Below are 71,918 nucleotides of genomic sequence, written 5' to 3'. Positions count from 1 at the left end.
AGGAGAGAGAGGAGGAGGAGCCTCTTATGTACCTCCCTAGCACCCCCAGGAGCCTGGACTGATTAACACCAGCTTCTCAGGGAGCTTCTTGTTTCCTGCTGCTTCCCTGAACCCACTTGAGGAGAAGAGGCCGTCAACTGAAGTAGTAGGAGCCGAGTAGGCCCTTAAGACACTGATATGTTCCCTCACTCAGGCCCTGCTACCAGCCTGCTTATTTGTCCCCTTCAATTGAGTGTTGAGAGCCAGTATAGCTGGCACAGAGCAGCAGTCATGAGTGAAAGAAGAAAACGCCCCTCTGAGGCAGCATTCAGAAAAAGAAAGCAAGCAAAGGAAGCTTTTCTATCTAAGCAGGAAGGAGCCCTCCTGAGATACGTAGACACAAAATGTTCACGATGAGCCTTCTGGCCCCAGTGAGGAGGTGAGTGGTGAGGAGATGCCTAATCTTCCAGGTAGCCAGAGTGCAGGTGACCTGGCAACTACTGCAGCATCCATATCTCCATCTCAAATGGATGTAACCATGCACATTCCTGAAGAAAAGTGTAGATCAGAGAAGAGTGTGGTGAAGGTCAAGAAACAGCTGCTGCTGAGTTTAGTTCCTTAAGTCTAGATGATCCAGGACTGTGGACCCACTTGAGCAGTAGCCCGAGGGACTTCCTTGTACTGCATGGGCCACAGCAAATGAAAAACTTCATTCCCCAAAGAAAATGAAAATAGAAGTTTCCATCCAACACATTACTAGCGTGAAATCCCCAGTGGTGACAAGGTGGAGAGGCCATGGCTTATGTACTCAAAAACCCAGAATGCTGCATACTGTTTTTGTTGCAAACTCTTCCAATTGGGTTCTACAGGAACAAAGAACTGGAAAAATCTGGCTAGAAATCTGTCATGTCATGAGAAGGCAGCAAATCACCAGAGAGCATTCCATAGGTGGAAAGAGCTTGAGATGAGACTAAGGTTAAAGGCCACCATAGATGATCAGCATCAAGAGAAGATTGCATCAGAGTCTCTTTACTGGCAAAATGTTCTGAAAAGGCTCATTGCCATTGTGAGAATGCTTGCTACCCAAAACCTAGCACTGCATGGCACTTCAGATCAGCTGTATGTGCCAAACATTGGAAACTTCCTTACAATTGTGGAGCTGATGGCTGAGTTTGATGCTGTACTCCAGGAGCATCTAAGAAGAGACACCACCCAAGAAACATACACACCACTACCTTGGAAAAACAATTCAAAATGAGATCATACAGTTACTGGCAACAAAAGTCAAACAGAAGATTGTGGCAGATCTGAAGTCAGCAAGATATTACTCTGTTATTCTGGACTGCACACCTGACATCAGCCATACGGAACAAATGAGTTTAATGGTGCGTTTTGTAACAACAACAGAACCTAGAGTAAATGTCCCTGCAATGGTGACTGTCAGAGAGCACTTTCTAGAATTTATTGACATTGATGATACTACAGAGGCTGGTATGACAAATGTGCTTCTTAAAAAGCTAGAAGATACAGAAATTGCAATAGCTGACATGAGAGGTCAAGGCTACAGTAATGGTGCCAATATGAGAGGAAAGAACAGAGGAGTGCAGACACGGATCTGAGAGTTAAATCCTCGAGCTTTTTTTGTCCCATGCACGTCTCATTCATTGAACTTGGTGGTCAGTGATGCAGCATCAGCTTCTAGTGAGGCTGCTGAATTTTTAAATGTAATTCAAAGCATCTATGTATTTTTCTCTGCATCAACTCATCGATGGCAAATCTGGGAACATCCTCTCTGACACTGAAACCACTGAGTGCCACACGATGGGAAAGTCGAGTGGAGGCGATAAAGCCTGTCAAACACCAAAATGGGAAGATAGATGATGGCATAGTTGCCATTATGGAGGATAATGCTATGATAGGAACTGTTCATGGGAGAACAGTGGCAGAGGGAAATGGAATCACCAGAAACATACATAACTTCAAATTTCTGTGTGGCTTAGTGTTGTGGCATGACATATAGTTTGGAATAAATGTTGTAAGAAAGAGATTTCAAGGTGTTGACCTTGATATATCTGGAGCAATGGAACAATTGGACAAAGCAAAGTCATACCTACAGTCTTACCAGTCAGATGAGGGATTTCAAAACATTCTGAAGAGTGCACAGAAGTTGGCAGGGGAACTTCACACTGAAGCTATTTTCCCACCCATTCAAGAATACAAGAGTCACTGAAGAAGACGACATTTTGATGATGAGGCACATGATAATCCCACAAGAGACCCCAAACAGCAATTCAAAGTTGAATTCTTTAACCAGGTGCTAGGTTGTGCAATACAGTCAGTTGAAGAACGTTTCATGCAGCTCAAGGAACACAGCAGTATATTTGGGATGTTGTAAGATATTCAAAAACTCCTCACTATACCTGAAGACCTATACCAGCAATGCAGGGCACTAGAGACAGTACTGAGACATGATGACATGCGCGATATTGATGCGAGTGATTTAAGTGATGAACTGAAAGCCCTTTCAAGATACATTTCAGCAGGATCAACTCCAAAGGCTGTTCTGGAATATGTGCACAGATAAGATGACCATCCTCTTTCCAAATGCTTTTGTTGCTCTGCGCATACGTTTAACACTTCCTGTAAGAGTTGCCAGTGGAGAACGCAGCTTCTCCCAGCTGAAGTTAATAAAAACACATCAGCACCCACCCATCAGCACAGACCTGAGACAACAGGAAGAGGACTCCAGGGAAGGGAACTGTACACTGAAGATGGCTGAATACATGTTAATCTGGTTCCAAGTAATTTAGCCCAGATATCACAGGACAAGGAAGCCTTAAATTTACAGGTTTCTTTATTTTATAAATCTGCGGAAAAATATGATGAATTTCAGAAGAAGAGATGGTAGTGGTGAAGGGAGTGGAAGGACACAATAGATAATTTGCTCTGCGGTATGATCCACTGCAGGTGCAGAACTAGGTTGCATCACTGCTAGACCTATAGCCAGGTGAATCCAGGATCAGCCTTACCTTCAAACTTATTGACTGAGCATGTGTACAACTGCTGTGGGTAACATAAGAACAGCCGTACCAGGTCAGACCAAAGGTCCATCTAGCCCAGTATCTGTCTACCGACAGTGGCCAATGCCAGGTGCCCCAGAAGGAGTGAACCTAACAGGCAATGATCAAGTGATCTCTCATCCATCTCCATCCTCTGACGAACAGAGGCTAGGGACACAATTCTTTACCCATCCTGGCTAATAGCCATTTATGGACTTCACTACCATGAATTTATCCAGTTCTCTTTTAAACACTGTTATAGTCTTAGCCTTCACAACCTCCTCAGGTAAGGAGTTCCACAAGATGACTGTGCGCTGCGTGAAGAACTTCCTTTTATTTGTTTTAAACCTGCTGCCTATTAATTTCATTTGGTGACCCCTAGTTCTTGTATTATGGGAATAAGTAAATAACTTTTCCTTATCCACTTTCTCAACATCACTCATGATTTTATATACCTCTATCATATCCCCCCCCCTTAGTCTCCTCTTTTCCAAGCTGAAGAGACCTAGCCTCTTTAATCTTTCCTCATATGGGACCCTCTCCAAACCCCTAATCATTTCAGTTGCCCTTTTCTGAACCTTTTCTAGTGCTAGAATATCTTTTTTGAGGTGAGAAGACCACATCTGTATACAGTATTCAAGATGTGGGTGTACCATGGATTTATATAAGGACAATAATATATTCTCAGTCTTATTCTCTATCCCCTTTTTAATGATTCCTAACATCCTGTTTGCTTTTTTGACCGCCTCTGCACAGTGCGTGGACATCTTCAGAGAACTATCCATGATGACTCCAAGATCTTTTTCCTGACTCTTTGTAGCTAAATTAGCCCCCCATCATATTGTATGTATAGTTGGGGTTATTTTTTCCAATGTGCATTACTTTACATTTATCCACATTAAATTTCATTTTCCATTTTGTTGCCCAATCACTTAGTTTTGTGAGATCTTTTTGAAGTTCTTCACAATCTGCTTTGGTCTTAACTATCTTGAGTAGTTTAGTATCATCTGCATCTGTATCATCTGGGTCACATAGGACAGTTGAGAATTCAGCAATGTTACAAAACATGCAGTTGCCAAGATTGTATAACAGCTGCTTTGGGAACAGACAAGTACCTGCTGTCGAAGGACCATGTAGGATGAAAAAACAGACAAGTTCAGGATCTCCTATAAGAGAGACTTTCAGATTGATGTACACAAGCTTGAATTGGAGAGAAGGAACATGGAAGCTGAGGAGTTTTTCTGCTTGGCTCTTTCCTCACTGGAACATCATAAGACTACAAGTTCAGTTCCTGCAGATTGGCAAAAGTCTGAGGTGGCATCATGTATAAAGAGGGGAGAAGTGAGTAGAAGTACAGAGGTTATTTTACGTCTGTATACATCAGTGGTGAAACCAAAAATTGAATACTATGCCTAGTTATTATAAAAATTAGAGATGGTGCAGCAAAGAGCCACAACAATCACTCAGGGGCTGGAAAAAAATGTCTTATAGTGAGAAACTTAGAGAGCTCAATGTTTAGATTATCAAAAAGAATATCAAGAGGTGATTTGATCCCAGTGTCTAAGTACCTTCATTGGGAGAAAATACCAGCCGCTAAAAGGGATCTCTAATCTAGCAGAGAAAGATACAACAAAAAACAATCACCAGAAGTTAAAGCCTGACAAATTAAAAATAAGGCACATATTTTAATTGTAAGGATGATTAACCATTGGAACAGACTGCTAGGGAAGTGATGGATTCTCCATCTCTCGATAGCTTCAAAGCAAGACTGGATGCCGTTCTGGAAGACATGCTTTAGTCAAACACAAGGAACTGGGCTCAATAAAGGATAACTAGGTGAAATTCTATGGACTGTGTTATACAGGAGAGACTAGATGATCTGATGATCCCTTTGGGCCTCAGAATCTAAACATTAACTAGCAGTCCAAAGTTAAAGAAGGAATCTGCAACATAATGTGCTGAATTTGAAGTTTGTAGATTTAATTTTTAAGATATATTTATGTTCATCTTCACTTAATGTCCTTGTTCAGATCTAGTCCTTGTATTGCTATCATTTGTTATCCTAATATATACAGTTCTTTTCTGGTTTCCCAATCATGTATATTGAGCAGGATGGTAACATTTTGTTCCTGCATATATAACTTATCTTTTGGCTTTTAACATGTTCCACTATCCTGGAGGAACTGTCCTTGGTGGGAGAGAATATTCAGTGATATTTAGGTTTGGTTAATTTCCCTCACTGTAATGGTGCTGGGCCCCTGGGCTGTAATGGTGCTGGCTCTGTTCAAGTATTCGACATCATCTGCTATCAGACCAATTTTCTTGTACATTTGTTTACAGTCTTTAGTCAGGACATGGAATGTGTTTTGCTTACAGATATATTTTCATACAGATACAGAACTTGATTTAGATTATTTAACTACGAAAATGATTCCACAAACTCAGAGGGTGATTCTGTATTTCTTATATCAGAGAAGTAGTCTTGCACAAGAATTCCCCATATGTAGGGGATTGTCATGGATTTGCCACAGAAGCTCCTAAACCACTACTCCACCTTACAGCCAATGCTGGGTTTGAAATTTGGAAAAAGGATTAAGATTGAGACATTCCTATGCCCTGGAAATCCCTGGCTGTTATAACAGCCCCCTAACTTGTGCTGTTGACAGGCCCAGCCCAGAGCAGCCTCGGGCTCAAAGTCATATTTGCAGAGCTCTCATCTCAGCTGTACTAAGTGCTCCTCAGCTGCAAGCTAAAATCTGGGCAACTGTATTGATTCTTTGTTACCATGACAAAAGGTGTCATTCTTATATCAGATTAATATTTTGTCTTGATTATATGGTGTGTTTTGACTGTCATTCAAAACATTCACAGGGAACAGTTTTTTCACTTCTCCATGGACTTCCATAGATTTGTCATCTCTAATAAATATCTCATCCTGTGTTAATTCACATTTTCTGCTCCCTCATGCTATATGGATCTTAGCTGATTTCCCTGACAACAATCACACAAGTGTCTCCGGTCATGTCAGCCAATCAGGATTGTAAGTGCAGATTGGTTATGGCAGAGGTTCTCAAACTGGGGGTCAGGACCCCTCAGGGGGTCATGAGGTTATTACATGGGGGTTGTGAGCTGCCAGCCTGCACCCCACACCCTGCTTTGCCTCCAGCATTTCTAATAGTGTTAAATATGTAAAAAAGTGTTTTTAATGTGTAAGGGGGGGGGGTTGCACTCATAGGCTTGCTGTGTGAAATGGGTCACCAGTACAAAAGTCTGAGAACCCCCTGGGTTATGGGAAAGAGCCTAGTGCAGTGCTGTTGAACCACCACTTGCAGTCCTTGAGGCAACAAAATGTGGCTGCTGAGGGCAACTGTGTTAAGAAGTAAATTTGTAGTTGATTATGAATTGAAAATATGTTCCCTGAGTTGTGACTTTAAAAATGAAATATTTGTATCATCTTAATCACTATAGGGAGGAGGTAGAGGACAGACAGTATCTTCCTGTCTCTCATCTTCCCTGCAGCCATATGAGCAGCTTGGGTGTGAGTCAGAAGTGCATTATCAGCTCCTATCCCTTCCCTATTGTAGCTGCTCTGGCTGCCTGCTGCTTTGCAGGAAAGGGAGAACAGTAGCTCTGCTTGCACTATAGTCTGCTCCCTTACTAGGCTGTGGGAGCCCCTGCAAAACAGGATGGAGATCAACTGGATCTGCCTGAGTCTGAAGGAAAGTTTAATAAGGATGTCTCCCTTCCTCCAAACTACCACATAAGGATAGCCCAGGAGAGGGTAGAAAGAGGAGAGACTGAGAACCAACAAACAGGATAATCCCAAGTAATGGACTTGCAGTGCAATGCAAGGAAAGGGAGACAATCAATTCTCTGCCCTACAGTATTACTTTTAACCCCTTCACCTTTCTGAAATAATAGATTGGGCCTTCCGGCTGAAATTGGACCCCGCTGTTCTAGATCATGAACACATTAGCTTTACCAAGCAGAGAGAAATTAGAGTTAATTTTTCCTTTCCTAAATATAAAGGTCAAGATGGTGAAAAACACATTTAACAACAGATTTTTGTGGCTCTCAGTCTGACCACAAAAAGCGATGTTAAGAGATGGACTCACTAGTAACTATACTCTATGGGAGTATTTCAGTCTAATATCTGTGTGTTTGAAATTATGCTGATTTCATCTAGAAGACAGACAATCTAATTTGTACCTAGTGCTGGAAAAATCTTTTCCACACAGAACTGAGTAATTATTTGCACTTCTTTTAGAACCATGTAAACAAAACTTATTCTTCAAAATACAGCAAGCCATGTCTACTGGAATGTTACCTAAATCAACCAGACATTAAAAGGCTGAGCAAGTAGTAACTTGCTTGGATACACAGCTACAGAGTTTTATGAAACAGCAAACAGGTTAATAGGAAAGGAACCAGAATGCTGATCCATTATTTAAGAGAGGACAGAGCCTGTGGGCTCTTGACAATTCACAGCAGTAGCATGTAACTGATAGAAGCCTTAAAGCAAGAGGAAAGAATCTGACAATTTAGTTTCCTGGGCAAACTAAAATATCCAGAGGTTCTATCCTATAGACACTTGTAGATAGTCCCTATCACTAGCGTCATCGTACTGACTTTATTGGAACTACCTGCCTAAATCAGGATTTCAAAAATTGGATTTACCCCCAGAATGCAGGATACTCTTTGTTTAATAAAATAATAATAAAAAAAATCCTCTGTAGAATTACAAACTCTGAAACTTTGTCATTTAAAACACTATCATTGTAATCCAAATATTCTGCTTGTTTTAAGGATCTGTTTTAGAATTATTTAAAAAGTAGAAGAGAAAAATTACTTTCGAACCAGAATCATTTTCACTAATGTTTGATATACTGTAATTTCCCTAAAATAAGCAATTTACACTGATGAGCATATTATATGACAAGTGACAATGGGAAATTTTGCATGAGACATGTTGTAGGTGACTTCTTTTTCCTTCATGTAACTGAAGTATAATTTGGATTCATCTTATTGTCGTGACCACTGGAATTTTCTCCCTAATCTATACTGTGCACCTTACCATGATATCTGAGTGCTTTACATATTCTAAGTTATTTTAGCAAGAAGGAACTTTGTTTCACCCTATTGGTAATTTCTGGCTAATAGTGACTTCTGCATTGATATTTTTTCAGGGGTAAGAAAGTTACATGAAATGTTTCAAATTCTATATGTTATTATTATCCTTGAGGTTGAGTACTTCTTTCACTCTCCCATCCCCTTGAGATTACACAGGACAAAATGATAAGAAATCCATTAAGGTTCTCAGCCAGATCCCTAACACTGAAACCTCATCAACTTTTTACTGGACTTATTTTGAGGTTTGTAATAGTTTTAGATTGAAAATGTAAAGTTATCTGAAAAAAATACTGACAAAATAAAACAGAACCGCCTGTGCTTCATGCCTTAGTAGTTCGTGTTTTATTTAAGCATTGTATAGAACTGGATGCTAGATAAATCTCTTTGAATTTTCTGCTTCACTAGTATTAGGAGCTTTATCCTTTAAAGCAGAGAGCTAAGATGGGGAAATTATATTCTTTGTAAGAGATATCTTCTACCCTAATATTTAAACAGTGGCATATTATGAAACTTCATTGAAGATCAAGGGGTTTAAGAATTTATAATTTATGCTAATAGTTTTCTGTTACTTTTAATAAAAATATGAGAAGTAGATGAGATGATTGTGTTGGGAGGTAGGTTTTAGGATTATTAGGAACTGAGGAAAGGAGGAGCCTATACAGGAAGGCTGGTTTCCATCTAAACCAAACTGGAACCAGACTACTGGTAAAGAATAGAATTAACAGACACATAAATGAAGACAATTTGTTGGGGAAAAGTCAACATGGCTTTTGTAAAGGGAAATCATGCCACACCAATCTATTAGAATTCTTTGAGGGGGGCTAACAAACATTTGGAAAAAAGACTGCGGCAGTGGACATACTGTACTTGGACTTTCAGAAAGCCTTTGACAAGGTCCCTCACCAAAGGGTCTTAAGGAAAGTAAGTAGTCATGGGGTAAGAGGGAAGGTCCTGTCGTGGATCAGTAACTGGTTAAAAGATAGGAAACAAAAGGTAGGCATAAATGGTCAGTTTTCAGAATGGAGAGAGTCCTGCAAGGATCTGTACTGTAACCAGTGCTGCTCAACATATTCATAAATGATCTGGAAAAAGGGATAAACAGTGAGGTAGGAAAGTCTGGAGACTATACAAAATTATTCAAGATTGTAGTCTGCTTTGGACTTAACTAAGAGTTACAAAGGGATCTCATAAAACTGGGTTCCTGGGCAACGAAATAGCAGATGAAATTCAATGTTGATAAATGCAAAGTAATGCACATTGGAAAACATAATCCAAACTATACATACAAAATGATGGTAAATTAATTGTTACCTTTCAAGAAACAGATCTTGAAGTCATTGTGGATAGCTCTCTGAAAATATTTGCTCAATGTGCAACAGCAGTCAAAAAAGCAAACACTGTTAGGAACATTAGGAAAGGAATAGGTAGTAAGACAGAGCATAACATAATGCCACTATATAAATCCATGGTAAACCCACATTTTGAATACTGCATGCAGTTCTGGTCTCCCCATTTCAAAAAAGATATATTAGAAATGGAAAACAAAGAGAAGAGAAACAAAAAATGATTAGGTGTGTGGGACAGCTTCCAATGAGGAAAGATTAAAAAGACAGACTCTTCATCTTGGAAAAGAGATGACTAAGGGGGAATATAATAGGGGTCTATAAAATCATGAATGGTGTGGAGAAAGTGAATAAGAAAGCACCTTCACATAACACAGGAATCTGTGGTCACCTGATGAAATTAATAGGCAGGTTTAAAATAAACAAAAGACAGTACTTCACACAGCACACAGTCAAACTCTGGAAGTCATTGCCAGGGGATGTTGTGAAGACCAAAAGGATAATAGGTTTCAAAATTTTTTTTGATATGTTCATGGAGGATAGATCCATCAATGATTATTAGCAAAGATGCTGTGGGTGTCTCTAAGCCCCTGACTGCCAGATGCTGGAATTGGAGACAGAGGATGGATCACCTGATAATTGCCCTGTTCAGTTTATTCTTTTTTTTTTTTTTTTTTTTTTTAATAAATGGAGATATATCAATCTCCTAGAACCGGAAGGGACCTTGAAAGATCATCAAGTCCAGCCCCCTGCCTTCACTAGCAGGACCAATTTTTGCCCCAGATCCCTAAGTGGCCCCCTCTGAAACATCTGACCTTGACCTGAAACATCCCTCTGAAACATCTGACCTTGGCCACTGTTGGAAGACAGGATATCGGGCTAGATGGACCATTGGTCTGACCCAGTATGGCCATTCTTGTGTTCTTATTAGTTGAATGATTAACCACATAATACATGCACACACACTTGGGGAGATATGAAATTAGTGGCAATAGTTTGTTTTCAGCCTTTCCAAAATGACAGTGAAGAGAGAATGAAAAAGTGAAGACAATTAAGTGTACTCTCTTGTAAAATGATATACCCAGTGCTACAGATCAGCCATGGAACTTTTGTTATTATTTTTATCACACCAAAAATAAGCCAAACTGCTGCTGCTTCTGCATCCAGCAGCTGCCATTCTTTTAAAGTTACAAAAGAAAAAGAAAGACAAATTAGGTGTCTCACATTCCCCCTCCTTTTATCTTTGTTTTTTCCCCCCCATGTATACAAAAAGCCTGAAAGATTTTTCCTCTGTATTTTACGTTAGAAATTCAAGTCTTGGCTGCCACAGAAGACTGTGAGACTAGTGAAATTGTGACATTATATGAGGCAAAATTGAGAGCCGAGCAATTGAGAGGAAAATGCAAAATCAATACTTGGGGGGAAAGGATGTGTTGGTTAAAGTTTCAGCACCCTTGCGTCTTCACAGCTGAAGTGACAAGCTAAGTATATCCATCAAGTGGTCCTCCAGCAGCCTGGGTAAATTATACCAAATATTATTGATATTTCTGAAGTCAAACAAAGCTCACACCTTCAATCCTTACCCCTTCCAACCCTAAAAATAAAAAAGTGTTCCTTCACTTTCTAGCACCTAGAATAGGGGTGGGCAAAATACAGCCCATGAGCCAGAACTGGCCCATATAACATTTCCGTCCAGCCTCCTCTGCCCCCACACGATCTTGAGTCCGGGCTGCTAAAAGTCCCGTGGTGCAGTGGGGCACTTAGGCAGGCTGCATGCCTGCCGTGGCTGCATGCCACTCCCGGAAGTGGCCAGCTGCTTCTGGCACATCTCTGCATGCCCCTGAGATGGAACATGCCTTTGCAGCTGGAGAAGCTGAAAGCAGCCACGAGGTTGCTCCAAACTTATGTTGGGGGCTGTACTCATGCAAAACCAATCCTCAGGATTGAGAAAAGACAAAGAGCCCCTTTGCTACCTCTCTCCCAATATGTGCCCAGAGCTCACTGAGTTCAGGTGAGCATCTGACCTATGGAGTAAGAAAATGCTGTACAGAATGTGTCTGTAAGATGTGCTGTGATACAAGAGTATGAAAGTAAGTACATCACTTTTTTTTTTTTAAACAGCTTAGAACCTGGCATGAGAGCTTCTTGCAGCTGGTAATACTTAACATTACTTACAGTAACAGAAAAGGCCAGATTTTCAAGAGAGCTCAGCAGGCTACAGCTCCTATTGAGAACATCCTCAATGGAAGCTGCTGGGTGACAAGTGCCTTTGGACGTCTGGCACCAATAGTAGGTTCTGGGAACTTTTGAAAATCTAGGCCAAAGGGATAAGTCTGCCCTCACACGTGCAGGTATATTGCCCATTGCCTTCTAACAGGTTGTATGGACGTATAAGAGCACAACCTTTGGCTATTAATTTTTTTACAACCTGCAACTAATAGAACTTCTTACTCATCAGTTCAACAAATAGGTTTATATAATTATCACACTCACAGTTTGTACCACACATCTTTAATGACAATTAATAGTTACAGGTTTATAAATATACCTTTTCCATCATAGTGACACAACCAGTGACTAGGTATGATTTAAGTAGACAAGATATGTAATGTTGTTGTAAGGCAAGATAAATCACATTTCTATTCACAGGCTTCAAAAAGAGCAAAGGCATTAAAACCCCAGAATCAACTTTTTATATTACTGACATGAAATAATTTTTTAAAAAATTAGAAACAGCAAACCAAGATTAACTTTTGAAGTGCAAACATTACAGAAAACACTAATATCAAAGCCAATTTACCAGTCCATGTTCAGAAAAAGACAACTTTTTTTAAATAACGTCAAAGTGAATCAAAATATATAACAAAAGTTATTACAACAAATTGCATATGTTGCTGAAAGAATGCGGTCTTCAACAGCTAGTGTCTTCATTTGTGATTAGTGAAACAATTTATGTAACATTGTAAAAGCAAAGTTTGTTTGGTTCAAACCATTTTAAGAGTGGAAGACACCTTATAATATAGGCCTTAGTCCTGCAATTGGATCCCTGCAGGAAGGCCTTTCCATACGAGTAGAGCTCCTTGGATTATCAAAGGGTGAAGTCCTAGATCTACTTAAATAAATGTATTTCACCCAAGGGGATTGCTCACATGGATCTGAATGCCACGATTTGTTAGGATCCACACCAGCAAAGCACTTAAGCACATGCTTAAACTTTCAGCAGGTGAGTGGTCCAGACCTCAGGTGTACTACTTGTGTTTAACTTGAAGCACAGGTTTAAGAACTTGGTGGATCAAGGCCTCAATACTACTTGGTGTATTTTTAAGGTATAAAATAATAAATATTACAATATTAATAAATAATACCATATTTTGCAGGCTCAAACCAAGCAGCTTATTTGAATAGCATTGCAGAAGGGATTTTATTTACCAAACCTTCTGAAATGCTATTTTGTTAGTATCAACTATAAAGAGCCTGATCCTGCCCCACTGAAGTGGCCTAAAGTTCTATCACTGATCGCAGCAGGAACAGGATAAGGCCCACAATCCAAACATTATTTAAGACATATATTTTTCTTCCCAAGCCCTTTCATATGGTATTACAGATGCAATAGACCAATGCAGGAACGTTAACTAACATTTCAAGTTAATCTCTAAAAAAAATAGGTGTACCACTATATTGCATAGAAAAAAAAATCCCTGGTATAAATATGCTTACACTGGATATGGAGGCTTTTTGCCTGCATTTTACTAGAACAAAGCCCATATATTTTAAGTAGTACAATTCACATTTAATGATGATTTCCTTGACTATGTTCTTTGGAATTGCTAGTGTATGTATTATTTCAAGAACATTTTTTATTCTGCATGCTATTGTTAAGTATTATAAGACAATACACATTGTGTGTTGTTGAGTTTTACAGCAAATTTAACTATTTCCACTCCCTAACTTTATAGTGAAAATATTTGTAAAGCCTTAGAACAACTTCAGACCTAACAAGTTTTCATTTCAATTATGTAATTAGTATGTTAACTGGTGAGCCTTTCATATATCAGAGATTGCACAAATAAGTTGCTGAAGTATACCTACTCATTAATGTTGGTAAAATTGCTAAGTTAATGCTGCTAAAAAGCGATGCACATTAATTTAAAGGTAGAAGAAATTTTGTTCAGAGACATGTTTCTTATAGTGAGCACTTGAATGTTGTGGTAGAGACTGTGCAAAGAAATGAAATCCATCCATAAATATCATGATATGAATTATGCACCATACAAGCAACTGAAATACACATTTAAAGGAGGGGTAAACACTACACACATCAGCCTTGTAAAAAACTAGAATTTCTGATTCCAACTAGAATATACATTTAGAATTATATCTTTATAAAAAGGTGCACATGTTGAATAAATATATTTTATAACATAAATTATGGTCACAGTATTACTTTCTAGACAATGACATGGTTTTATAGGGTTACCAGGAAGACACATTTCTCATTAGAACACCTTTCATTACAATATAGGAAAATAGTACCTAATCCTTCTGGCTGCTGCAGACTGCCGGCACAGTAGAAAAAATGTTAGCAGATTAGTATGAATTCTTAGGTTTTTGTTAAAAAATGCATTTTAATGGGAAAGCCATGAATAGACTGTTCAAAAAATAAAAACTAATTAAGGAACACATTAGATTTCTTATTAGTCAGTCATTCTTGAAAGGCACCTAAAAATTCATTTTATGTTTGAACATATATTATAAAACAAATTATGAATGCTACTATAACTTAATTTACATTTAGAATTATATAGATTTAACAGATTTTTGCCTGTAGGCTCTATCAAAACATGCTTCAAGCATTTGATAAAAAGACCAAGGTTATGCATGAACAAACATCTGTTCATTCCAGTGATTCATTTTCCCCATACACAAAATCAATTGTGTGTTTATCCTTTTGTTTAACAACATGTAGAGGCACAGATATACATACTCAAAAAAACACTTTTATGATCTGACCATTATGACTAGATGCAGGTAAAAATTAGCTTATCTTAAATAATTACATTGAAATTGACTGTGCCAATGTTTCAGTCATTGATTTTAAATACTTATGGGCATTACTATAATTAGCTAATTGAGGTTTAGTTTATAGTTACCTGAGTGTCACATTTCCTGGCATTCTGTTAAGGATTTCTAATAATGACTGAAAGAGCTGGGAAATATAGGCATAAAAGGCATTAGAATCACATGTAACAAATCCACAGAGTTAAATGTGAAGCAGCAGACATCAATGTGCATCATACATACAGTACAATTTGACTTACAGTATAAAATACCATTATATTGCACAATACATAACATGGCACATTTCATAAAGCTACAATTCTTGCACTGTAAACAACAGATACGTTTTTACATCTTTGACAGACAAAAATAATGAATAATTTTACTTAAAAGTAAAATGTATCATTAAATGTTATTGCCTTGGCAAGGTCATTCTAATATCAGTTGGAAAGGATGCTGTGATAGATTGACAACTCACAGCTGACAACTTTTCTAGAAAATATCATCTGCAAAACATTCATATATTCCTAAAAAATACTTTTAATGCTTTACCTTGGCAATATAGTATTATCTTTATTCTGTGAGACTGTACACATTTGGTTTTTAAAAGTGGGCCTGATCCTGCTCCCATTAAAGTCGATGGAAGTTTTGTCATTTACTTCAGGCCTATTTTTTTTCAAAGCTGTCATATTTACAAATATTGCATCGACTGCCATTCTGTAGCTACATTTTTTCATTTTTACCTCTCCTACGTATCACAGTGCTATGTAGCAACCCAGATCTGGTACTAGGCTGAGCATATAAACATATGGTAAGCATACATAAATATTGCAGCTGGGAAAAATGCTCACTATCAGCGCAACTAAAAAAAGGTTATTGGAAGTCTAAATAAATCCTCCTTAGTTTAATTTTTATTAAAAATAAATTATTTTTAATAAAAATTAAACTAATTCAATGTATGATTAAAATAGTGTAACTTTAGCATATCACTGAGATGATTTAAATACCCAACAATGCATTGTGAGCCTGCTCCTGCTACCACTGAAATCAATAGTAAAACTCTTCAGTCAAAGCAGAAATGGGCCCAATATCAGCTTCCCAAAATTTGGAAAAATACACAGTGTAAGTGATTGTTAATAACTATATTTTAAAATAAGCTTTTAGAAAACTACTGCCTATCCTTACAAATTTGGATCCAATCATGTAAACACACATATTTAACTTTAAACACATGCATATACCTACTGAAGTCAATTTGCCATCTGTTGAAGTCAACGAAGTTACTGAGGTACATAGAGTTAAGCATGTTCATAAGTGTTTGCAGGGTCTAGGGACCGTTTTTGCAAAAACACTTCTTGTTTTGCCCTGCTCTGAAATGCAAAACGAACTGATAAGAAACAGCTGGCTTGTGAGTTGGATCTCACAGTTTACATTTTAAAAGGAGGAAACCCTGCTAATCTGCTATAATGTGTTTACAATACCTCTGCTGAATAACATGCACCTAGTTTTCCTGACTAGGTAAGAAGTTCACCTTTCAGATTTATATTTGAAAAATAACAGAACAAAATCAATAATGTATCTGATCAGTATTACACAGCTTACACATTTATACCCCAATTCTGCAAGCAAAACTCCAGTTGAAAGCAACAGCAATTTCATCTACATTAGGACAGCAGTTCAAGTCAGAACTACTGTGTGTTGATTATTAAACAAGGTAAAACTATAACTGGCTAATAAATATTTGATGCATGTGCACCAAATATAGGTTTTCTGAATTAAAAAAAAATTAAGATACAGTTTATGAGAATAGATATTTTTAACAATTAAACATCTACAAACACTGAAGTAATCAAACGGCACTCAGATGCAATCCCTTTAAGATAATTGTTTCAAATCACTATAATTAAAGTCCTTCAGAGCTGAAAATGGTTGTCATAGTTTTCATATTTCCAAAGCCATTTCAAAACTGTATTACAGTAAATCTTTTCAATCTCCATAAACAAATAATAGGATACATAATGTTTTATATGGGTAGATACTAGTCAATTTATTTCCAAATAGCAGTGTTTTCATTTGATTAATAATCTGAATAACATTTGCAGAACTGCATCTGTTACAAAAAGTATAAGCAAAAATATGCCAGAAAGCCATAACACATACATAAAGAGATATTTGCCAAGTATTTCTTCAATTTTCAAAAAGTGCTCTTAAATGGATAATACTCTCTCCCTCCCTCTCATACTAAGGCTCTTAGAAAACTGGTTAACTGAAAAATATTTAGCATATCCTTATCAAAATATACTTTATATAATTAAATCGTGAACAATATAAGGCCTTGATTCTACAAACATATGCATGCTTAGCTTTGCACACAGTGCATAGAGTTAAGCACATGCATAAATGTTTGCAGGATTTGGGCCTAAATATTCCAAATTGTGAAATACACAATAGGACTTTGATAATATAGGTGTATTACTAGGTCTTTATTAAAATTAAAGCGATTGGAAAACTGGTTTGGAATAAACAAACACCACCACCAGGAGAAATGCTGTTTTTGCTATTATTCCTCATGGGACTAGAAGCAGATGTAACTGAAATCAGGTGAGAAATCCTATTCTCATGACATTTCCAGCACAGTGCTTACACCATAAATCTCCTGAATCTGAAGTAATCAAACAAACATTTGGACCCTTATCTGAATCAAACCAAAAACTAGAAACCTTGGGAATCATCCTGCAAGATGTGGAGCACGATCTGAGAGATGCTGAGTGCTCTTAACTCCCACTAAATTCAACAGAAGTTGAGGGAGCTCAGCATCATGCTAGATCAAGTGGCTTTGAAGATTTTACTATTATTACTGACATAAAAGTGTTACTAAAGAACATATTCAAATGCCCATAAAACTCCATCCTAATGCACTACATAAAGGATCCAAAACACTTAGGCCCCTGATCCCAAAGCCCACATTCACATGAATAGTCTCATCTAAAGTCAGTCATACCACTCACATGAGTAATGTGTGTGGTGGCCCCATTCCTACTCACACACAAGTGTAAGTGTTTGCAGAATCAGTGCCCTAATTTGGCCCCAGTACAATTCATATTCAGCTAACCATCTCAGTAAAATTTATTTTAAAATGAAAAAATATACTGGCCTTGTTCACAGTTAATAAGACACTAAATGCGGATTGAAAGGCAGATATTAACGTATGTTTTAAAAAGTCATTTCACATCCTCTATGGCAGGGGTGGGCAACCTGCGGCCCATCAGGGTAATTCGCTGGTGGGCCACGAGACAGTGTTTACATTGATCATCCGCAGGCACGGCTGCCCACAGCTCCCAATTGCCGCAGTTCACCGTTCCCGGCTAATGGGAGCTGCTGGAAGCGATGGCCAGCATATTCCTGCAGCCCACCCCACTTCCCGCAGCTCCCATTGGCCAGGAATGGCAAACCCTGGCCACTGGGAGCTGCGGGCAGCCGTGCCTGCATATGGTCAATGTAAACACTGTCTCGCAGTCTGCCAGTGGATTACCCTGAAAGGCAGCGTGCAGCCCGCAGGCTGCAGGTTGCCCATCACTGCTCTATGGCAAATTGGCATCTGGAAAAAGACCCAAAGGACGGCCAAATTGCATTTCAAGGATGTATGCAAGTGAGACCTCAAAGACATGGACATGGATGTGGACAATTGGAAAGATCTCACTCAGGAGCACAGCCTTTGGAAACAACAGCTCAATAAAGGCCTCTGGAGTTACGAGAGGAAGAAGTCCAACTTAGTAGAGAAGAAAAGAGCTCGCACAAGGCAGAGCCACAGGGCTGAAACACTACCTTTAAATGTGACAGATGCGGCAGAGATTCTCTCTCTCGGGTCTCTTCAGTCACTGCCACGGTTGCCATAAACTGAGGAAATTCTCTCTCTCTCAGGGATGCAGACCCATGGTCTCTCGAGACTGAAGGATGCCTACTACTAATTTCACAATCATTTTGTTAATATTTATTTTGCTTTGTCTAGATTTAAAAGAAAATATGTCTTGTCATAATGAAGGAGATGTAGGGGCCTTTATGGAATCAGTGGGTTAGTGGAGTTATATTGGGCAACTTTTTTCAAAAAGGCAAAACTCCTGCACTGGTACGTCAGCATAAAAGATTAAATTCAAACTGAAAAGCGCTAAAAATGATAGGGATGGGATATAAAATATAATTATGGGATATTGTAATGTGTACTGAGAATGGGCTCAATTCTCAGTTTTTAATTCAGGCAAATCCCCATTTGCTTCAGTGGGATTTAATGACTCAATCCTGCAACTATGCATGCAAGTAACTTTACTAATATGAGCAATCCCACTGAGCTACATCAGATTTTTACATAAATATTTACAAAAATATATATTATATATAGTTTTTAAAACAAATATCAGTTGAACACAAGTTTTTGAAAACCAGTTACATTATCCAACATTTGTCAAAACATATACACAATTAAAAACTATTTAATACTAAACTGTTTACACCAAGGATGAAAGTTTGTAGCCTAGATTTCACATGTGCCAATTTTCATGTGGCTGATATGAGGATGCATATTCTGTATGCAAACATGGACTTGAAAGACTGCATTTGGACTTACACTTGCAAGCACATCCAATTTGTGTATTTGCAAATCTAATCCTTAACTGACCGTGTTTTAATGCACAAGTCACAGTGCAATGGACTGCAGGGACACAGTGGAATTGACACTTAACAGCATTTTGCTTTCTCAGCACTCTTCTAAACATTTTTAAATAGGTAAAAACAAAGTTATAAAATGAAAACCTTTATTCTAAATTGAATTATTTTTGTAGCATGAGAAATAAACCCATGCAAAGGATCTTCTGGGCTTCACCACTCAGCACTGGTTTGGGCCCAATACTGTAGTATTTGCTCACTGAAGTAAAGTCCCAATCTGGCAAAGTAACACACCTGAGTGGATTCCTATGCCCACATAAAACTACACTGACATCAATGGGGCACTGAGCAGGGGTCCAAACTGTTTATGAATTTGCTGGATTGGGGGCTCTTACTTCAGTAGGATTACTCCAGTGAGCTAGGGAGGCAGGATCAGGCTCATTATCATATTTGAGCTCTATGCTTCTAGGGCCTGATCCAAGTCCCATCAATTTTAATGGGAGCTGGACTTGGTCTCCAAATCACTGGAGCTGACTTGCTTGCACTCCAGGTTCCCAGTGATGACTAGCAGCTAGAGGCCATATAAATACAGAGTTCGCTACAGATTATTCTGCAATTGTCCAGTCCATACTTTACAACAACTTCTATTATAACAAAAATGTAGCAAGCTTGAGGTGGAAGATATGGTGGAACTCACAAATTACAGTACAGGACTTGCACACTTATGCTTTGCTCTTGCAAAGAAGTTTGAAATGTTTTCCCCTAAATAAAGTTAAATAGAAAATATAAATAATTTATATTTATTTGTAAACAGAATTCAAAAAATATCTTCTAGTGAAATATAAACAAGCATTTTAAAACTAAGAGACTGTGACTAACTGCAGGGCAAACTATATCCGTGAGAAAAGTGGCAAGATTACAGTGGAGCGGATAAATGACAAGGCAGAAGAGGATAACTGTAGATAACATTGAAAAGTATCTCAGATCCCCCAAGATCTCGTAGAAAAGCTCCTTAGTAATATTTCCGGTATAGCGAGTACAGGTTTTAGTGGAATAAAAAAGAGATTTGGATGGACCTGCCAAACCGTACTTGCTCCTATTCCCCAGTCCCTGGCCACAGAATTCTTCGCGGGCTGGATGCGCCGAAGTCCGCCGGTTCCAGCCCCTTGGGGTCTAACACGATACCCGCTCGATGCTCCAGGGGGCCCTGTCACGTTCATGGCGGGAAATTCCTCCCCCAGCCGCCCGGCCTGTGAGAAACGCGCCCAGCAGCCGCTGAAGGCTGCCGAGCCCGGGAAGGGTGCTGAGGCGGCGAGGGTGGCCTGGGTCCGGGAGGGAGCTCGGCTCTCCCCGGCAGAGAGCAGGCGACGCCCAGCGGTCCGGCCGCAGGCCGCTCAGATAAAGTGGATCCACGCGCCGCCATCGGGCTCCTCGGTGGGGGAGGTGGCGGCCCGAGCTGCGCGCTGGCGGCCCCGCAGCCGGTAGTTGAGCCCCTCGTTGTTGTCCCAGTACTCGGTGCCGGCCACCCGGTAGCGCACGGCGAACTCCAGCGTGCCCCCCGCGGCCGCCGCCGGCAGGTGGAAGGAGAAGCGGTCGGTCAGGCCGTCGGCGGGGCCCGGCGACAGGTAGGCGGCCGCCACCTCGGCGCAGCTGACCCAGCGGTTGAGGGTGTAGCGCACCGAGACCGCCTTCTCGTAGGCCAGGTTGAGGACGCGCACGGCGCCGCGCAGGCCGGCGGGCTCGGCCCGCACCCACTCCAGCTTCACCTTGTGCCGCCGCACCCGCTCCGCGAAGCCGGGGCTGGCGCCGGGCTGCGGCGGGAAGAGAGGCTCCAGCAGCGGCGACGGGCCGAACAGCACCGGCTCCAGCTCGCCCAGCGCCGGCGGCTTCCTGGTCTTGAACAGGTCGGCGGCGCGGGCCGGGAGCGGCAGCGGCACCTGGGGCAGGTCGGCCTCGCAGAAGTGGCGCACGGAGATGAGCTCCAGGCCCAGCGAGTCGGCGAAGCGCACGGTCTTCCTGCGGGACGGGCTCTGCTGCAGGGCCGGCCGCAGGCTGCGCTCGCCGGGCGTGGGCAGCGACTTGGCTCGCCGGCGCAGCGTGGGGCTGGGGGGCACAGGAGGCACCGAGGGCTCCCGGCCGCGGGAAGGCTGCGGCTTCTCCCCGGCGGCCGCCGCTTCTCGGACCACCGGCGTGGGAGACGGCGCCCCTTCGCGCTCCGGGCTGCAGTCCCCCTTGCAGTGCTCGGCCAGGCTGCCATAGAGGCAGGCGCTGCAGCTGAAGTTCCGAGGCAGGTAGAGCCGAGGGGGAGGCGTGGGCACTGAAGTGTGCAGCGAGGTCGCCTTATCCATGGGGGGCGAGAGGGCGACTAGGATGAGCGGGGCGGCTGCTGCTAGGGCTGAGCCCAAGTCTAATGCATGCCCAGAGCTCTCCGTTCCCGCGGCTGCTGCTGGCTCTTCCGCGAAGCTCAGCGGCCCCCCCGCCCGCTCTGCTGGTTGTGTCGTGCAGCCTAGTGCATGATGCCAGCGGGGGCTCTGTTCGAGCCTAGTGCATGGTGCTGAGCCGCGAGCCCGACTGCTGCTGGGACGATCTCAGAGTCTCCTGTATGATGCTTTCTGGTGCTCTCCTCGCTCCAGCTGCTGGGTCTGGTCGGGGTCTAGGAAATGATGATGCCCGATTATCTCGGAGCTCTAGCCGATCCTGCTGCTGCTTCTTTACCGGAGCCTAGCGTATGATGCTGCCGGAATCTGTTCCCAGACAGCTGCATGTGCCTGCGTTATACCGGTAGCACTGCGGTATCCATTAAGATTTGGGGAGAGACTGTCTGTGACGCGCTCCGGCTCCCTAGCCGCTGCTGACGCACTGGAGTCATGCAGAAAATTACGCATCTCCGTCCCTGTGTCATCCTTTGTCATCGCTACTCTGCTCTCCGCCCCGTCACCTCTTCCCTCCCACCGTCTCCCTTGTCCTCTATCCCGCTATCATCCACTCCCTCTTCTCCAGTTATCCGCCCTCTTCCCTGGTTTTCAAGGTTCTTCCACCCACCCTTTTCCTCCTGCTCCTATTCTGGGTCTTTCCAAAACGATCTGATTCCCCCCTCCCCCAAAAGGCGGTAGGGTTTCCCCCGTGGCAGCATTACAGTGCACTGCTGCACCACTCTTCCTATCCGATCTGTTACAGAAATAGCAGCGCCAAGAACGATGCAAAGTGCAGCTCTGAAAGCCAAAACGAACTGATAAGAAACAGCTGGCTTGGGAGTTAGATCTCGCAGTGTACATTTTAAAGGCGGAAACCCTGCTAATCTGCTATAATGCGTTTACAATACGTCTGTTGAATAACATACACCTGCTACAGTCCAGCTAGAGATTTGTGTTTGTAATAAAAGCTAAATCCCAGTGTAAACAAGGATTGATTACACAATATGAACAGTTTGATCCTTTATTAAGTTAATTAGATTAGCAAACGGTATTCAAACGAATGATACTTTAATGAAGCCCAGCTGGCAGCTCTTTCTCACAAGAAGTTCAAGGAGCTAACAGACTACTCACAAAGATGTTTCGAATCCAGACTCTATAAACTGTAGTAAACAAACATTATTAAAAGCAGCAACCAGGCAACAGAATAAACACCCAATGTAAAAAAAAAAACCTGACACACAACTCTTCAGTTTCATTTCTAAGCAGGGTCGTTTGCATCATCATTAACTCCAGCACTCCCTAGTTCTAGAAAGTCTAGACGGCTGACTCTGTGGGTGATGACATTAATAATGAGACATGTCAGTATGACAAGGATTCAGAATCTAAAAACAAAAACTCCAAAAACAACACGCCAGCAGAAGACAGGGAACAGTTTTTCTGTTGGCTTAAACCAGGGGTCGGCAACCTTTCACAAGTGCTGTGCGGAGTATTCATTCATTCACTCTAATTTAAGGTATCGCGTGCCGGTAATACATTTGAACATTCTTAGAAGGTCTCTTTAAGTCTATAATATATAACTAAACTATTGTTGTATGTAAAGTAAATAAGGTTTTAAAAATGTTTAAGAAGCTTCATTTAAAATGAAATAAAACGCAAAGGCCCCTGGACCAGTGGTCAGGACCCAGGCACTGTGAGTGCCACTGAAAATCAGCTGGCGTGCCGCAGGTTGCCTACCTCTGGCTTAAACCAAAACTGTCATCAACTCAAAAGGGAGTTTTAAAATTACCTCCTATGGTTATATCCAATTTGTCTATCTTTTTATGCTGGATGGGTCATAATTAGGGAACAAAAAAGGAATGTCCAACAGTGTTAAATGTGACATTGAATTTGCTTCATAATGAACTGAAGTAGCCTTGTAGTCAGAACAATAGGAGGATCATTTTGGGCAGTATTCATGTGACAGTAAAACAGTAACAGCAACTGTTAGATTTGAATTCAGTTGGCATATACACTAGTCTAGTATATTGAGATTGTCTCTCTTTCTTGTCCCTCATGCTGCCTTCGTGCGCTGGCCTTTGCCCCCTCCCACCAGTGCAATTAATGTCTCAAGGAAACAGCACAAACCCCTGCCTGTTTTTTCTGTTTGCTTGAAGCTGGGAATGGGGGACAGGCTTTGGATCACTTGAATTATCTGTTCATTCCCTCTGAAGCACCTGGCATTGGCCACTGTCAGAAGACAGGATACTGGGCTAGATGGACCTTTGGTCTGACCCAGTATGGCTGTTTGTAAGTCCTTATGTATTTTGATCTGTGCACTTGAATGTTGGAGTAAAGATTATAGAGGCCCAGGCAGTGATTAACATACATTTTAGTTCCATAAAGCTTATATATACTCTGTTCTAACCATTTATTTTTACTATTTTTTATCCCTAACCATGGGAATGGTCATTTCTTGTCTGTAATTCTATAAGAAATTAAAATGATTGGTGTCATGCTTTTGCTTATGTTAATTACTTTAATTTCACAACCACTAAATTATACAAGTTTTATTTGTAAGATTAATAATGTTCAATAAACTAACCCTATGTATTCATATCACCTTCAGGAGCCTCAGATTTGATAAACTAAACAGATTTAGATCTGTTAACTACTTGCATGGGAAACCCTCAAGGAAAATCTTGATAGTAGAGGGTGGGGTGATTCTGTAGGTGGCATTCTTCTCTTTGTAGCAATGTCCCAGCATGGTGCCAGAGATCAATGTGAGTTTGGAGGTGCTGTTTATGCAGTATGATAGTCACATTCAGGGGCCAATTCAGACCAATGAAAGGTTGTGTCACTGCTTGTCCTGTAACTCTGAGTGTCTTAAAACCCTTGGAAGCTGTAGCTCCCTGTCTGGATACTCCCAACCAGCATACACTATGTTGAGCATCCCTGGTCCAGCAACTCTGAATCCAGCAGCCTGCTTGTTACATCATAGTCACACTCTGGTTTCTACCAGCCTTGGTAACTACCAGCTATGTGACCCCAAAACATCCCCATCCTGAATTTCCCCAAATTGCCCTGAAATGTTCAACCCTCTCCTGGAACATTCAGAGGAGTTGCTCTTTTAAAGAGACAGAAGCACTGTTTATTTTAGCTGAAATTAATAAGTTCAGTTCAAACATGGCACAGGGCTGGTGTAGATTAAAAGTAAAACAAAACTAAGAGGTTTTAGGTGAGTTCAAGTACAAGGGATAGAGACAAAGTGGTTACAAGCAAATAAAAGTAAAATAGCTTTCTAGTGACTAAGACTGAACAAGCTATAGCCTTGGTTCAAGGTATATTTTTTATCAGTCTTTCTTCTTTCCAGCCAGGGCTGACTTTCTCTCAGTGAGGATCTTCCACAGAAGTACAAGGTGCTGGTTTTTCTTGTCTTCCAAGGTGGAAGATCTTTGCATAAGCTGGTTTCTTACCTATATTCAGTTCCCAGAGATTTAATCCCCCTTGGTTGAAGAAACCATTTTTTTCAGCTTGCAAGAGATCTGGCCTCTTGTATGTCTGTCCAGTGCTGGATGCCAAAATGGAGTTGTCTTGATTTTATATCTTCCAAAACTCACTCTTTTGTCCCTAGAGTCAGGATGACCCCATGCTGTTCTTCCCTTCCTGGGGACTTCCCATCCCCCTGCTGATCCATATGTAAATAGGACTTCTATTGGTTTTGGTCACACCTGGCTTAATTTCATTGTCAAGTATCAGAGCCACTACATGCATCCGACGAAGTGGGTATTCACTCACGAAAGCTCATGCTCCAATATGTCTGTTAGTCTATAAGGTGCCACAGGACTCTTTGCTGCTTTTAATTTCATTAGAGACTAGTAGATAGCTGCCTTCCCACCTGTCTGGAAGAAAACCTGTTTCTCCCCTTCTTTGGTCACAGACTTTAAAGCATAATATCAGTGAGTATTAATTCCTCATATAGTGTTAGTACATACATTTTACAATGATATTAATTGCCACTGCATCATTAGCTTTCATAAAAGACCTTACTTGATACACTTTTATAACCCAGTAATATTGCATACAATCAATTGATTCACTTACTTATCTTTTGAGGTTCAGACTCCAACAAGTGACTATTTCCCCCTCTCTCTAGGTTGATGGCTTTGTTTACCTTTTATGTAAATACACCTTCACTGACTCTGCCTGATGACCAGGCTGGTCAGCCAAGCAAATACACATTCCATTGTCTAGGGCAGACTGGTCTTACGCACTGCTTGTCAAAGACATTGTAAAAACATAAACATAATTCTATACATACCCCATACATACATTATGCAAGAATATTAATGATGAGCGAGTTATTTGTTTTCCAATGATACACTACATGTAACCTTCTGGGTACATATCTTGACAACAGTGTGTTAGGTGTAGTGAGTGTGTCAGGCCTGACAAGGGTTGTTGACACAGAGTAGTGAACCACCAGTCAGCTTTTGTGTTACAGATATAAAGAGACCATGACTACTTGGGGTCATCAGAGATCGTGTAATACTTTACATGGCAGGTGTACTTAGGATTTCACTGCTGCTCTTGAAATCTTTCAATTCATTCCTCCAAAGTAAATTACCCAAGCACAGAAATGAGATGAGTGGAAAAATTAGTACCGCAAAAAAGATAAGAAAAATGCCAACTCAAAAACAACTTCAGGCCAGGCAGGTCATAGCAAAGTGAGAGGCAAACAAACACACACTATTTAAAGATGTTCCTCGGTGACAACACTGCTCAGGGAATGAGTGTTAAATAAAACATTCTCAGTTCTTTTACTCTTCTCCATATAGAATCCCAAATATCTTTTAACCTTACAAGAGAGCGAGAAGGGCTTACAACAATGGGCATGTGGATATGGGGGGGAAATGGTGGTGATACAATAGACTCAATAATATGGGGATCCATACCCACCTTGGAGAAGAATCTCAGGCAGGTGCGGTGGAATGTCCCTAAAACTGGGCAGGACCACTCCTTCCCCAAGATCCCCCTGGCACCTCTCCGTCCCCTGAGGTTCTGCCCTCGCACCACCCCTCCCCCCGAGGCCCTGATCCCGCGCTCCCCTTCCCCCAAGGCTTCTTCCTCCCCAAGACCCTGCCCCCCACTCACTCCTCTCTGTCCCTCCCCCTGTTGCTCACCCTTATGGATGGTAAAAAGTGGGGGGGCCATGGCCCCCCTTGTTCCAGCATCCCTAATCTCAGGCTATGTCTACACTTAAAATGCTACAAGCGGCGGTAGTACTCCAGTGTAAATACTTACTACAGTGACAGGAAGGGTTCACCCACACTGCTAAAGGTAATCCACCTCCTGAGAAGCAGTACCTATGTCAACAGAAGAATTCTTCTGTTGACCTACCGTGTCTACACTGGGGGTTAGGTTGGCTTAACTATGTCTCTCAAGGGCATGGATTTTTCCACACCCCTGAGAAATGTAGTTATTCCAATGTAACTTTTCACTGTAGGCCAGCCATTAGATGAGTTCATAGTGGTACCGTATCCTCCTAAAATTAGATATAATGTGGAACAGTCAAAGCCTGAAGATCACTCAGTCAACAAACTGAGGTCAGTGCCACCAGAAAAATGACCTTCCTTTTAAGAAACTTGAGTTCATAGGTACTGAGTAGCTCAAAAAGAGCTTTAGTGAGTTGTGTCAGAATCACATTAATATCCTAGGAGCTTTTAGAAGTGTCAAATAGCATGTGGAACTGACAAGGGGCTTCAGAGACATTGACCTATCTTTGATTAATTTATGGTAGGCCAAAAGAACTGCCAAATGAACGTGGCTGGAATTAAACTTTAAGGTTGATTCAGACAGATGAAGAAAGATTTTTTCATGAGGCAAGAAAAGGGTCCATTTGGGCTTGCTTGCACCATGCCACAGAACTTTTCTACTTATAACTTTAAGACTTTCTAGTGGCTGGCTTTCAAGGGTAGGTCCATACTTACCCGTCGGGTCGACGCAGAGAGTTCGACTTCTCGGAGTTCGAACTATCGCGTCTAATCTAGACGCGATAGTTCGAACTCCGAACGCGCTCCCATCGACTCCGGAACTCCACCACCGTGAACGGCGGTGGCGGAGTCGACGGGGGAGCTGCGGAGTTCGATCCCGCGGCGTCTGGACAGGTAGGAAATTCAAACTAAGGTAGTTCGACTTCAGCTATGCTATTCGTGTAGCTGAAGTCGCGTACCTTAGTTCGACACCCCCCCCCCCGTAGTGTAGACCAGGCCCAAGAGGCCACCAGAACCCAGGCCAGCTTCTTGGAGACTATGACGTCATGCTCAGGACACCCAAAAATGTGAGCTATTGTGTCATTCTTCTGACAGAGCAGGAGTGAGAGCATTGCTTCTGCTTCACCCTGTCTGCCTTGCCAGCAAACTCTAAGACTCAGCCAATCTAAACCTTATCTTGCAGGAAACAATCAGTGAACCTCAGTGTAAGGATTATTATGAAATCTTAAAAAAGAAAGTTAGCTTAAGAAAACAATATATATACTAGTAAGAAAGAAAAGGCCCTAATTCGCTAATAAAGACCATGAGAATAAGAAATTATAAAACTACAGTGTAGTGTGGGAGGGATGTATAGTTCAAAAAATAACTAATAAAATAAAGGGTGGCAGTAACAAGACAAAATAAAAATGTCTTAAAAGAAACAAGCACAAACCTTTCCACTGTCTGCTGGTTAACAAAGGATGGGGGAGGAGATAAGAAAGGAAAGCCTTAGGGGAAAGGAAATGATAAACTGCTTCAAACCAGGTTTTAGCAAATCAGATGAAGGATCCAGCTTTCACAGGTTTAAAAAGTGCTATGTCCTCTCTCCCCTCAGTGATGGATCAGTAAACTAGCCATTTTGCTCCCCTTAAAAGTCCATGTTCTCCTCCTGAAGAGCCAGAAAGGGCTTCAGGGTGCCGTTTCTGTCCCCCAGCCTGATTATTAAATAGTCTTCTCCCACACTTGTTAGCTTTGTTTACCTTACTTGTAAATGTATTTCTGCTTTACTCTGCCTGTAACCTGGTCAGACAGGTAAATATACATTCCTTTGTCTAGGGCTGGGTGGATTTTATGCTTTGCCTCCCAAACACATTTTAAGAACATATTTCCATCATACATTTAACTCTTTGTACTCGACCCATATATACATCACACAAAGATTTCCGGGACCAGCGTATCACCAGTTTAAAATATGATATAAAGTATCAGAGGTTCTCAAACTGTGGTCCACGGACCACCAGTGGCCTGCAAGCTCCATTCAGATGGTCCCCGGATAGTTCCCTCAAAAGTGCGTGCCTGGGTGGCCGTACACAAGAGAATGAAGGGCCACCCACCTAATTAGTAGCTGTGCAGGCGTGGCTCCACTAATTAGGTGCCTGGACCCTGGAGAAGATGCACATGTAAGCTGAGGTGGTGGCCTTGGGGAGAATAGGGGGTAGGTGGGAGGGGGCAGTGGGATGAGAAGGTGGGGTGGATTTGGGACATGCATGGCTGTGGCAGCCAGAGGAAGAGGTGACTTTCCCCAGCTCCAGGGCTGCGGCTGCCAGGGAGAGACCCCCCTCCTTCCCAGCACGGTGGCTGCCACAGCAGGGGAGAGAGGGCATATCCATCACATTAGAAAGGTAAGACTACTGATATTAAAATATGAGTTGGGTGCTTTTATTTATAGAATAAAAACACCACTAATTATTATTACATATTTTATATAGTGCTTTTATCCAAAGTGCTTTACAATAGTTAGCTAATGGTACAAACAACATTTAGAAAGATAATTAGGTCCACTGAGACCCTCAGCAATTTTCAAGTGGTCCGTGAAAAAAAAGTTGAGACCCACTGCCTTATATGACACCTTTGAGATATATATTATGACAACGTTGGGGTAATGAGTGTGCCAGACCTGATGTAAGTCTGAAAGTAAAAATCAGGCCACAAGACCTAAGTTCCTGAGCTTTCCAGAGATTGGCACTACCAGACCAGTGGCAATGAAAGCGCCACATAAAAAAAAATACTAACAATAAAAAAAGAACCAGATCTGACCAGATGGTGGGAGGGCCCCTTTATCTTGTCCATTCATGATGCTGTCAAGAACAGACAAGATAAAGAAAAGACGCTAAGCACATACCCTGTGGAGAGCTCTTTTACTGACCTGTCAAGAAAATGCAGACTGGAAGGTTTCAAGAGTGGTGGTTTTAGTCTTGAGTGGTACAGTCACCTTAACAGGAGGCTTGGCTTATGCCCTGACTCAGAATTGAAGTCCTCGGGGACCTTAAAGTTTATAACTTAATGAGGTCTATCTGTCTCGCACTAAGAATCCTGCAAAAATGGTTTTCATCCTTATATATACACAATCTGTAGCATCCTATGGTCAATTCTTCTGGATGACAAGTGCCATTTTAAAGTAAGATATTACTATTATGACTACCAACAATTTGGTCAATAACATTTAATTAGCTATACTATAAATACAGCATTAACAAAAATCTGTTAAAAGAACATTAAAGTTGCAAAGTCAAGCAGTCAAAAGTTTTGAAATGCCAAAATTAAGGTAGCGGGGAGGAGAGGCTCATTGATAGCACAGGAAAAACAGTCTCCCTGCTTTCAGTTCTGGGGCCAGACATACACCCTGCACAGCCCACAGTTTCAGTTGCTGCAACATGCTCAGTGCAGACAGATTCTTCTGGGAATGTAATGACTAAAGCACTCTACTGAGCATGTGCAAACTGCAATTTCCCAAGGCTTATATCTAAGACAAATTTGGGAAGATCTTCACAGGACCAACAAATAAAATATTCCTGACACAAAAGACACCCCTGTGCTACATTTCAAGACCCTGCTCCAATGCTTAGTGGTACTGGAGCTTTCCAAAGAAAAGGTCACCAGAATTTTTGAAAGTGGGCAGAACAACATATTTTCCCCTAACCTTGTTCTCAGAAACAGTTGAACCTTTTGGCTGAATTTTTCCAGAAAACTTCAGCCCAAGACAGACACCTGGCATGGAAAATTTCAATCCAAACAGTTGAAGTTTGACAAAGTTAAAAGCAACAGAAGCCAGGATTGTACAATGGGAAGTGTTGAGCAACCTTAATAATAGGAAGTGCTACCAGTTCTGTGAATAGATACACATCAAGACTCAAATTCTTAGAAAAATGCATGTACTATGGCACGTACAAAAACCGCATATATACAATCAGTTGTGTACATGCCATTTAGGGTTTGTGGGCACAAATCTACATATCTGTGCAAATCCTGACTTGTTCACAACTATTGAAGATTTGAGTAGCCAGAGGTTCAAGTGTAACATTACATGGATAACAAGTGGTCTGTGTTACCGTAAAAGTCAACTGCTGAACAAGCACCTTTTATAGTGATGTATTTAGGACATGAGCCAGGGTACTTTTCTAAAGGATAATGCCATCAACAGACTAATTATTCAGTCATTTTGTCCTATCCTGGCCCCCTTGAAGGAATGCTTCATAGGGACTAATACAGTATGTTTTTATATGAAAATAGTATCTTTGTGGAAAAAGCCATTTTAAAAAGTTTTGAATGGAACAGACCATTCAAAATACTGAAATGATTGTCAATGGTATGACAAATAGGGTGACCAGACAGCAAATGTGAAAAATCAAGACGGGGGTAATAGGAGCCTATATAAGAAAAAGACCCAAAAATCGGGACTGTCCCTATAAAATCGGGACATCTGGTCACCCTAATGACAAAGAGGGTGAGTTAATATCTTTTATCGGACCAATGTCTTTTGGTGAGAGAGATAAGCTTTCAAGCCACAAAGAGAACTTCTACTGGTCTGGAGGTGATGATCTGGTTGTATTCCTCCATTATGTTCTTCAGTCTCCTTGATTCCAGACACTGCAGGAGGCATCTGGTGTCAGCACTAGGGAATGGGAGGGGATGGCTGCAGGATGACGCCATAGTGGGTGAGAGAGGGGTGCCTTAACAACAGGGATGTGCCAGGACATAACTGAAGTGGTCACTGCTTCATGGGGGTGCCCATTTTCAATATTTAGAATAGATTTAATTTTTGCAATTAGAATTGTAAGAAGAAAAACTGGATTAATGTACAAATTCCATACAGCTCTGAGATGTCACATCCCTGCTACAGATGTAAAGTATATTGTGATTATATCGGCTTTTGAGTTACAGTCATGGCTCTCAATATGTGAAACCAAGAGGTGAGATTCTGCTCTCACTTACATCTGTGCAACCCTAATGATGTCAACAGGTATAAAAGATTAGTATTTGGTCAAAGATTTTTATAAGCAGAAGCTGATCAGTGTCTCTCATTTTATATAGGTTTAATGTTGATATTTACATTAATAAATTGTAGATTTGGCAATGATATATTTGTACTGTGAGAGTGTTGGCGTGTTTTTTAAAATTTCACTAGATTATTTCATTCTGAAGATTTGGTCAGGTTCTGTGTTGTTCAGAGAAGCAACAGAGCACTGTTAAATAGGAGAACTGCCTAAGCTCTTACCAGGTTATGCAGCTCTATCAGAAGATGAAAGTTGTGTGAAACATTGTGCTCTAGTGAAAACGTGTGACCCCGAATGTAGACTAGTGAATAGTTTTTCCTAGAGGGCTACTGTAATCTAAAGAGAAATGTAGCAGATTTTTTAAAGTCAGCATCCAAATAAACCAAGGAGTTTAAAATTGTCTTTTCTTATTAGAGTTAAGCTTAGCTTATACCATTGTAAATCTACCACACTGTTTTGCTTAATGCACCCTGAACAATTTTACTGGCTAGGCATTAACCCTCTACGTTGCTTCTAAGTGACTGGCCTAAGAGTTCAGAGGCGAGAAACAAAAATTGTAAGATTTAATAAATAAGATCAATGGGGAAAGGACTAAAAACTGAGGATACTAATTCTGGAGAAACGATCATACAGAGCCTGATTTTGTAAGTACAGTATTTATACAAGCAGTTCCACTGATTTCAAAAGGACTGCTTGCTTGAGTAAGGACTAACTTATATGAGCAAGAGTTTGGCAGGGTGCAGTCCCTTACTAAGGACAGCTGCTGTACAGATTTTCCACATCCAGGCCTGAACAACTGCACCTTGATCTTTCCATTCCTGACATAACAGTCCAGGGCATCCCTCAAACTGAGGCTGACCATCACAGCAAATTGTGTGATGATTTTGTAACCAAGGATGGGCACATCCTCTGGTAATAGTGCCTTTGACTCCAAAACTCCAAGCCATATTTATCAAACATCCACATGATGCAGCAGCTCTGAATCCCTCACTAGAACAAATTAATCATCTTAGAAATAAAAATATACTCATTTTGGAATCAAGTATAGTTTTCACTTTCATATTTTAACAAGACAGGTCAGGCACCAATTCAAAACTTTCCTACACCTCAGTGTGATGCAACAAAATGCAGGAGATCATTTACCTTTTCAAATTAATTTCTTAGTCTCTTTATCGTCTCATTTTTGTCCTCTGTTCTTTTCTTCTGCTCTCTATTTTCCTCATGTCTTCTTGTCAGGCGCTCTTTTTCCCAAACATTACTCTGGTTTTCTATTAACCTTTTCTCTCTCATTATTCCTTGTCACTCTTCTCCTTAAGGGGTTCTCTACACTACCTTATTTTCTCTTCCTCTCAAACTGCTCAGTTACAGATGCCATTCCTAAATGCCCTGTTCCAACATCTCAACTGCCATTTTTGACTTCCCATTCCCAATGGCACCACCTCATTGACCAGTGTGAATGGATACTGATCTGAACAGTCTCCACGTTCTTTAATCCAAATGTCAGATTCCAACTATTTGGTCCAAACCCTCTGCGCCCACAATTGCCCAGTTCCAGCTGCCTCTCCTAGATGTCTAAATCTGAATTGCCATAGACCTTTCTGCACCCAATATTTTTCATCTCATTTCTGGCCAAAGAGGCACCACTCGAAATTTTCTGCTGGCTGTGTGAATGACAGAGAGGTAAAGGCTATCACCCTTCGTATAGGCCAACTGCAGCTGAAAATGTTTACTAGGGACAAGGATTAGGCCACCAAGTACTTTTTCACTTCTGCCCTACAGCAAGTTTTGAACCTAGCTCTTCAGAGGTGGAAGGCCTTAGTGTCCACAATGAAGGAACGGGACTGGAAAAAGCTGCTCAGAAAAAAATTGATCCCACAAGGAGTCCTTGGCAGCAGTCTACCAAGTCTTGCTTATTGGGAAGTGGAGACTTAATTCCTGGACAGTCATTCCAAGGAGCTTTCAAAGCATCCTTCTTCTGCAATGTGGGATTTTGCTGAGTGTGTTTCAGTGCAGCATTTACATGGCATTGTGATTTGCTGAAATCTTTACTCACATAGTCACAGCCTGAGTCAGCCCTGTGCTGGGCTGAGGTAACACATCACCCTATGGGGGCATCTGTGCAGCTGCCCATCCTGCAGCACAAACAAGGAACAATGGCCAGCGGGATGGCCCAGGACTCTGACCTGGAGCACGGTGGGCTAGAGGTACAATGCTAGCTTTGACAGGCCATGCAAGCCTCTCTCAGCTAGGCCTTTTGGCCCTTTCTGTGGTGGTTGGGAAAGCACAAGCAGACCAGGCTAGTTCCAAGCTTCCACACTGGCACCCCCCTCTGCCTCCTCCTCCTCTGTTCTCTTGCTTCTTCATCCCTCCATCCCCTAATCCTCCTGCCACTGCCCCTCCCTCAGCCCTGCCAGCCCCTCCAGCCCTGTCCCACTCCTCACACTGCCCTCCCCCTTCTCCTGCTTCCTCATCCCTCCTGCCACTGCCCCTTCCCTCAGCCCTGCCAGCCCCTCTCCCACTCCTCACACTGCCCTTCCTCTTCTCCTGCTTCCTCATTCTTCTATCCCCTAATCCTCCTGCCACCTCCTTCAACCCTGCCAGTCCCTCCAGCCTTCCCCCCGTCTCCTGCTCCCTCATCCCCTCCACCCGCTCCCTGAAGCCTCCCCCCCATAGCCCCTCCCCCCAGGCTGTTTGTGTCGCACCTCGCACCCCATTGCTCATGCGCTCACTTCCGCGCTCCGCCCCCTCCCCCCGCCATCCCCGTCGCCCAGGGTAACGGCTTTGGGGTGGGAAGGGGGCTGCGAACAACCGCAGCAGCAGAGCGGCCTGTGCGGCTCCATCTCTCCGCGCCCCGGGACCGACAGGTGAGGCGGGAGGGCAGCACGAGGGGCGGGGAGAGCCCGGGAATGGGGGGACGAGAGGGGAGCCTGGGGAGGGGCAGGGGAGAGCCCGGGAATGGGGGGACGAGAGGGGAGCCTGAGGAGGGGCGGGGGGGGAGCCTGGGAATGGGGGGACGAGGGAGGAGCCTGGTGGGAGAGGGAGGGGGGGCAGGGGAGAGCCAGGGGATGGGGTGAAGAGAGGGGATCCTGGTGTGGGGAATGCGAGGGGGTAGGGGAGAGCCCAGAAATGGGGAGGATGAGGAAGGAGCCTGGTGGGGGGAGTGTAGGGGGCAGGGGAGAATCTGGGAATGGGGGGACAAGAGGGGAGTCTGGTGGGAGGAGAGTGCGGGGGAGAGCCTGGGAGGAGGGCATGTAGGTGGAGAGGGGCTGGAGGAAGTGGCTCAAAGAGCAGCCTAAGCTAGGGGACTGGTATAAAATACCCAATTCTGGTTCTTCAGTTAAACTCCTTTTGGGATTAGGTCCTCAGGGAATGCAGTGGTGCAGCAAGTCTAAACTCCTTGCATTAAAATTAGGATATCTGAACAATAATTGCCAGATTGATTATTTAAGACACAGATGTTATTGCAGCTTTAAAGGGTAGAACCTTGGGGCACTGGGATCATGATGAACTCCAAGAAGAATGAACTAGATTTAGAAAAAAGCATTACCAATAAGAAAGCAGAAGAAAGCAAGTGGCAATGTATCTACCCCAATGAGAGGAGAGAGAGGAATCACGTTTATACTCTTCTTGACATCAGTGAGAATGTATTTGAACAAGATGAAAAGTCCTTGGAATATGTCATCAGGACAGGATGGGAAGAAGCTGTAAGTTACATTTTATATCTTGAAAAATGACTTAGTAGCTGAAAAAAAATCTCAAATGCAGTTTTGGAACATTTGCTAACAATAGCTATTTAAAAATTCTTTTGTTTTGGTACAACGTAGTTTGAAAAGTCAACAGATACTGCTTTGGATATCTTAAAGCGGGGTGGCCAACCTGAGCCTGAGAAGGAGCCAGAATTTACCAATGTGCATTGCCAAAGACCCACAGTAACACATCAGCAGTTCCCCCTCGCCCTAGTGTCTCCCACCTGCCAGCAGCACTGCTGATCAGCACCAAACCCTCCATCCCTGCACCTCACACCCACCGCGATCAGCTGTTTGCGGTGTGCAGGAAGCTTGGGGGTGAGGAAAGGAGGAGGTGCAAGGGGAAGGTGCAACAGACTCAAGGGAAGAGGCAGGGGTCTTGGGGGAAGAAGTGGAGCGGGAGTGAGGCCGGGGCCTGGGGCAGAGCCAGGGTTTGAGCAGTGAGCACCCTGTAGCACATTGGAAAGTTGGCACCTGTAGCTCCAGTCCCGGAGTTGGCACCTATGCAAGGAGCCACATATTAACCTCTGAAGAGCTGCATGTGGCTGTGGAGCCACAGGTTGGCCATCCCTGCCTTAAAGCCTCTAAACGAGAGTCAAAATTGAGAATGGGGGGAAATCATGACAAATCAACAGTTGATTGTTTTAAACAAGATATTTAACACTACAAATGTTTAAAAAAAAACAAAGCTAAAAGCTTCAAAATAGTTGCAGGGAGCTGCTTAAAAAGCAGAGGTAGGTATAGAGGAACTTTAAGAACATACTGAAAACATTGTTTAGGGTTTTATTTTTAAACTAATAGAGATCTAGTTTGTTACAGCTGCAGTTCAATCAGCATGAAATGGAATATACAGAAAAGACCAACAGCTGCAACCTCCACACAAACTAAAAAGCATCATGGTGCTAATCAATGAACAATACCTGCGTATGGAGGGAAAATTAGGATAAAATGCTTTGCTCTAGGTGCAGAAAAACAAGAAGAAAATGAAGTATTCTGTTCCTCATTTAGCATATGTGGTAGAATGAAGAAGCAAGATCATTACATGTGAAAAACAAAATAAAATTAATCATTAATCTATAGATAAACTAAGCTGTAAATGATCCTTTGAACCAATTAAAAATAAGATGAGCTTTGGGGAAATCAGACATTTTTGCCATCTTTATTTTTAGTTTAGTATAAAGGACTGATCATCTTCCTCTAGTTCCTTCAACCTTTGTAAAGTGGACATACAATTGCCATTTTTATGTCTGTCGCTGTCTTGTAACAGACATGTGGAATACCTAAAAACCTCACTAAACCTTCAAGTAAGTTCCTCTCCTGTAGCTACAATGAAGTTGGTTAGAAGGAATATTAATAGTAGTTAGTATAAATGGTACTCACATCTTTGAAGTAATCCTGATTAAAGCTGCTTCTCACCTTTTTACTTACAAAACAGATGAGATTCTTGAAGAAAAGGCAAGTAGGGTTGTGATGGTTTAGTTAGCTTAAGAATTTGGTGTACGTTATCCATTATATCAGAGTAGTAACAAATAGTTCAGCTGTGGGGACAGATCACTTGTATCACAGAGAGAAATGGCTTTGGAGGCTTCTGGTTTTCTGTAGTTTTAAGATTATGAATTTTTCAGAATGATTGTGTGAGTACAACAGGTTCAAATCTTGCCATTCTAGGGTAGGGTTACCATATGTCCAGGTTTTCCTAGATATTTCCTCTTTTCTTATGTCTGGGTGGATTTTTCAAACAGGAAATGTCTGGGATTTTTTCGGAGCAGAGGCTGCAGCTCAGAAAGAACCCTGATTGGACTGCTTCCTGATTGGTACTCCCCTGCATCAGCAACTGTTTGGTCCATTCCTCTGCAGCCAAAACTGCTGGGTCCTGCCCACACAGGCCTAGGGAGGCACTGACTGAGAGCTGTTGCTGCATCCTGGGCTTGTGCCAGCTGTCCTGCCACCATGACAGGGAGCGACACTGCCTCCCACCTCCAGTGAGTACCACTGCCGCAGGTATCCCCTGCAGCTCCCCCAACTGTACCTCTTTCCAGTTTCCCCTCCCAATGTCCTCTTTTTGGGAACCTGAAATATGGTAACCCTATTCTAGGGAGGTTTAGTTGATTAAAAATAACTCAGATAAACAACTGTTTGCTATCCAGTGTTAGGTGTGGACATACACCAAAGACATTCTGGTGTTAAAGTTGTCTTTCCCCTCCGCTCTCCCTCCCCCAGTGATGCAGTCTTCTAGACTGGTTTGTTGAAACCTATATTGAGGGCAGACCTATCTGTATAGAAAAGCTGTTGTTGTGGTTAGGAATACAGTTAGTGGAGTGAGGATAGCGTTGGATAGTCTATTTTGTTGTAACTCTTAATTTGAGTAGATATTTCTAGGTCTAAGTTCTCCGGTACCTACTGCTATAACTGAAAACTAAGTCTTTCTAAACTTTAAAGGTGTGATTTACAAAGCAGTTTAGGTGCCTAAGTCCTGTATGCAGTACCTCTGCACTCCGTGAAATTCCTGCTTGGCTGCCACCTAACCCTGGAGACTAGTGGTTTTCAACTGGGGGTCCACAGACTCTGTCTGAGGCGTCTGCAATAGGTAACTATGAAAATTAAATTTCAGATCCCAGGAAAGGCTCTCTGTTTTTCTGATCAAAAGTATGTGAATACCCCGCCTACAGGACAAACCCTGGAAGTGTTATCATTACCATAGGAGCTCACAGTTTAGCGCCCTTTCTCACGCTGCATCAAATGCTGTGTTAAGCATGCAACATTTATAATTGAATTCTGTTCAGTCAGTTTTCAGTCTAAGACTTCTATGGTAGGGGTCCATAGACCACAGATTAAATTTCCAAAAGGGTCCGCACCTCCATTTGAAAACTTGTAGGGGTCCATAGCTGAGAAAAGGTAGAAAACCACTGGTGTAGATGCTTAAACTCACTCTGCCTAACTTTCCACTGTAAAAATTCCCCCGGTGCTTAAGTTTTTAAACTCTGGGGTATGTGCCCTGGTGATCCACTGTAGGCATCCAGAGACTTATCCCCCACCTTGGCCCCAAAGTGATTCACAAGCCAGGAGAAGGTAGGCATTTGGCTACATAAATCACGTATGGGGCCTAAGCAGCTAGGTGGCCTTTGAGCATGACTCCCAGATCAGGTCCCATTCAAATTTATGTCTCTTTCCACTCATTGCTTTTTAATGTAAATGGTTTTTTCATAATATGAGTAAGTCTTTCCTATTTCCTTGTACTTTGGACTGTGGCGCAAAAAGAAGCTTTTCTCTTCTCCCAGATTCGTTGTGAAATCACTTCTCTGTGTAGGTGCTGTGCTTTTTGTGTCCTGTTTCCACCTCTAGTTTATGGTCACTACTTCTATATTTGGTAAGAGTCTGCCTTAATTTTTCACATTAAATTGTGCAGAGATAGGCTGCTAGTATAGAGCTCTGAAAAGGGATCTTGTAAAAGGGAATTTCAGTTTTTGAGCTCTTAATTTTAAGCAGTCAGTAGCAGGTGATGTGGTTTTCTCCTCTCAGCTGGAAGTTTGTCCTGTTGAAGCCTGCAAGAGATTAATATTAGTGAATCAAAAGCTAAGTAAAATCCACTCCTAGTCAGCAGTGGAATGTATGTTGTTTTGCTTGATTGAAATGGCACTAGAAATGCATTTGTTTTGTACATGGATCATAAAAGAAACATCACAATTCTATTCTGTACTCAGTTTAGTAAAGAAGTGGGAACTAAGGAAAGCTATAATAATCTCAGATCCAAGACTTTTTGGGGAAGAGAACATGTTTTTCTTTCAAAGATAATATAATGCAACAGAAATTGGATTTTTCATGGTCTTGGATATCGCCTCTGAGGCTTGCAGTGTACGGCTCTGTAGAACAGCACTGCAAGCATAAAACTAAAACAGGCATGAAAATCTCTGGAGTCCACTGGTTTTTGTCAATAAAAAATTTCTTCGAATACTGTTGTTTTTTTTCAAGTGGGCCTGGCTAAGAATAAAAAACTACTTGTTAATTTGGCCCAAACAGTAAACTTAAGTAGCATCGTGAGTGCTGTTAGTTAACCATTACCGTTACATTTGTACATAGTAAATTTTTTTCTCTTGTGAAGAAGCAATTAGTATTAACATATTTCTCTGTTCCCAGGTGCAAGGCTGGGGTAAAGCTGCTCCATTTGCCTGCCTTCAGTTGCAAAAGCAAGCCAAGAAATCAAGGGCAAATGAAACCATCAACAGTTGCCTGTTTTGCTTAGATATGAGGCAAAATAATGACAAAAGTGTGAGCCAAGAAACCAAGACTACAAGAGATCAATCAAAATCTGATTGCAAATTAAGCACATGTGCTATAGATGATACCATTTCAGAAAAGAAAGAGGTTCCAATCCATTCTAGTGAGTCTTCCAATTGTTCTACAACAGATGGAACTAAGAGAGAAAGTTGTAATGGCAAGTTACGCTCTATTCAGACATTTCAAGGTGAAAAGAAAAGTTTGCCAGTAAAGGAATACAGCGTATGGCAATCAGAAAAAATGAAAAACCCAGAAACCGTAAAAAGTAAAGCTGTAAAGACCCCTGAGCCTACCATGCCTGCTCCAGATAGCTCTGAATCTTCAAACTTAAAGTCTTTGCTGGTATTGCCACCAGTGAAAGATGCAACTCCAAAAGATAGTGCAGAGCTTTCTTTTAAGAAGAGTATAGCAGCTATTTCCCAGGCAAATCAGAAAATGCTCAATGCTACTTCAGATGAGACTGCTTCCGTTAGTAAGGGTACTAAAACAATAGAACAAAAGGCGGGAAAAGAAACTGACTGTATCATTCATGGTACATTGAAGGAGAAACAAATTCACGAACCATCATCCTTTGTCTCAAGTCTTCCAAAAGCATTCCTGCAAGGAGGCCCTGAGCAGTTACACTGGCCCTGTGCTCTTTGGCCAGACAGAAAAATTACAACCACTTCTAATTCTGTTTCTTTGAGAAAGAACAGTCATCTTGCTAACATGCAGTTTCTGCATACAAAAGGAATACAGTACACCAAACATGATGAGATCAGAGGTCCTTTCACCAACAGTATTAAAAACAGAAGTCTCTCAGAGGCCAAGCAAGGAAATGAATCAAAAACACAGGCGGTGCAACTGCTTCCTGGACTATTCCCTTCCTTAACGGTCAGCCATGTTGCAATAACTGCAATGTCTTCTAGACTGACCTAGCATTTTTATACTGTAACTTCATGTCATTTTCTTCTATTTGTTTGAACTCATTATATGATGAAAAAAGGATTGAAGATACATTGTACTTGTGCTCCTGTGAGCAGACTTGCCATTTGTTAATTTCTGCAGGTGCTACTTATATGCATCAGTTTATACTACTATGCATTCCTTCCAAATAATTTAATTTCCAGTTTATAGATTAACTATCTCTGCCTATGGTATACAGTATGCTAATTCCCCATTGCCCCGTATTAATTTATTTAAGGTTCTACTGGAACTAAGTGCATTCACCTCATTCGGGTGCAGCCCTCATGAACAATTAGACTGTGGGGCAAGCTGGGGTGTGAATCTATCCCACACCAGTCTGCCCTGCTCTAACTGTCCATGTACACCCTGCTGCTGTATGTTAAGTTTGTTAGAGTGCTTTGGGTTAGTCCTCCTTAGCTCAAAGCACTTTAACAACCATTAATGCACACAGACAGTTAAGAGCATGACAGGCTAGTGTAGGGTAGATTCACATCCCAGCTTGCCAGCGTCTAATTCTTCATGCGGACAAGGCCTATGTATGGTCATAGGGTACCTGGCTCAACAATGCATTTTAGCACAATCTTGAGTTCATCCCTATTCAGCAAGCCATTTAAGAATCTTCTTTATTTTAAGTATGTGCTTCAGTTTCATTGAGATCCATTGGGCTGAACATTTGCTTAGATGCTTTGCAGAACTGGGACTTAAAAGAGCAGCAGAACTAGTCAAGTAGCCACAGGAACAGTCGCTCTTTCACAGTTGCACGGTTACCACGTTTGTCCTGATTGGTTTAAGTACTATTAGTATTTTTTTGTGTGTTTCCATGTTTTGTTTTCATGTTTTATTAACAGAGGCCAGACTCATCTATTATTAAACAGAGGGACTTTGATAAAAAGTTTTGTTGTATTAAATGTACATTTCATTTTGACTAATTAGCTATCACAGTTTCCTCCATAAAATACAGGTTAAATTTGCATTCACAACTTAGGATAGTTTAAATAAAAATTATCCACATCCACTATGACTGCATGTTTCTCAGTAGTCAAAGATTTTCTGTGACTGGCAGCCACTTATTTATTCTCTCCCCCTTTTTGATGCATTTGACAGTAACAGGAAAGATAATACCAGTTAAAAATTCCCAAATATCACGTTCCACTCTTACACCAGAGCTCTAAACTCACCATCTAGCTGATTTAAGATTCAGAGAATCAGTCATAGGAGATTAAAGTTAAATCCAGACTTCATATTTTTATAGTACATTAGTTTCTAAGCAGTTTATAGACTTCTACATATTAACTGTTTACTCACTCTCATGTATGTACTGCTTGAGATCCAAAGAGAGAGAGAGTAAGCGCTTTCTAGGCAGCAACTAGAGCAAAGGCTAAATAATGAAAGGACTTTTTTATTTAAAAAAGCTACATGAAGAAATCACCCACTGTTGATGTGCAATAACCTCTAGGGGAGAAATACAGCAGCCCTTCAGTAACACACATCACTGTTGCATAATAGTTTAGGGCAGATGTGAATAATATTGTTTTCCAATAGAAATTATTGTGGGAATTAAAGCAGAGTGCAATGGCTCATGCCACCACTGTTCTTTTATGAAGTGGTCAGGCCTTCTGTTTGAGCTTTAACAGGTGCAAGAGATCACTTGAAATACAATATAGTGGTACTAGTGTGGAGGGAAGAGTGCCACCTACTGAATGTTCAGCTAGTTGGGGTGAGAGGGGAACCCATACCACACTAGGTGCTAGGCATTCAACTCTAAGTTGAGATGAATTACTGCCTTTTTAAAAAAAACTTCCCTTATTTTACTTCCTTTTCCTGAAGGGTGATTATGGAAAATAAGCCCCTTTGACAGCAGTCACTGGTGGCAAATTCCATACCTTGCAATACATTTAGAGAATACATAGTTCTAAGATTATTATTTATATGAGTTTGGGTCAGACTAGTGGGGTCATCCTCAAAGGGGAACAAAATCATCAGTTTGATAGCCCAGCTTTTGCAGAGTGTACTGGGGCAAAATTACTGAGCCATTATCCCTTACAAGACCTGGTGTTTTATTTCAACGAGGCTTTAGCCTGAATAATGACTGTAGGATTTGTCCCTGTATTTCCAGTGTAAGATTCCTTCCTTCCTCACCTTACTTTTCCTTAAACATTTAGAAAAGTTCTTTTTATAGTGGCTAGTTTTGAAGACATCTGATATGCTGTTGTGCATATTTACTGGTAGAAGTTGTGGACATATGTGAACTACCACAAGAAAGATACATTTAAGTAGAAATCCTGCCAGGACAATGAAAATGAATTCTTCTTACCTACATTCCTTTCTGTGAAGTAATGGATTTCATGGTACATATGGCATAATAGAAGAATTGAGTGCTTTGTATTATAACTTTAGTTCATAAATATTGTAGCAAGATAGTTCGTTTTTCCACGTGGTGCTCTCATGCTTTTAAAACAGGAATGGGAATACGCGGTTATTTATTCAAAAACATACCTGGCTGTAAATAGTCCTAATGATTTCCACTCATTGTTTTGTAGAGGAAATATCTATTGTATTTTGTGTACAAGAATCAAGGCAATAGAAAGTCCAGGGGTCTGTCTTAACGATGCAATTTGATCACAGTACTACAGTTGCACATGTCCGATAATATCTGTCAGAATAGAGACATCATTCGGTAGGTCAGTTCTCTCTATCTCTCTTCAACATCCATTTTAATAGTCTAACTCTCTTTTCAAAATATGCCCTGTTCTGTATCTACACTTGTCTTGGGCTTTTAGGTGGAAACACCCTAGCCAGGACAACAGATGCAATCTGCCTTATTTCTATGGTCTTAATTAAAAGTAGCAGTGGTAGTAAATTTTCTACTGATTTATACTATAACACTAATTGAAATGTAAAATATCCTTCTCTGTAGAAATAAACTGACATTTATATGATCAGGAATATTTAAGATATATTTGAATAAGCACTACAAGTAGAAAGCTGGTGTCTCTCTCCTAGTCCCCAATATTGTACTTAATTTAAAAAATACGCTGTAAGAGAAACATCAGAAAACCATTAAGACCAAATGAGAGCCTTCACAAATAAATCAAAACATGTAGAAAGAGCAAATCAGTCCAAACATCTGCTTTCCTGTCCTCAGACAGTACTAGATAGCGCTATATAAACATTATATAAGCACCTGTGAAATTACTGACATTTCCATGGCCTGAAAAGAGGGAAGATGGTGTCTATCAGACAATTGAAAACACTGATGCTTCAAAGAGAAAATAGAAAAATGATCTACTAGAAGGAAAAAGTCACAATATCCATGTTCAGTATAGTAATTAAATAAACTTGCATTAACTGGATGTCAGCACAACTGATAGTAAATAACTTGACAGATGATAGGAAAAAGACTGGTTACAGCAGAAAATTATGAGCCTTGCTGCTGCAATATCTAAGTTTTATGGGTGTACTAGATAAAGAATGACTTTAAAAATGAATGTACAGATATTTTTAATCACCTTGATTTTTTTTCTTAGCCTTTGTATTTCACTTTCAGTAAGAGTACTTATTGTATTTGTGATAATTAGTTTTACATTCATACCCCCTCTCCATTCTTGTAGATCTAATTTACATTTTATAAATTTATTAGGTATTTTAATGGCAGCTTTGGTAAACTACAAGTAATAGTAACAAATACAAATATTTAAAAACTCCAAACACTAGCAAAGTAAAGATCAGAAAGGCAAAAGGACATATTATTTCCCTACAGTTAGAGAGTTTGACTAATAATTTGGTCAGAGAATTGAGACTGGGAGAAAAGGGGGTTGTAAATGTGCCAATCAAACCTCGGGATAACATCAAACTGTGTAGAGGCCAAAACACACTCAGTTACTTATTTATATCATTATAAACAGCAAAATTTGGCACTAAGACGTTAAGAATTGTTACAGCTACTTTATAGTCCTCATTTACCATAGTAGCCCAGATTCTGATGTCAATTACATCAAGAATTTTTTACATTAGAAGTATTGCACACTGTAAGCCTGTGACGGAACCAAGACTAAAACCCAGCTCTCTTGCCTTAAATCTTGTTCTCCAACCATAGAACCACCCTTCCTTCCCTCCACTGTCTTCTGTGGAGTTGTTCTGGATTTAGGTTGGCAAGGCTGAGATCAGAATTTGTCTCAGAGTAGAATGCAATTGTAGCTACATGGGTGAACTTGGAGACTGTGCTAAGGAGCAGAACACCATAAGAGTTCCTCTGAGTGAGTTTCAGCTTCCTACACAATTGCAGTTACAGGTGAGGATTTCATGGCTGATCCGAAAAATTCAAGTGAGCCTTTGCAAATTAACCTTCTCAGGTTAATTTGGGTTGGAAGGAAAAGTTTTTCTTTGGCAGGATGATATGAGATGTTGAAAAGTCATGGAAATCTGTGAAAGTCATGTCCCTACATAACTGCCCCAAAACTTGCACAGCAGTCATCTCTTAATATGACCACAAAAGAGTGAAAAGGCCTGCACAGTCTCTCCTGCAGATTTAGGACTTGCAGGAAGAGCTGAAAAGAACTTTTATAAGGGAGGTCAAGAGGAAAAAAGTCCTTTGTAAATTTCAGGTGCTTTGGCTTTAAAGAGGATTTGAAGAATTATAATCAATCAATATCAACACCACAAATGCACTTAGCTATTGCATTAATGATTAGTTTTTTTATTTTTACTGTTACAAAATCCACTTATATTAATGTACATTTTACATGCTTTTGTACCTCCAGGTAAAAGGCTGGGGTAAAGATGCTCCCTTCACCTGCTACCAAGTACAAAATAAGTCTAAAAAACCAAAGACAAAGGAAACAGTCACTCATTTACCTCACATATATATATAGCACCATCTACCAAGAAAGAATTGGCCCAGGCAACCAAGTCTACAAAAGATCGATCAAAACCTAATTGCAAATTAACCACACATGCTGTAAGAGAGACAGTTTCAGGAAAAGAAAAGGTTCCAATGTGTTGCAAACTATCTCTCAATTGTGCCCCTATGACCAATAGCACAAAAGGAGAAAAGAGTAATGACAAATTGCATGCTACTCAGGCTTTTCAAGGTGAAAAGAGTACCAAGAACTTGCCAGGAAACAAGTACAACAAAAGGCAACTGGAAAAGCTCATAAACAAAGCCCTGAAATGTAAATATATGAGCCTGCCACATGTAAGCCATGGTAATCTCCATGAAAACCTGAGATGTATGACCTTAAAGACATTAGTGGTTCTGCTTCAACTGAAAGAAACAGCTCCCTGTTTGCATCTAGAGCCTTTTTTAAAGACGAGTAAAGCAATTTCCATCCAGGGAAATGAGAAAAATCTCAATACTGCTGCAACTGAAACTGTTTCCTGTATCCTAGTACTAAAACAAAGCAAGACGGTGAAAAGTGACTTGTTGACAGCATGAACAATACAGAGATGGATCAAATAAAATCAATACACTACCATTTTTTGGTCCCTCACTTCCAAATGTTTCATTCTTTGAGAGATTGCATGTGTCCTTTCCACAGTAGATGTTTGGGTGCTCCAGTGCACAGTTGGAGATTTTACCCTGAGCACAACCCATCAGGTCAGCCTGAGCACCCTCTGCTTTCTCACACACACCTACAGGCATAAAGAGCCAAGCTGCCAGAGACCCTCTTCAGTTCCTTCCTACCATCCGTGAAGGTTGATAGAGCTCCCGGTCCTTGCTTCTGCAAGTCTTTACTTGATAGCTGTAAATAGTACCTGTAGATAGTGTCGTGAGTTTTAAAAATAAGTTTTTGTGGTTCTGGCAACTAGTTTGGGTGCTGGCCACAGTATTGGTGATATGCCATGTTCTCCAGATTTCAAGCTCTGCCACTCTTGCGGTAAGACAATGCCTAATAGTGACCCTCACCCCAACTGCCTTGAATGCTTGTGGGAAGCTCTTGTGAGTGACAAGTGTGGCATTTGTAAGGTCTTCAAACCCCATTCAAAAATATCTGCTCATTGAATTGGCACTGTGGCCTCCATCTCACCCCTCTACCACTGTCTGGGTACCCATCACACCGGCGTCAGTCAGTAGTGCATCTCCAGTTTACTGATACTGAGAGGCAGATCGGCATCACAGGTGCCAACAAAGGGACATTGGAAATTTCACTTAGTACCAAGGTCCTCAAAAGATTCAAATACAATAAGCTCTTCTAAAGACTGAGGAGGGTGTTCAAAGAGGAAGCACCTCTAAACAGGAGAGTTCATTGACTCCAAAGCCCAGTGCAGGCCTGTTGAGACCAGCTCCTTGAGCACCTTCACTGGCATCTCTTTGTGCCATGTGTCTTCCCAGTACCATCTACTCCTGAGGTGTTTGATGCTGTGAGAGAGTTGTTAAAACTCTTGGTGCCATCATCACCGGTTCAAGAGACTCACCTGACACCAGCAGCTAAGACACCTTCCAGCACCTTCACTTCCTCACTGAGCAGCTCCAGGATGCCAGTTAGGCTAGTACCATCAAGGGGAAAACCACAGATGATCTCCCAGGAACCCCTGTCTTTAGAGTCTGAGCTTCTTCACTGGCACCAATCAGTATCGCATCAGCTTGGTCTCAAGAAGCAGATTCTTCCTCACCAGATTTTGAAGTGAGATCCTACGTATCCCAACCTAGTCAGTCCCATCCTGAGGGGGGCCCTGATTTCTGCATCAGTATCAGCTGGGAGCTTATAGAAGGGACCTTGGGATTATTCATGTTTGGGGACTGGGCCATACCAATGGAGAGTAGATCTATTTATAACAAGGGACAACAGAAGGTCACCAGTTCTGCTCCAGAGCAGGACATGCTGTTCTCCCATCCCTCTTCTGACAAGAGTTCTGCACAAGGACAAGGCCAGTCTTATACTAATGGCCCTGGCTTGGCCCCATCAGTGCTGATTTAAACAGCTCTCGGACCTCTCCATCAGTCCCTGACTGTTACTCCTGCTTCACACAGACCTAGTTTTGCAGAATCACAGCCACCTCTTCCATTCCAACCTTCATGCTCTTCACCTGACAGCCTGGAGACTTCATGGTTAGCACCAGCAGAGAGGTTCCTGCTCCAGAGAGGTGCAGGAAGTACTGAATAGTACAAAACAATTAATGAGGACAACTTACCTGGCTAAGTGAGAGTTTTTCCACTTGGTCGAGGCGAAAAGGAGTCTCCCCCATTCTTACTTCTATTCAGCAAGTGCTGAACTATCTTTTCTATCTGAAACATCAAAGATTAGTAGTTATCTCCATTAGGGTACACCTAGCAGGTATATCAGCATTTCACCCTTGTTGGATAGCCACTCCTTTTTTTCCAACCTGATTTTGTAAGATTTTAAAAGGGTTTGGATAGGCTGTTTCCACATGTAGAGTCCTATTCCAGCATGGAGACTGAATTTAGCCTTAAGGAAGCTGATGGGTCCCACCTTCGAGTCTCTAGCGACCTGTTCCACTTTCAAAGAAAGTGGCATTTTTAATAGCCATTCCATTGGCCAGGAGAATAGGGGAGTTTAGGGCATTAGTATCACATCTGCCATATATTTTTTTTTATGCAGACAAAGTCTACCTTTGTCCACATCCAAGGTGTTACACACACACATACACACACACACACACACACACACACACACACACAAGTGAAAAGAACAGGAGCACTTGTGGCACCTTAGAGACTAACAAATTTATTTGAGCATAAGCTTTCGTGGACTACAGAGAGAGAGTGTGTGTGTGTGTGTACATATATATATATATATACACACACACAGAAGATGCCATACCAGCTCTAAGAAGCTAATTAATTAAGATGACCTGTTATCAGCAGGAAAAAAAACTTTTGTAGTGATAATCAAGATGGTCAGTTACAGAAAAAAAGTGGTCTCCTCTTTCCATATAAACCAACCAGTTTTCTTAACCTTCTTCCCAAAGCTTTGTGGTAATAAGGGAGAGGAGTCACTCCAAACACTAAATGTTGGAAGAGTGTTAACATTCTATTGGAACAAACTAAAAAGCCTTTCAGGTCTTGGTCTCAATTTATTGTTGCATTTGCAGACAGAATGAAGGGCTGCCTGGTTTCCATGCAAAGGATTTTTGTTGTAGATCTCTAGTTGCATTTGCCTATGTTATCAGTTGGCTAATATGAACCCTCAGGATACAGTATTGCATCATTCGACTAGATCCAAAGCAGACTTTGTGGCATTTCTGGCTTGTGCACCTGTACTTTGCAGAGTAGCAACCTAGTCAGCAAGTCACACATTTGCCTCCCACTATGCAATCTCTCAGCAGTCTGTAGATTGTTAAATTTGGATGAATGGTCCTCCAGTCCCTGTTCAAATTGACTCCAAACCCACCTCCAGATAGGACAGCTTGTGAGTCACCTGCAAGGGACTGGACATGTGCAATCACTCAAAGAAATAAAAATGGTTTCTAACCTTTCCATAAGGTTGTTGTTCTAAATGTGTTGCACATGTCCATTCCACAATCACCTCTACTTCTGATAGAGAGGGGAAGGAGTCATTCCAGCAGTAAGGAACTGAGTGGGGTTTGGGGCAGCTTGGCCTTTTATGCCTGCATGGTGTGCAAGACACCACAGTAGGCGCTTGGCCCTCCTGATGAGTACTGCTAAGAGTAAAAACTTGACAACTGTGCACTGGAGCCCCCAGACACATACAGTGGAATAGACATGTGCAAAGCACCTTGAAGAACAATAGTTACAGACAGGTTAGTAACTTTTTTCCTACAAGATGACCCCAAGCAGCATCACTGGCATTGTGTTCTGTGAGAGAGACGGAAACACTGCAACTAGTTCTAATGCTGTTGCCTTGGGAGAGAACATTCAATTTACCAACATGCAATTTCTGCAAAGAAGGGGAGTGCAGAACACTGAAATCAATGTGGGTAGGGCTTCTTTCATTAACAATAACAGAAAAGACCAGACTCTCAGTGAGGCCAAGCAAGTTAGGTCAGAAATTACAGGTCCACTTGTCTCAGAACAGCTATTGCCTTCCTTAATAGTCAGCAAACTCACAATCCCTATGTTGCCTTTTAAACGGTCTTACCCCCCCCCCCCCTTTTGGGGCAACGTAACTTCACAGCAATAAACTGATTTGAGCTCACTGGACCAAATCTATTCAGTTTAGCGGATATAAATCTGGAGTAACTCCACTAGTCTAATTGAACAGAATTTGAGCCCACAAGACATATTGTGGTCATTAGCAGCAGACGTGGGCATATGTAATTATGTAAAATAGTTGAAGTATTTTAAACGAGGATTTAATTTCTAGCTAATGATTGAGCAGTGACTTCTTCACCAGAATATACACGATGATTTCAGAGAAAAGTTCCAACACCATCTCTAGAACAAAGGGAAGCTGACAGGTAGTCAGGGCTCCAAAATAACACACTTTAAAAAGGTTGACCAGACCCATATTGTGTTTCATGAAAACACTCAATACAATTCAATTTACTGAAGTAACTGAAAGGCATCACTACGCACTTTACATTTCCCTGCAGATGCTTACAACCAAAATACTGCATCCACGTATTAGGATATGAGAACAAATGTTTTTTTTTTTTTTAAAGTGTATTTCCAGGCACAGCATTCCTTTAAACAGATAATTTGACATAGGCAAAGTGCAGCTGAGCTGGGCAAATGCAGTGCTAACACTTCAGGGGTTGAGCACTGTCCTAACTTACACCTCTGCACCACAACTATGTCAGGGCCCATTATGGCCCAGTGCATGTAGACAGAAGTTTCACATACATGCCTCACAGCCCTGCGTACAGCATCTGCACTAAAGCAAAACAGTTGAACATTTACTTTCATTTGTTCTTAGTGCTCTAACTAAGTGAGGACTTACGCAAGATATTGGTACAGAATATTGGGGCAAGAGTAGAAATTAACGGTTTTACCCCCAAAAAAGTACTAAGTTGGTGGAAAAACTGCATTGGGCATGTAAGAGAAAAGAGATAACAAGTGGTTCAAACCAGTATCCAATTATTCCAGCCCAGCTTGATTTGTATGCAGAATATCATCCACAAAGGCAAAATTATAGGTTTTAGTTGTTTACAATTTTGTTTCTACTTCTGCCCATTTAATATATTAAATCCTGACTTTCTCCTATGATATTTTGAGACATGAGTTTCCAATGAATATTAGACTTTGAGGTTTCAGGTAGCCATGGCAAAGTCAAATCTTCTTAGTACCTGGGAAGCTAAGTATACATAAATGTTTGCACTGTGACTGTACAATATCTTCAGGATGAGACACACTGGACTTCAATGCAGCAACACTACACAATAGTTCAAGGCAAGAAAATACTGTATCCAATTGAAACTGGATAGGGAAATAAGGAGGCAGAAGAGTCACCCATTTTGGACTTAATGACGAGACGTTTCACAGGCTCTTAATGACAAATGGTCAGAGCCGCTGTTAAACATCTCTTCTGAAACACAGCCCTGCCAAGAGCATTGTGCTCCTGGGGTATTAGGTCAGTACCGATTCACAGGCAAGAGTGACAACTATGGCCAGCAGCTGGTTGCCTGGCTACACTTCATGATGTGACAATAGTTTTAGGAGTGCCTATCACAGTTCCATAAGTAAAGTTGACTTTTGATCTGAAAACAACTATTTGCTACGCTGAATACAGTCTACCCTTTCCAAAATTACAGGTTTTACTTTTTGGCTACAGAATGAATGTTCTGAATATTGACGAGTAAATCTGTCACAGATAACCCTTTTAAAAAAAAGTTATGAAATTTAGCTCCTTGTCGGGCTATTTTTTTTTTTCATAGCTCTCCACACTCCCTCTACAGGTAACGCACTGAACTCTAGGGAACTAGAAACATTTGACTGTTTTCAGGATTAATGGGGTTTTTACCCTTCATAACAGTGTCTTCTTCACCAGAGGCTGAAGAATGTGGAATACCATATAGAATTGTCTTTTCAAAAATAACCATCATTTTCTTTTCTAGCTCTAAGTGATGCTCTACTGCTTTCCCGAACAGCAGGTACTTTCCGGTGCCAGTTTAGGCACAGTCATACAATAAATACAGGACAAAAATCAGATTGAAATTAACTTTACTCCAACATATTATGCATCATTTACAAGATTACTTAAATTCTTCATTGGTGAAAAGCACTGTAACACTTATGAATAACTTACTTGTAGCTTTATGTATGTAACAGTACAACTTTAGAAGGTAACATGAGACAAATGCAAAAAAAACCTTTTGGCACAGAGTTTTTTTGCATGCATTATACTAAACAGTTTCACAACTATTAAGACAACGTTTCTTCTTTGGGATTGCCACTTGTAAATTTTATATAAAACAAAAAACCCACTTGCTTCTGGCTGTTTATTACAATTTAATTGGCTAAAATGGCAGAAGTCAAATAGGAACATCCTTCTGAAACTAAAGTTTGTCCACTAGACACTAGGGTGACCAGATGTCCCCATTTTATAGGGACAGTCCTGATATTTGGGGCTTTTTCTTATATAGATACCTATTCCCTCCCATCCTCCCGTCCTGATTTTTCACACTTGCTATCTTGTCACCCTACTAGAAGCTCAAACTCCATATGGTGAGGGGATGAAACAGACTTCTGATATTTCAAATGCGGTTGACAAATCTAGCTGCTTCAATATGCTTTGGAACAGACTCATCCATGGAGTTTTGTACTTACCCATTCCAAATAACTTAAAATACAAGTGAAACAATCAGGTGCTAACTTATAGTAAGTGGTTAAAATGAAAATAAGGCCTACTTGAAAACATGGCTCATAGCCCACCTCTTCCATATGTGCTCTTGCAAATATATGTAGAGTACTGTCTGCTCTGCAGCCAAGTGAGTGCTTGAAACATGCATTGGCAAAACCGCACATTCCAAAATGGAGGCCACTGTTTGAAACTTATTAATCTACTTGATGTATTGTATCAGCAGCTTCTGAAGTTATCTAATGTTTTCCACCTAAAGGCAGTATAAAGGATGATTTATGGGACTGTATAGGTCAGAAGCAGCTCAGCAGATTGCTGATATTTTTAAGTAGCAGAAAACTCATTTGGGGATTTCCACTACTCCAGTTTTTAGTCAACTGGAAGAGTTATACACAAACAAAACAGACAAACTTTGCATCAACCTGACTGCAAGTCAATACAGAGTTGAACAATCTGGCCCTTTGAGTGTATTAATTCCATAGCAAAGGAATTTTAATAAGAGTACACACACTAGCTGTAGGCTGGCAAATCCGTCCACTGACTTGTTTGCCATTCAAGCACGTAGACTTTAATTCACATCAACTATACCTCTACCTCGATGTAACGCGACCCAATATAACACAAATTTGGATATAACGCAGTAAAGCAGCACTCGGGGGGGAGGGGGCTGGGCTGCACGCTCCGGCGGATCAAAGCAAGTTTGATATAACGCGGTTTCACCTATAACATGGCAAGATTTTTTGGCTCCCGAAGACAGCGTTATATCGGGGTAGAGGTGTACTTTAAAAAAGCTTCAGAGGTGAAATTCCTGCAAATTTGCACCATGCATTCAGAAAAAGCATGGTCACTAACATACTCCCTGCCCCCACATATTTACCACCTAGTGTTTACAGAGAGCGTTATGAATGGAAGCCTGTTTGCAGTAGGTTTGTTGAAACACAAGCACAGCAGCATTTTTAAGCAAATCAAAGTGAGACTACAAAGGCCCACCTCAAAAAAGACATTTTGATGTACGTTTATTTGGAACAACAGAAATCTTCACGTGAAGATTGTGTTGTCAAAATGACAAAGAGCATCCCCAAATTAGATTAAAGCAAAGGAAACTATAGAGAATTACTCTGCACAACTTTCATGATAAAAGATCATTTAAACATAATTTGGTTGACCTCAGTGTTGTAATTTCAGCACCAGATATTCCTTTAGTAAATTAAGAATGATTTACATTGACTGAACAAAGCATACCAATATTATCCACATCCGTGCTTTATTCAAGTACGTTCTACACCCGTAATTTTATATTAGATAACCTTTTAATTTAAAACCTCAACCCGCCCAACACATATGCACCTAAAGTTAAGAATGTGAGCAGTACCACTGAAATACATTACATTATTCACGTGCTTAATGTTAAAAATGTACCAAAATATTGTCAGGACCAGGACCTAAAATAGCAAAAAACAGTCATTTTGTTAAGTTAGAAACATACTCTATTACCTTTTTATGCTATTTCAGAGTAACTACAGGTAATAATCTAGATGTACACGAGTAACAGCAGAATTTAGACTTAAAAAAGGCATGGCGTGTGTGTACTTGGAGGTAACATTTTAAAGGGAAATTTATGAAAAAGTAATTTGGGAAAAAACAGATGTGGATCTGGAGTGGTTTATAGCTTGAACAAGTTCAGCGAGACCAGTTTTACAATCTTAGTTTCTTTAATCTTTTTAACTCTTAGCTGAATATAAATGCTTTATGCTGCTTTAGGATTTCAGATAACATCGAAGAGAAGAGTTTCTACACACCAGCTACTTCACTTTGTGTACATAAAAGCATACATGTATATTTAAGAGAGTTAGATTTATTATCCTAGACTGCCAATTTCTGTCAGGCTGAAGAAACAAAAACTTCCCTGCAATTTAAACAATCAAATAATAGCTCAAATAAGTATTTACAAGTGTATACACATAAATGGATGCCTGCATATCTCCACAGTATAAAGCAAACATGCCTCCTCTCTGTTATCAGGGCTTAACGTAAACTTTTACCAATATATAATGACACCAATAAAAATGCAAGGCAACTCGTTAAATTTGACATATCTAGTTTTTCAGCTGTCTTTTTGCTTATATTTTCCAGTATATAAGAAAGGGGCTGCATCCTGAACTTGTTTATGTCTCCTTTGGATTAATGAATGAAAGTGCAATATGTTTAATTTGCATACAAGTGTCAGTATTCTTTCAGAAGCTAAAGCCAGTTTTTTGAAGTTGATGTATGCATATGTTCATGTCCAAATAACTACGTATGTGCATATGCCACTTCTCTGCCAAGGTGCATGCAAAATACCCTATTTACAATAAAAGCACCCAAATCCCTATGTATATAAGTTAGAAGCGTCTACAATTGCATTACTTCTCCATTTAAATGTTTTGTCCTTGGTGTTTCTCAGTAAATCTGCATGCCATGATGGTTATGTGGATGTATCCAAGAGACAATATAGACTAATCTCTGGATTGCTTTTACTATCCTTTGAAAAACTGGATGCTTTAGACAGACAAGGTAACATGCAACTTTATTTACAGCCAGCCAAGGAAAGTAGAGCACCTTCATCTTAACTCATCTTCAGAGCACAGTAAAATGATTGTGACAGACCAGGGAAGAATTCATCTCTGGCTGAGAGAAAATATTGTATGGTTGTCTAAAGGTCCGATCCAAAAGCCCACTGAGAGCAACAGAGATACTATCTACTCCAATGACTTTGGATCAGATCCTAGAGCATTTTAGGGTTTTTCATTTTCCTTTGAAGGATCAGGTAATGAGCATTGCCAGCAACAGAGTACTGGATTTGATTAACCAGTTGGCTGATTCATAATGGCAAATCCTACATTCAAGTTTCCCCTCCCCCAACAAACGGGTCATGAGATGCATGATTAGGTGACCAATCACAGCACATGTGAGTCTAGAATGGAAGCGGAGTTCAGAATGGTCTAACACAGGTGTAAGAGATCCAATAGTTGCAAGGATGAGAATTTGGATAAAGCAGGAAATGCAAGAAAATAGTGCAAGTATGACTATTTGGAAACAAGTTTATATGGAGAGGCTATGGGGAAACCATAGGTGCCAAAAACAAAGTCTCCCTTTATTCACCAGCCAGCCGCCCATTACAGCCAACAAAAGGGTAGAGAAACATCTAAGTCATTGTTAACAATACTGGAAAGATTCCTGCCTAAAATCAATTTTGCAGACTGACACACTTAAGGTAGTTCAAATTATTTTGGAAGGGCAGTGCAAGAAAAATTGAAACTGAAAAAAGAAAAAAAATAGTTTGGAAGAGTTAAATATTAACTGAAGATTTCAAATCAAGTTTTAATGCATTTGTTCAGTGCCTAGCACAATACGGCCAAATTTGGTAGTGACCTCTCTTGTCTAGTGCAAGTGTTAATTAATAAATCCAGAACTAGGGATAACTTCCTTTAGTGTAAGGCATTTTCCGGATTTCCAATGTAAATAATTTTCTATAATCAGAATGAACACATCACATTTGTTTAGACTGTAGGTGACTTTGGGACTCAAGTGACCCATGTCCATCAAAACAAGGTATATTTACTGTTCAATTGTTTTCATGCCACTGGATTTTATTTAACAGTTTCAGATTGTGGTAATACCGTACTCACTTAAGGTAATACCCCAGTATCAAATGTTAATCCTGTGGGGGCTGGGAGGAATGGGGCCAAATTCAGCATCAAAGCCCTATTGTATTACTGTGCTCTGTAACGGCATGTTTTAGAGAACTGAAATAAGACAACTGTTCACGGGAACCAGCAGTGTAAACTCATTTATATTGAAAAAATGCTGCTGGTTTCCTTTAAGCCATAGTCACTGGTAACAGTGCATCCACAATTCACTCCTTTGTAAAAAGAGTTTTAGGCATAAACCAAAGAAAGGATAACCTGCGGCTCAGCATCATGAGCCTGTGGGGTTGCTAGCTATTTTACTTGGGTGGCTAGTAGTGGGAAACTTACCTGCTGTAATTCCACTCTCTGAATGCATCACAGAAATTGATCCGCACTCTTCTGAGTTTTGGGCTGCTGGAACAAAACCTGAACTTCCAAAATGTGAAGTTGTGCAGGGCCGCTGAGTCCCCATAACATCTCCTCTTCTACAGAAGGTGGTATGTTCCACCTCTGTACAACACGCTTGCTCCCAGTTGCTGGTTCTTTTTGAGCAAGAGGTTGAAGCAATTACCTATGAGAACTTATGTATAACCGCTTCACTTTGAGATGTCAGTATAATCACTGCATCAGTTGGATGGCCACAGCCATCTCTGCACTAAGAAATGCATTCTCTGGTTCTACAATAAAACAGTGGGAAAATACTCTTAAAACCAAAGCATAAACATTGCTGCAAATAGTAACAAATTAGATGGATTCATCCAGCCATACTTTATCTGTCTCTCACAAGAATTGGATGAGTGAGAAGGAATCCAGTCATACATCTTCAGAGAATCAGAATTACATGCAAGTAATTTTCCCTTCTCTCAATATACCATGCTGACTGGGTTCCTCCTTCTAGAGACCAAGAAACTTGAGGGGAGTTTCCACAAAGCAGCAGACTCACCAAATCATGGAGAACTAGAATGGCAAAAGGCAGTTTTGTACACTCAGGACACTCCCCCATCTGAGAACGTCAGGGATATATATTAAATAGGGGACAAGGAGCATAGGGCATGCATTGCCAGGCAGGCATGCTGAAGGATTTGTTGTTTGCATTACACAATTTCAAGCAGGGGTACAGATGACCACCAGCTAAGCCTGTTGGCTTGATTATAGCACATTTAAGAAAGCAGGAAAAGCCAAAAGCTTCCCCAAGAAAAGACTGATTTGACAAAGGAATATCCTGCAACAGAACAGTCACCTTCATCTAGCATATTGGTTAAGTCCTACATAGTAAAGAGGGAAACATTCTCAGTTTTGCGCTGGGAGCTGTGACCAGAAAGGACGGGCTATAGATCACTTCCATCAGGTCTCCAGAAACAAAAACTTCTACACAGATGAGTGACTGGTTAGTGTCAAACATATACCCAATACCTCCCCTCTTCCTGTGGGTAAGCAAGTGATCCTTTGCCTTTGCAAAACTAAAAGCAGGATCTTGGGTCCTTATTATTACTAGTGAACAAAATATGCTAAGGAGTTGCTCTGGGATCTGTGCATGATTTTTAAAATAACCAACTAAGGATATACTTGAAGCGATATGCCGAGTGCTTAATCCAGCCGCCTCCTTTCTGCTGCAGCCAAAAGGGTTACTCCTTTAGTCAATAAAGTAACTGGACATACACCAGCTTAGTGAGAGACAACACAAATTGAGGATAAGATACTCAAGTTTGAGAGAGAGAAGTCAAAAATCTAGAGCTCAATAATTGACCCTAGATTAGTAAACATGCCCCAAGGCTACCAAAGAATAGACCAGAGACTGCACTGAGCTCAAGTAGCCAACACACATCCCAAATACATCTACAAGTAGAGAATGTGTCTACCTAAAGGCAATTAGCAATTGGACAGCACAGGAAGCTGCATAATTTGACTTAATAGAATTTGAATGAAGGTCTGGTGACCACAGTTAAGGGACAGAGGCTCAGGCTTTATCATTTGTCTATATGAACTATGTATTTTGTTCTTTGAACTTCAGGCCTACTGGAATCATGTCTTATAGTACATCCAACCACAAGTACCAGAACACTATTGCAAAAATCAAAATTCAAGTTTCACTATGGTCTGAGCTGGTACCTGCCACCTTCTGGCAAACAGAACAAAGTGTCTCACGTTTCTCTCAGTTTATGAAGACTGCAGGACTCAAGGCCTCTGGACAGTTCAAACTGGGTACTCTGGTGCAACGCACAAACCTTATCTTCTCCAAGGCAGACACAGACAGGCAAACCTCTCCAACAAGTTGTTCTTGTGCCTGGGAATGGCTCCATGATACACTGTTGTCTATGTATCTGACTTCCTCATCTGGAGGAATCATGATGTCCAATGTCCCAAGATACCTACAGACAATGCCTTACTGATTGGCACACTACAGCAGTGCCCCAAAATGCAACTCTGAAACACTGGCCTGAAGAGTGCGCTGCAGAGCCATAGAAATGGGTGGGCCTGGGAGCTCAGGTATGCAATCCATCCACTGCACATCACACTAAGCTACCCCCATCACAGCAAAGCTTTGGAGTACTAAGACAAGTGATCATGCAGCAGTTGGTGTTGGGTAAAGGCAGTCTGAAATGCTCCAAGGCAAAGCAATTCAAGCCATGAAGAACTCCCCCACAGAGAAGCCATCAGCATCTCAAATTCACTTCCTCGGCACTAGTGCTGTGGGTGAACACCTGCCTAGTGCAGCAGGGGGACATCTGGGCAATGCACCCGTACATCGTGTGAATTACTCCATAGTGTTGGTGCCAGGTATGCTAAGGGTGACCTCTTTGTACACAAACAGACCAATGTTCCAAGTCCCCTCAAAGATATCAACTGGCACACTAGTCAGAAATACACCAAGCCTCTGTTCCGAGGTACCACCATGTAGTGCTGACCCAGCATATTGGAAGTAGGAACAGCAAACGAGCTCCAGGGCTCCAAGATGTGCCTGTGTTGGGAGAGTATCACGGTAGGGCCCAGCTCCGCTGTGATCCAAGATTATCTGCTACTGCATCAAGCTCCAACGGCACAGCAAGCCCTGATCGATCAATGGTGCTGTCAGTGCCCTGCAAGTTCACCATACTCTGATGAAATGGGAAGGCAATCTAGGCCCCAAAATTACAAATTCCTCTGGTGTGCCGAGCTCTGACAACACACTAAGACAACAGATCTTACTCGTGTGTGCAAGTATTCTGATCCCACTGCAGTACTACAAACACCAATGGAACCGCAACCATCTGAATCCTGGAATTGCACTGCAATTGCCACTACTACTCAGGCTACACCAAACCAAATCGCACTTTGAGTCTCCTACCAACACAGATAGAGGATTGCGCCTTTTACACGCTGATCTTCAGAGCTGTGCCCTTTCCATAAACTGGAGACAGGGGAGCATGGAATCAGATCCAAATATTTCTGGATGGCACACACAGGTGCTCTAAGGCAAGGCACAGCTGCTACCAGCCTTCCAGACTGACCTTCAAGGCAGAACTGGATGCTTCTGAAATAAAGTTACAAGAAAATACAAAAGTTAGCAACACCTCAGAAATGCTAAAAGAAAAAAAAGTGATGCAAGGCTGAAGACTGGAGCTCACAGCAAAAATTCACATCAGAATAACTGCCCCTCCATTGAAATACATGACTGTTGTAACTGATCAGTTAGGAGAAGATAGTAGAAATCTCCATACTTCGAGTATCATCAGCTTTTAACAGATAACTGCTGAAGGGGAATGCTTTACAGCGAAGCCAGGGGCAGGAGTGGCTGCTGAGCCCACTGTGCAGAGGAACAATGTACCTGCTGCTATACAGGGAAGTCAGCAGCCTCAAACACTCTAAGCTTTGGGAGTTCTACCTAGTCTTGTTCTGGAAGAGTAAGATTTAAGAGTAGTAATTTAGTCAACAGGCTATCAGAGAATTCAGTCGTTACAAGTCTAACAGTTTCTATGGTCTTTGGAAAGGTTTGTAGTTATAGTATAACCAATATACTATTCCTCAAATTAGCAAATAACTGTGCTATTGATAGGTGAATTACAGTGTAACCTGATGATTTGTTCTGATCTTTCACTCAGACATTCTAATATTTAGAATTTTCTTGATTTTGTTTGCATCAGAACCAGGGTTTTTTGCAAATCACAGTTTCGGAACACAAATCCCTCCTTGAAAAGTTCAAAAATACTTTAGACCTGTAAGCTGTTTTATTACAGTATGTGCAGTGAAGTTACTGCATGATAACTTTAAGAGTTAAGTATCTCAAAAAGTTTTTATACCCCCTTAACACAACGCTGATTATACCAATTCAAAGAGAAGTAAAAACAAGTGTCGCTACTCACATTAGTCGCACTTTAAATTATATACGCAATAATCAGCAAATTTGTGTTCCAGGTTCATTTTTGGGACAACTGCTTGGAAACTACATCTACTAATAAATTCCTCAACATCGATTTTTGTACAGGACAGGTAAACCTTGCCATATTATAATCTTGTCAAATCTAAGACTTTAAAAAACAAAAAGCAGCTTATGCCAATAAGGGCTTTTTTGGTGAGCAAGATGTGTCAGAATTAGATAGGCCTACTTTTGCGTCAAGACAGTAAGCCTAGGTCTGAGCCAGAAGTATATAGGTATAGACAAATATAAAAGCCTGAACTGAGGTTCAATGGACATGTTGATATAGCTTTGTAACACAGATCAACAATGGTAGGCACCACGAGAACATTCACTTTAAAAGTTCAAACTTACATTAACAGGTTACAAACATGTATACATACTCTATGTTTAAGTTACATATACAACAGCTTAAGTACCTTATGCATGAAAAGGTTTTTTTAGACCAACTGCATATGGGCAACTACATTCAACGTAGATAACTTGGTCAGTCCCTTCTCCCGCTCCCCACCCCAATAACTTAGTTTCAAACCACAAGGAAAACAATTTTATTAAGTAGCACTCAATGGCTTGTTCCAAACTTCTGACAAACCAAGGAACACAATTCTGCACAGGTCTGTGTTTCTACTGAACTGAACTGTGACTCCATTGTATTCCAGGCCAAGTCAGCCAGAAGAAAGTCATCCATAGCTGTCTGTGTCTCATTGCTGGTAAGAAATAGGCTTCCAAGGGTCTCAAAGCAGCTATCCATAGTCTGTGTTTCAGCACTATTCAGCTGGACTTTATTTTCTAGATTTTGACTAGGTATATTTTTAGCAGCAGAGGGTATTTCTGTCTGGGTTTCGGTATCAGATGAGTCAGTGCTCATGGAGAAGCTGGACTGCTTCAAAATACTTCCCAAAGGCAAATGGGTGCTACTGTCTAAGAAGGAATTTAAGTCTGTCTGTGTCTGGGTATCAAACATTTCCAAACCTAAGAAGCTGGAATTTCCTCTGCAGCTATAGGATTGAGTGGCACTGTCCAAAAAAAATAAGTCAGTCTGTGTTTCAATGTCCAGAGATTCCAAGACCGGCTCAGAGTTCAGGTTACCAAGTTCACTCTCCTCAGTTTGTGTTTGAATATTGGAAGCTGAAAAGAACTCTTCAATGTCAAAGTCTATTCCCGTGCTCTGTGTAGGGCCAGATGGCAGATGCGTATCAGCCCCAGAGCTAGTATCAGACAAAAGACCACGATTATCCAATGTCTGGCCAGACATGTTACCTGAAAAGATGTTTTCCAGATCACTTAGTAAGTCCATTGTCTGGGTTTGATTATCTGTCATATTTTGCTGTGGGAGCATATTAGTCTGTGTATTGAAGTTGATAATGGGTTCAGATTTTATTGTATCCTGACTCAGGGTCTTGCAGTTACTTCTTTGTAGCAATCTTTGATCCACGTTTGCAGCCATTAAATTGTTTTCTGGGAGCCCAATCTGGGTTGAAACATTGTAAGCTGAATGAACACTGTCAAAAATGTCATTGCACATTACAGCCTGGTCCATTTGTACTCTCCCATCAATAGAGTTTTGTGTTCTATTGGTTTGAGTCTCTCTAGACACACCACCTGACTGGAAACAAGCCTGAGCAAAAGCATCAGTCTGGGCAGCTATAGATGAAGTCAGTTTAGAACTGGGCAACAGTGTCTGAGTCTGAACACTAACCGGTAGCGAAACCTGTGAACTGAATGTCAGGTCTGTCTGAGAGCAAGAGGATACAGAAGAATCAGGAGTCCAGGCTGAAGCTGGCATAAAGTTTTGTGAAATGTAAGATAAGTCAGTTTGTACATTTATTGAAGAGATTTTATTCTTTTGACACATGCTCCCCAGCTCTTGTACTGCATTATTTGATGTTATCTTACCCAAATTGACTTGGACGCTGGTGCTAATTGGTTCAACATCACCAGAATTTGCTGTTTTTGAAACAGGCACTGTGTCTTTAAATACAAGTGCTTCAGCCTCCAATGCTGGTATCAGAATTCCTATAGACTGAGGTAATAAGTGAACAGTACTCATAACAGAGCCTTGATTATCAACAGCCACTACAACAGGTTTGACAGAGGAATCTGTTGCTGACACAAAAATAGGCAAGTGAGCAAACTGCATTACTGGAAGTTTAACCAAAGCTACTTTGGGCTTTGGCAAAAGCATCTTCGGTGTACACTTAGGCTGTGAGAGCGTTTGCTTACTGACATTAGAACTGCAGGAGCCTTCAAAGGAGGCCATTAGTTTCATTTCAGACGATTCCAAGTCCTGAGTGCAAGTACTACTGGTGCGTGCATTGATGAATGCTTCACTCGCTTTCTCTGCCAAGTGCTGATTGGAAACCTCAGTGCACATTTTCCTTTTCTTACTAGGTGGATCCCTGTAAACATGATACATTAAGAATTTATCTCACAGTTTAGAGACCAACAACAAAATCCTCCCTCCCAACTCTTTCAATCATGGCACTAGACCTTGTGGGAGTGGAGGTATAAGTTAAATCCTTCCGTAGGTCTGAATTGGCAGAAAAACTAATCCTGATCATGAGCTTTTCCTTATTAAAGTTAAAAAAAAAAAAGAGAGAGAGAGAGAGAGAGAGAATGAGGAAAATGCTAAAAGAGTAACCTCTCAGTATTTTGGGTTATGGTGTTTAAGAAAACGTTCAAAGAGGTAGTTACAGTCTTATAGAAAATTGGAGCCTAGGTTTTCTAACCCTTGCATAATATGAATGCACAAGTATTCTAATCTTGTAGCATCTCACTCTGCAAAATACATAGTAGGATTCAGTAAATAGATTGCTTCATGCATGCACACTATTAGAAAGATTTATGCACCTTTTATAGATGGCAATTTTTCATACTTATCTTTTTATTAACTGCCAACCATTGTCTTACTAATGAAAGCAACTGACACATATGGTGCTGTATAAGTGTTAAGAGTAAAAATATTTAATTAACATTGCTTACTTCAGGCTACAGAACTATACTGGGTGTGCACATTCCCCATCCAAGAGCATTCCCTTTCTACTTTCATAGCACTGCAGGTCGCACAGTTTCAACAAGAATCAGTTGTAGTTCTAACAACAAATGCAATAAATGTCACCAGCAATAAGAGGACCACAGCTGGCAGCACTTCTTGTGCTAGACACTAGAAGCTTGATCTTACATAGTACTGGACACGCAATTCCCATTGCCATCAATGGAGCTAGGACTGCTGCAAGTAATGGAAGGAAGCAGCAGCAAACTGCATTAGTGTTAGTGGGAGTTAACTGCATATAGGTAGGAGATCAACCGAAAGGAGTTAATTATGAGGCACATGTAGGAAGATGTCATAATACTTAATATAAAATAAATTAAATCACTTAATCAATAATAACTTCACTGTTACCTGTGCTCTGCAGGGATCTCATGGCCAGTTCTGTAAACATGAGACAGTAATGCTGTTCTGCTGGCATAAGGGCACCCACAAGTACACTGGAAAGTCTTGCCACAGTCTTCTATATGTCGTTTCAAGTCCCATTCCGTGCCATATGAGTTGCTACATTTATCACATTTGTGCTTCTTTTCAGCATGCATTTTCATAAAGTGCTAAAATTCACAGTGAAAGGTAGACAAGTTAACAATACAAAGGAATTGGTTAAGAGGTCATTTCTTTACCAGACAGATACAGTGTTAGCATATGCAAACAATTTAGGAGATATGCTAGTCTTGGAGAAGAGTGAAAAAACTATCCTTAATTAGAAACAGTTTTAAGAATTCAATAGAAATATTTAGGCATTTCACTGAAAAAAGATTTAAAAATTTAAATATTTTCTTGCACTGCTCGAGGCACAAACAATACAATACTATTCTAAAGCAGTGAGAACTACAGAATGAAGAGAAGTCTAGTTTCATTGTCCAAGTTAAGGTGAGGGCAAAAAGTAAACTATGAAAAGTTGCTTAAATTAATTTTAATAGTTTTAATTAGTTATTTGTACAAAAAAGAGTAGTTTAAATATGATTTTACACCGTCACCAACCTTCTAATTGATTTCCATTGTTTTACTTGGGAATAAGTCTTCATACAATACCAGAGAATGAACTTGTTGGCAATCTCATACACCTGGTCATTAATTTTACATTATCAATTCCCACAGCTTTTAGTTATAGATTAAATACTGCCACTTAACACTTACAGGGCCTCCTCCTGTACCACTGACATCAATGGGAGATTTGCCATTGACTTCAGTGGGCACAGGATCAAGCCCACAGTGCTTCTCATTCAAGGATCTTGCTGTTTATTAACATTATTTAAATAATCAAAATTCCCACCCTGAGAGAGGCACTCTCTCTCTTTCAAAAAAAAAAAAAAAAAAAGGACTAGAACAAAGAGGAGAGGCTAAGTGAGTTGTCCAAAGTTCCCAGAGCAAGTAAACAGAACCCTTTATTTATGGCCCTGCGTGCTAGCCACTAAACCACATCACTACCATCCTGGATCATGCAGCTGACTGACACTGAAAATGAGTCACAAACAGGGGCGGCTCTACAAATTTGGCCGCCCCAAGCAGTCATGCCCGGGAGGCGCCCCCGAGCCGTGGACCTCCCGCGGGCATGACTGCGGAGGGTCCGCTGGTCGCGTGGCTCGGCTGGACTTCCCGCAGCTGCGGACGGTTCGCTGGTCCGGCGGCTCTGGTTAAGCTGCCGCAGGCATGCCTGCGGGAGGTCCAGCCGAGCCGTGGGACGAGCGCCCCCTCCGCAGTCATGCCTGCGGCAGGTCCGCTGCTCCCGGGGCTCCGGTGGACCTCCCGCAGGCATGACTGCGGCAGGTCCGCCGGCCCAGCCTGCCGCCCCCCCGGGCGGGTGCTTGCCCCGCTGGGCTCTGGAGCCGGCCCTGGTCACAAATGTTGGCAGTTGGATTTTCAACAGAATTTAATACTTTTCATAAAGAATGCATAAGTGACTTTCTTAACAAGAGATAATCCTGATTAACATGCAACAGAAAGTCGTCTGTGTACAGACGTCAACTCTTGAGACAAAAGTACAGGAGTTAGTCTTATTTCTTATCCATTTAAGATGGCTAATAATTTTAAACCAGCTTATTGCCCTTGGACTTTTTGTTATAATTGGACATTTATGGAAAAATGTTAACCACACGTCAACTCTTTGGAAAATTTGTATCTGAATGACCTTTTCTAAGTAGCTCATTTTTTAATCAGTTGGTTTTTTTTAAATGAGAACATGCCAGTGTCTGTTAGACACAAAGGCCCAAGTCTTCCAAAGTGGATGTGCAAACTGCCATCTGCACACAAACTGGGGTTTCTCCACACACTTGCTCTGCAACTTGAGTATACACATTGGGGTGTCTGGCACGTGTGTTTGGATACTGGAAGGTATATGCACTCTTGAAGATTTGGCCCATGTTGTCCCCAGATTCCTCTTATACTATTACTCAAGGAAAAGTAGTCCAGAAAAATAAAATACCTGTTTTACAAGTGAAAATTGGGAAAATGGTCTGTTTGGTCCTCTAGGGCAGCCTTCAATAGGACAGCAGTAGAATTTCTGTGTAGTTTTCAAACCCTTCCTTATTGATGCATTTATTTTTCCATCCTGAAAAAGCACATTTTTATTAAAAGTTGGCAAATGGGTCTGTACTATTAATACAGTGTTCAGAATACAGATTAAACTTTGCTCAACATTTAGTTTACCAGCCTTGACATTCAAGCTGAAAACTCTTTGCTAAGTGAATTGGTAGATTATTCAGCTCAAATGGAATTGCTTATCTGTTCAGATACTATTTTGTGACTATAACAGCAGAACTCTTCAGGAATCACAACTGATGATCCGAGAGCAGTATACTATTATTTTACTTCCAAATATTAAATTCTCCCCACCATAGAGGAAATACTTTCAGAATCTAAACAATTTACACATGCTATTTCTTAACTTTTTAGAGTCCAAAATAAATGGAGCTCTACACTGCATTTCACTAAATATTTAGTGTTCCAATACACTGTAGTTTTAATTTTTCAGAATTGTCTTATGCTTGGTGTTTCCAACCGGTAAGGTTTCTACTTTACAATTTATATTTGCCTGGAACAATCACACTCCCATCAAAGTTGCTGACGCAAGTAAAATTAAAGAACAAGAGTTCCATGTGCCACTTAATAAACTTTTTGTGTGTGCTTGTACGCAATCTAGATGTTCACGGAACTATACTACAGAACCAGAATACCAATAGGGACAGATTCTGCTTAGTTGTCTCTGGAAGAGACATCTCTCTCACCAAGGAAGATTCCCTCAGTCTCAACCACATTATTCTGCTTTCCACATATTTCAGCCACCTGTGCCTGGACACTTAGGGATAGTAGCAGGTTACTAGCTAAGAATGAATTTTGGACTACAATATTCAGCTGCACCTGAGCAAAACACAGTGCTGATGGGAAGCATAAAGACAAAAGTAGCACCTCTTCTGTCCCTCCAGATCCTGGAGCTGGCTGGGGAGCCAAACTCCAGGCACTACAACCCTGGAGATCTCTCTCTGGTACCAACTTCTGCAGTGTGAAATTAGATTTAACTTGATCTGATGCCTCTTTTCACGGGGGCAGACTGCTAATCTGATGTTGGATCCAGGGATCAGCCCCATAAGGCCTCCCTGATGAAGGCACAGAGCCTCTGCTGCTTATCAATGCAAGCTCAAAGTGTGAAGGCCCTATAACAGAGCAGCAATCCAAGTAATGGTTTACCATCCCAGGCAGAATAGCAGGTACCCACGTCTGTCTCCAGAACATAGACAGACACATCACAACACTGCTTAAATACACCCTTCTTACTGGAGACCTCAGAGCCCTGATAGACATATTAGTAAGAGCCAGAGAACCTTAGGGCCAAAATAAAAACCTACCAGTACAACAGGGCAACACCAGAAGTTGAGTTTTGGATTAAAAGACCCCAAGAAATCACCCTGGGAACAGAGAGAGAAGGTCTCTGCACCTGACCACAGAAATGCATAAACTGAGGTAGTTTGAGACTGCACAACATTTTCATAACGCCTGCTTCAAACATCTTAAGTTAGAAGGGTGCTCATGCAGCTCCAACAGGCATCGTTTTCCAGAAAGTTCCCACAGCATAGCATGAGGCGAATCCCACAAACAGGAATAAACAGATGCCACATTAATGAGCTCATTTTTGTCAAAGTGAAGCTTTAACGGCTGCCAAACCAAGATAAGTTATGTCTTCAATGAATGGAACATAATCAATGCTATACAAGTTTGTCAAGCAACTTATGTTTCTATGCATTCAAACCTGGTTTCTAGTAAAAGACATTTTGTTGCAAGATAGTTTTACTAATGCTACAAGTCCATACAATGACGTTCAAAGAATCTAATGAATGCGATAGTCAACTCTCTCATTTCACCAAAAGAAAACCTGACAGATTCTTGAACTTTGTCAATTAAATGTGGGGCTTGGGATTTATCTTTGACCCCCTCTACCCAGTGGGGGCTTTGGCTTTGTTATCCCCAGCAGGGCAGTGGGTCTTAGGTGGGCTCAGGCTTCGGTCCCCGACTCCTGGGGCCATGTAGTAAGTTTTGTCGTCAGAAGTGGGTTGTGATGCAATAACATTTGAGAACATCTGGTATGGTAGGTGCCTAAAGAAGCAGATAGTCACCTAGCGGAATTCTCAAAAGTGCCTAGACTCTCTAAGGTGCTTTTGATAATTCCACTAGGTGACTATCTGCTTTTATAGGCACTTAGTTAGCAAGTTGGACTTAACTGCTAAAAGGGTTTAGTAAGAGAGGTAAGCTGTAAAACAATGCTGAATATGGAAGAGGCAACTCTACATGGTATATTGGTAAAAAGTTTCCTTAGTTGGGACTATGTGTATGTAGCTCTAAACTAAAGTATCATTCAGTCAGTCTTGACCAGATAAAGTGTTATTAGAATCTGTATCTCCAAAAATCTAATCTCCATAGACACTATGTGTCTGAGGCACACCAGTGTTCCAATACTAGCCTGAGCTATTACCAAACGGAAAGTTGAGTACAAGGAATCTCATGAGTGTACCCGGCACTGCGATAACATTCTGAGAGCTATTACAGCAGTTTATGTGGAGAAAGAACACAGTGTATTTTCTTCCCTGATAGCAAACTTGGAACACAACAGTTAAATACTGCAGTAACTGTGGTTCAAAATGATGGCCCGCGTGCATCCAGGAGTGCTGCATGCACTGCAAAGCACAAGCTCGGAATGTTTAGAACAACAATGTCTGCTGAAACTGCGCACAAACCCTATGTATCCATTGTGTCCCTCAACCCCAGGACGCATCAGCCAATGCCACTCAATTCCTTCTAACTGCTTTTGAGACAAGATCCACATAGGCCAACTCGACCAATAATCAACAAATCTAACTGGCTATTTCACTAAGAAAATATGAGGTTTTGGTGCCCAGGGAACTATTATATGTTTGTATTCCTGTAGCACAATGTGGCCAGGGCCTCCAGGCACCACAGCAATACAAATAATGAATAAAATGATGAATGATCTTTAGAAAGAAAAAACCCAAGCTACTCTTAACAGTATCTGTTTTTCTTGAATCTTTTTTAAAATATACCACACACAAATACCACATAGAGACAAACCAAACACTAAGTACGCATATACTGTTAAACAACTTTATATATTTCAAACTGAAGGGTGTTTTAAACAAAAAAGCTGTTGCTAGAAAATGCATCATTCTCCCCATTGTAATAGAATAAACATGATACACTAATCTAGAACAAGTATCAGAGGGGTAGCCGTGTTAGTCTGGTTCTGTAGAAGTAGCAAAGAATCCTTTGAAGGCTTGCATCCGAAGAAGTGGGTATTCACCCATGAAAGCTCATGCTGCAAAACGTCTGTTAGTCTATAAGGTGCCACAGGATTCTTTGCTAATCTAGAACAGCCCATCAACACCTATATAAATCTTTACAGTACTCTTTGAACAACAGTGGCTTTAGAAACAATAGGATAGTTGACTGAGTTTCTAAAGAATGCTAACCCTTGCAGAGGGCCTCAAAACTGAGAATGGGAGCTCCCCATCTAGATGTTAGATAAATCAGAAGGCAAGAAGGACCCAGGGGATGCAGATGTAGTGCTGGACAAATGGTAGGCAGTCAATGCTCAAGTACACGCTTGGGGTCAGGTTGGGAGCATGGGTCAGTATGTAGACCTAGTGTGTATTACTTTCGTGCATGCTCAGGGCTGTGGGCACAAGAGGTGGCAGTCAATATCAGGACCAAGTGGATCTAGCTTAAGTGCAGACTCACGGACTTTGGTACTTGGAACCGATGGTCTTAGGTGCATACCAAGAGCTCCATAGGCGCCGACAATGTGGGTGCTCCAGGGCTGAAGCACCCACAGGGAAAAAAATAGTGGGTGCTCAGCTCCTCTCCCTCTCCCCCAGAGCCTGCCGCCCCCTGGTCAGTGCCTCCCGCCCACCACAATCAGCTGGAACTACGGGTGGGGGGGAGGGGAAAAGGAGTGGTGGCAGGGCATACTCAGGGAATGGAGCAGAACGAGGGTAGGAAGAGACGGGGCAGGGCCTTGGGGGAAGGGGTGGAGTGGGGGCAGGGCCCGGGGTGGAGCAGGGGTCAAACACCCCCACAGAAAGTGGAAAGTTGGTGCCTCTGAACAACTAGACATGGTGCGTGCTCAGAAGATCTCAAGAGGTGAGGCATAATGGGGACAAGCAGGGGTATCTGGCTCTACACTTGCTTACATCATGCATAGTGCTGGAGAGTTTGATTCCATGGCCTTGCTCAGGTGTATGCTAAAGGCCAGGAAGGTTTTTTGGACATGCATTTGTAGGAGGGAAGTTCAACATGTGGGCCTTCCTTGGGTTAGGGGATTTTTGAGGGGTGGATGGGAGGGCCTGGTTAGACTTGCTCAGGTGTATGTTCAGGAACAAACAAAATACAGGGTTCAGCACCTGGACCTGGAGGATCTTGCTCAGGAAGATGCTCATGGCAAGGGGGATTCGGTATCTGGACCCAGTGGACTGGGGGTTAGTACCTGGACCTGGTTGGGCTTGTTCAGATGCACACTCAAGGCTGGGGGTAGACAATATGAAGGGTTTAGTGTACATGGGCTCAGGTACCTGATCAGAATAGGGAAGGTTTGGTACTTGGACCCAGTGAGCCAGAGATGTGTTGATCTCTGGATCTGTACCTTGTTCAGGTGCTTCGGGGTGGGATAAAAGGGGTTAGGTACCCAGACCAGCTGGGCTGGGAGAGGGTCAGTACCAGCTGAGTCTTGCTCAGAGCTGGGAGTGGGGAATATGGGGGTTTCGGTACCTGGTCCCAGCGGGCCAAGGGAGGTGGGTCTTGCCCAGGGGCACGCTCAGGGCAGGGGCGGGTGGGTACCCGGACCCGCTGGGCTATGCCCAAGGCAGGGGAGGGTTGTAGCCAGACCCGGCGGGCCGGGGAGGGGCGGTACCTGGACCCGGTGGGCCTTGCTCAGGTGCATGCTGAGGGCCGGGCTGTTGGGCAGGACCTTGCCGCAGCCGGGCACCGTGCACAGAATGTTGGTCCGCACGGCCCGGGACAGCTCCGTCACCGACGGCCGCACGAGCTCCCGCGGGGCAGGGCGCTCCGCGTCACGGGCCGAAGCCCGGGGCCACCCCGGCCCCGCTCCGGGCTCGGCTGCCGCAGCACCTGGCGCCGCCATGTTGTTTTCGGCCGCTTACAAACAAACCAGCCTAGCAGCAGCAGCAGCACTACTTCCGGGTGGGCGACGGAGGCAGCTCATCATTAGTCATCTTGTCACTTGAATATTCATAAGGGGCGTGGCGGGGCTCGGCGATGGTCACGCCCCTTGGCCCTGGCTCCGCCCACAAATACTCCTCCGTTCCGCCCGGCATCGTCCAGCCTTCAGTTTTCCTTCGCCCGCGGGGCTGGGCCGGGTCGCCTCGTTCCCGAATAACCGTCACTCTCTTCTCACGCGGGGGTGGGGGGGGGGGGGTGAGGGCTCCACCTCAGGGTGCGGGCTCTGGGACCAAGGGGTTCAGAGGGCAGGAGATCAGGGCTGGGGCGGGCAGCTCCTGGAAGCAGCAGCACATCCCCATCCCCCCCTCTCCGGCTCCTATGCAGAGGTGCAGTCAGGCAGCTCCACGCACTGCCCCGTCCGCAGCACCACCCCCACAGCTCCTATTGGCTGCAGTTCCCAGCAGTGGTAACTGCAGAGTTGGCACTTGGGGCGGAGGCAGTGCATGGTGCCCCTACAT

The 71,918-nt window shown here is 41.7% G+C and overlaps 3 protein-coding genes and 1 long non-coding RNA gene across 9 annotated transcripts; 1 reads left to right on the top strand and 3 right to left on the bottom strand.

Annotated features, from left to right (window-relative positions):
- Positions 1-20,498: 20,498 nt before the first annotated feature.
- Positions 20,499-22,603, bottom strand: LOC123349163 (protein phosphatase 1 regulatory subunit 3E-like). Its single transcript, XM_044986984.1, has one exon. The coding sequence runs from the start codon at positions 21,574-21,576 to the stop codon at positions 20,623-20,625; it is 954 nt and encodes a 317-aa protein (XP_044842919.1). The 5' UTR covers positions 21,577-22,603; the 3' UTR covers positions 20,499-20,622.
- Positions 22,604-34,020: 11,417 nt separating this feature from the next.
- C14H16orf46 (chromosome 14 C16orf46 homolog) lies at positions 34,021-46,356 on the top strand. Of its 6 annotated transcripts, none has more exons than XM_044986979.1 (4): positions 34,021-34,154; positions 35,392-35,628; positions 39,805-40,818; positions 45,651-46,356. In XM_044986979.1, the coding sequence occupies exons 2-4, from the start codon at positions 35,425-35,427 to the stop codon at positions 45,759-45,761; spliced, it is 1,329 nt and encodes a 442-aa protein (XP_044842914.1). In that variant the 5' UTR covers positions 34,021-34,154; positions 35,392-35,424; the 3' UTR covers positions 45,762-46,356. The 6 variants fall into 6 exon arrangements, with proteins under 6 accessions (XP_044842914.1, XP_044842915.1, XP_044842913.1 ...); XM_044986980.1 differs by lacking the exon at positions 34,021-34,154 and adding an exon at positions 34,647-34,788 and having other exon boundaries at positions 39,805-40,779; XM_044986978.1 differs by lacking the exon at positions 34,021-34,154 and adding an exon at positions 34,647-34,788.
- Positions 39,017-51,379, bottom strand: LOC123349165. Its single transcript, XR_006573400.1, has 3 exons — positions 51,097-51,379; positions 48,022-48,115; positions 39,017-39,212 (listed from the first exon to the last, which is right to left on the bottom strand). It is a non-coding gene; the product is annotated as an uncharacterized LOC123349165 (long non-coding RNA).
- Positions 51,380-60,791: 9,412 nt separating this feature from the next.
- On the bottom strand, positions 60,792-71,584 carry ATMIN (ATM interactor). The gene is made up of 4 exons (XM_044986969.1): positions 71,132-71,584; positions 66,143-66,268; positions 64,072-64,271; positions 60,792-63,067 (listed from the first exon to the last, which is right to left on the bottom strand). Exons 1-4 carry the CDS (start codon positions 71,360-71,362, stop codon positions 61,231-61,233), a joined length of 2,394 nt encoding a protein of 797 aa, XP_044842904.1. The 5' UTR covers positions 71,363-71,584; the 3' UTR covers positions 60,792-61,230.
- Between the last annotated feature and the right edge of the window lie 334 nt (positions 71,585-71,918).

This window comes from Mauremys mutica, chromosome 14 (genome assembly GCF_020497125.1).
Source record: "Mauremys mutica isolate MM-2020 ecotype Southern chromosome 14, ASM2049712v1, whole genome shotgun sequence".
Lineage (NCBI taxonomy): Eukaryota > Metazoa > Chordata > Testudines > Geoemydidae > Mauremys > Mauremys mutica.
Note: the sequence above shows the minus strand (reverse complement) of the source record. Positions and strands in the feature narration are given on the sequence as shown.

Bases quoted from the DNA above. Each gene is read 5' to 3' on its own strand.
- LOC123349163 (XM_044986984.1), bottom strand. From the start codon at position 21,576: ATGGATAAGGCGACCTCGCTGCACACTTCAGTGCCCACGCCTCCCCCT.
- C14H16orf46 (XM_044986979.1), top strand. From the start codon at position 35,425: ATGATGAACTCCAAGAAGAATGAACTAGATTTAGAAAAAAGCATTACC. The intron at 35,629-39,804 runs GTAAGTTACATT...CTCTGTTCCCAG, and splicing joins GGACAGGATGGGAAGAAGCT to GTGCAAGGCTGGGGTAAAGC. The intron at 40,819-45,650 runs GTCAGCCATGTT...TTGTACCTCCAG, and splicing joins GACTATTCCCTTCCTTAACG to GTAAAAGGCTGGGGTAAAGA.
- ATMIN (XM_044986969.1), bottom strand. From the start codon at position 71,362: ATGGCGGCGCCAGGTGCTGCGGCAGCCGAGCCCGGAGCGGGGCCGGGG. The intron at 66,269-71,131 runs GTACCGCCCCTC...GTGCTTTTTCAG, and splicing joins GCAAGGCCCACCGGGTCCAG to GATGGAAAAATAAATGCATC. The intron at 64,272-66,142 runs GTATTTTATTTT...TGTGAATTTTAG, and splicing joins AATTTTCACTTGTAAAACAG to CACTTTATGAAAATGCATGC.